At 43.4% G+C, this 70699-nt stretch overlaps 1 protein-coding gene across 5 annotated transcripts; it reads left to right on the top strand.

Moving 5' to 3' along the window:
- Nucleotides 1–24180: 24180 nt before the first annotated feature.
- ZDHHC13 (zinc finger DHHC-type containing 13) lies at nucleotides 24181–69757 on the top strand. Of its 5 annotated transcripts, none has more exons than XM_030200725.1 (18): nucleotides 24214–24249; nucleotides 25538–25623; nucleotides 26561–26732; nucleotides 28350–28472; nucleotides 31158–31235; nucleotides 31840–31984; nucleotides 33250–33314; nucleotides 37656–37818; nucleotides 39127–39252; nucleotides 39961–40094; nucleotides 40849–40949; nucleotides 45146–45270; nucleotides 50154–50216; nucleotides 51405–51498; nucleotides 62294–62377; nucleotides 67377–67534; nucleotides 67822–67919; nucleotides 68264–69757. In XM_030200725.1, the coding sequence occupies exons 3-18, from the start codon at nucleotides 26575–26577 to the stop codon at nucleotides 68400–68402; spliced, it is 1854 nt and encodes a 617-aa protein (XP_030056585.1). In that variant the 5' UTR covers nucleotides 24214–24249; nucleotides 25538–25623; nucleotides 26561–26574; the 3' UTR covers nucleotides 68403–69757. The 5 variants fall into 5 exon arrangements, with proteins under 5 accessions (XP_030056584.1, XP_030056585.1, XP_030056588.1 ...); XM_030200727.1 differs by lacking the exon at nucleotides 24214–24249 and adding an exon at nucleotides 24400–24416; XM_030200724.1 differs by lacking the exon at nucleotides 25538–25623 and having other exon boundaries at nucleotides 24181–24249.
- Nucleotides 69758–70699: the final 942 nt, after the last annotated feature.

Genomic DNA, 70699 nt, shown 5'->3' with positions numbered 1-70699 from the left:
TCTATTAAATTGTGTGTGCAAATCGAGAACGCGCCTAAATTTGCACATACAATTTTTGGTGACCTTTATAGAATTGGGGTAAGCTCGTGATGTGCAGGCTCCGTGCGACCACGTTAAGAGGTTTTGCGATAGTTTGCCTGTTTCTGCATGTTAAACCTCGATTTATGGAATTGTTCAGAATGTTTCTGTCAGGCAGCGTAGCATGGGTGGAGAGTAGGTGTGGAAGCGCTTGTCAGGTAACGCATTATGGGGTCCTTTTACATAGCTGTGGCAAAACGTGGCCTGCGGTAGTGTGGGCACATGGTTTTGGCGTGTGCTGGGAGAGGTTTTACTGCTTTTTTTCAATGGGCCGGGAAAGGTGCCTGCGGTAAAATTGAAACCAGGGTGTCCCTATTTACGGCCTGAGCCCTTAACGCCACCCATTGATCTAGCAGTAATGGCTCACACGCTAATGCGCAGTGACCAGTCAGCAAGCACCAACTGCCGATTAACGCCAGAAACGATGCGCGTGGTAGGAAATTTTAAAATAAAATCTCCTAGCGGTATGGGCTCGTACCAAATCTGAAATTACCACCACGGGGCGCACTAGCCTGGTGGTAGTCTCGTTTTGACGCGTGCTGCCAAAGGAGGTGTCAAGCACTGCAGCCTTAAGGGCTCTATACTGCTGAAGAAAGAGAAACCTGCTGCCATGACCCCACACAGCAATAGGAAGGGAAGGTAGCAGTTGTGCAGGCAGAAGAGCTAGTCAGATTCTATAAGGCAGAAGCTTAACTCACCAGCCTGGAAGGGAGGACTTCTTACAGGTAAGACAGGGACTATTGGGGGGGGGGGGGGATGGTGGAGTTTGGTTGAAAAAGTATTCCTGTCAGCAAGGAGGAGGAAATGCTGAGGTCTGGCTAGAGAGAGTACTGGAAGGGGATATGTGGGGCTCTGGCTGCGAAGAAGGAAGGGGAAACTAAGAACATAAGAATAGTCATACTGGGTCAGACCAATGGTCCATCTAGCCCAGTATCCTGTTTCCAACAGTGGCCAATTCAGGTCACAAGTACCTGGCAGAAGCCTAATTAGTAGCAAGATTCCATACTACCAATCCCAGAGCAAGCAGTGGCTTCCTCCATGTCCATCTCAGGGGCGTATCTGCGTGGGGCCTCAGGGGCCTGGGCCCCCGCAGATTTTGCCCTGGACCCCCCTACCGCCATCAACTCTCCCCCGCTGCCGTTCTTACTTTTGCTGGCGGGGGACCCCAACCCCCGCCAGCCGAGGTGTGCTTCCACCTGCCGCTGCCGTAAAAACATCTTCTTCAGCCGGCGGGGGACCCCAAACTCCCGCCAGCCGCCCCGCGGTGTTTAAAATTCATCTTCGGCCTCCGTGGCCGTGCTGCTGTGATAGGCGCTGTTGAAATCCACTTCGGAGTCTGACGTCGCAGCACGTACAACGTACAACGACGTCAGACTCCGAAGTGGATTTCAACAGCGCCTATCACAGCAGCACGGCCACGGAGGCCGAAGATGAATTTTAAACACCGCGGGGCGGCTGGCGGGGGTTTGGGGTCCCCCGCCGGCTGAAGAAGATGTTTTTACGGCAGCGGCAGGTGGAAGCACACCTCGGCTGGCGGGGGTTGGGGTCCCCCGCCAGCAAAAGTAAGAACGGCAGCGGGGGAGGGTTGGCGGCGGGAGGGGGGTGGAGAGAGTCATTGGTGGAGGTGGAGGCTCGGCGGTGGGGGGGGGGGCGGCGGGGGGGGGGGGGCTAAAATGTGCCCCCTCCCTCTGGCTCTGGCCCCCCCTACCGCCGGAGTCCAGATACGCCCCTGGTCCATCTCAATAACAGACTATAGACTTTTCCTCCAGGAACTTGTCCAAACCTTTTTAAATCCAGATACGCTAACCACTGTTACCACATCCTCCAGCAGCGAGTTCCAGAGCTTAACTATTCTTTGAGTGAAAAAATATTGCCTCCTATTTGTTTTAAAAGTATTTCCATTTAATTTCATTGAGTGTTCTCTGGTCTTTGTACTTTTTGAAAGAGTGAAAAATCGAATCTCTTACCCATTCTACAGGGAAAGGGATCAATACATTTAATAAAAATATTAGGATATGCGGCAAAATTAAAATCTGCACGCATCCATTTTGGGTCTGAGACCTAGCCATTGACTTAGTGGTGAGGTCTCACGTGTCAACCGGGCAGTAATGACCCATGCGTGTAGAATGCCACCTGATGTGTCAGAAAATAAAAATTATTTTTTGGACGCGTGTAGTGGACGCACGTCAAAAATAAAATTAATGCAAGGGCCACGTGGTAGCTATACAGTAACTCCGAATTGTCACATGTTGGGCGCACATAGGCACCTACATGGCTTAGTAAAAGGGGATCCTAATATTCTCAAGCTACATAATTAACAACAAAAAAAATTGCTACACTTTGGAGAATATAATCAGCATCACTATTTTGTCATGTAGTTTGAGAGTGTAAATTGATAAATTGCATGCCTGTCTTGGGCCAACAGTCTGACTTGAGTGGACTTCCTCACCTCCCCCCCCCCCCCCCCCCCGACTGTAGCCCTGATGAAAATCACATACATGATCCTGCATTAAAAATAAAATCTACTCCTGGTTAAGAGAGAAGCAAAATCAGGAATGCTCTGTTACAACAAACCACTCACAGGAAGCTCTTTAAAAGTTCCCTTCACTCCTCATCCTGTAAGATATTATTATAAGCAGATGAGTACTACTAGTACTACTGCTTTTAATTTCTGTAGCACTACTAGACGTACGTAACACTGAATCCAAACCCACTGCAGCTGCCCAGAGTTCTAGTCTGTTTTTGCATATATGAGTTCTGTAAGGTCTCAGATCAGCTAGTTTTCCTCTAAAAGAAAAAAGTGCTCTGGTCTCTTGGAAAAAACCCACAATTTTCTAATGGTAAATATTAGCATCATAAATTATTTTTGATTCATCGGGAGAATGAAACAGGTACAACATATAACAGACATGTTGCTTTGCTTTCTCTATACACTGGAGAAACAGTCAATAAAAGATGAAGAAAGAAAGGGACAAACCTCAGCAGATGAAATCAATCTCCACCTCAGTTTTTCCTAGTACTAACGGAGTGTGTTCTTTGTGCAGGCTCTTCTCTCTTTATTTTTGCATCACACTCTGTGCACTAGCCACACCTCCTGTGAAACCACCAAGTGGGCACAGGGTACCTTAATCTCATTCATCAACACTATTAAGAATAACATTTGCAGATCAACGTACAATGGAATAATCTGGGGAATATATTTCTAAGAAACAATGAACCATTTATGGTATTTGTTTTTTAGTTGTTACTTTAATTTGAAAGACATTTGAATGGAAAAGAGAGTTTTAACTCTGCAATACTGGTATTTTTCAGTTTTGTGGATTTGTAAATCTGGGAGCAGAAGTCTGAGAAGGGCACCTTAAGGTGAGTGTCCATCACAAAATTATTTTTTATTATAATGAAGCACTACAAAGAGTACACAATGCTGTACAGTCACATATAAGAGACACACCCTGATCCATGCAACTTAGAACCTAGTCAAGATGGACAGAAAAGATAAGTTAATATTCTGGGAGCTTTGGTAGCTAGACAACAGTTAAAGCCAAGGTAATATACAGGAAGAATAAAAGGTTCCTATTTTAAAAGCAGCTTCAGAGAGGTGAGCTTTTAGGCTGGAGAGAGAGGTGGTGGTGGTGGATGACTTCAGGCAGGCGCTCCAAGTATTTGGTGTAGCAAGATGGAAAACGTGGAATCGAGAATTGGTGATGGAGGAGAAAGTTATGAATAAGAGTAACTATCCCAGTGAGCAGTTTGCTAAATGTCATCTACCATTTAGATACCTCCTGCAATTCTTCATAATCTGATTGTGATCGAACTATTTTGAAGAGTTTTGTTTCTTTAGCAAACTTGGGGTTCTTTTTAATAAGCGGTGCTATAATTAGCATGTGGATTTCCCTGCATGCTGAGGCCACTTTTAGCGAATGTCACGGACTCAGGGCAAGTTAGCCCTTGGACCATAGCCGGGTACCAAGAGTGGCTAGGCATAGTAATAGACAAAGTACTAGGCAATGTTGGATTATTTGTAGTAAATAATTAGCAGATTTTAGTACACACAGCTTCAGCTTTAGAAATGTTAATTTCTTTCTTCATCTCTCTCTCATTCACCCCTGAATAATTCACTGCTGAGTCACTTTAAAGTTGAAGTAACAAAACATCTGTTTACTCACAGTTTGCAGTTAGATTATAATCAGACAGGCTTATATATACATATTACTATACATTTGTATTATCAGCTCCTTCCATGTGCTTAGATGGTAATGGATGCTCACACCACCATAGATCCTCTCAGGTTAGGAGAGATCATGAGCTCCATGTGCTCCATGTGCTGCATGTGCTGCATCTGCTGTGTCTAACCCCCACAGGAAGTTGCATAGCCGTGTGACCTCTCTAAGTAATTCACATCAGAGGTCACAGAGTAATCACAGAGAAATAATAGGTGACAGGCAATGCATGTAAAATACAATACATTCCAACAAACCCCTTCTCATGCATAACTGTCATGCAATTATTTATTCATACAAAGTCCAAGCTTTATACGCAAATTCACAAAATGTTCTCTGGGTAACGGTTTGGTCATGATGTCAGCTGTCATCTCACTGGTGTGACAATAGTGTAGACTGATGACCCCTTCTTTCACCAACTCTCGCACGTTGTGGTATTTCGTTGCGATGTGCTTGGTGCGTGACTGAACCTTGTCATTCTGTGACAGTCGGATGCAGCTCTGATTATCTTCCATTATCTGGATTGGTCTCTTTTCAGCTATTCCAAAATCCAGCAAAAGTTTTTCAATCCACATCAGTTCTCTGCACGCTTCCGATACGGCCACATATTCAGCTTCTGTAGAAGACAGACTCACAATACTTTGTTTATGACTGGCCCATGAAATTTGTACATTTCCATACATAAACACATATCCACTTGTGGATTTATAATTAGAATGATCCCCTGCCCAATCTGAATCACAGTAACATATTAGTTTTGGATTACTATTGGCTGAAATCTTTAATTTACAATCAATGGTACCCTTTAAATACCTTACCATCCTTTTAACTGCAGTCCAATCTGATTTGGTAGGTGAGCTGACCCTTCTGCTCAAAATTCCTACTGCATTTGCTATATCAGCCCTGTATGTGGTAGCTAGATATAAAAGCTTACCTATGGCTGATCTATATTGGATGTTATCTGGTAAAGGTTCTCTTACTGTTTCATCCTTCAGAAAATCAGTGATCATGGGAGTGCTTACAACTTGGGCATCTTGCATACCTAAACTTTCAATAAGCTCATTTATTTTCTGCTTCTGGCTTAGAAGATAAGAACCATCATTTTGTTTCTCAATTTCTATACCAAGATAGTATGACACATTTCCAAGTTCTTTTATCTCAACATTGTGGTTTAAACACTTTACAATGTCCTTGTACTCTTGCTCACTTTTGCTTGCAATGAGCAGATCATCAACAAAAGCTAAAATGTATGCATATTGTCCATTTGTGCATCTAGTGTACAAGCATTTATCTGCTTCACCTTGCTTAAATCCTAAATTTGTCAATATTTCATGCAATTTATCATTCCAACATTTTGCACTTTGCTTTAATCCATAAAGACCTTTGTTTAATTTACACACTAGCTGTCTTTGTTTTGTATTTATGAAACCTGTTGGCTGTTCCATGTACAAGTCTTCAGTTATATCTCCGTGAAGAAACGCTGTTTTCACATCAATGTGGTTGACTTGCATGCCTTTTGAGACTGCAATGCTCAGAAGTGTTCTTATTGTCGTGTGTTTCACTACAGGTGCAAACACTTCATCAAAATCTTCTCCATATTTTTGAAGATATCCCTTTGCCACTAATCTGGCTTTATACCTTTCCACTTTTCCTTGTGCATTCCTTTTTAACTTGAATACCCATTTGCATCCTATAGCTTTCTTGCCAGGAGGTAATTTTGTAAGAATCCAAGTATTATTTTTATCCAATGCATCAATTTCTTCTTGTGCAGCTTTATGCCATTCAGCAGCTTCTTCTGCTGGCATTTTCTCAATCTCATCCCATGTTAAGGGCTCTTGAGCTTCTGCTGACTTTGTTAGGTAAGACAGTCTTGGGGGTGGAACACCTTTGTTTTCCCTGGATGAGCGTCTGACAACAGGTTGGTTTCCGCAACAGGTTGACCTTTCCGCATCCTCTAAATCTGAGAGTCCTTCTCCAATTGATTCCCCTTCTCCAACTGTACTGTCTTCTTCAATGATCCTTTCTGTGTCTGCTTCCTCTGCCTGTTCCTCGTTAGATACAGGTGAGTTGCTTTCAGACATCTGCCTTGGTATGGCATTTATATACACTGGCATGTCTATTATGGTTCTAGTTTCATATTCTGGATGATAAGGCTCATCTGGGATAATCCAGCCTTTATCAACCCTTTTGTTTTCATCAAAATATGTAACATGTCTTATGCCAACAATGCCAGTTTTCAGATTCAAAATTCTATATCCTTTGTGTCCTGGAGCATAGCCAACTAAAATGCCCCTTTCTGTTGTGGAATCCAGCTTATGCCTTCTTTGCTTTGGTACATGAGCATATGCTGTACTTCCAAATGTTCTTATGTGTGACAGGTTTGGCTTCCTACCATGCCATGTCTCATGTGGTGTGCGCTCAGCGCCTTTAGTTGGCATTCTGTTTTGTAGGTACACTGCTGTGAGAATGGCTTCCCCCCATAGTCTTTTAGGGAGATTGCTATCTGACAGCATACACCTGGTCATTTCCACAAGTGACCTAAATTTTCTCTCTGCAACAGAATTTTGCTCTGGTGTATAAGCTACTGTTGTGATATGTTGAATGCCTTCTTGTTCTAGAAATGTGCGCATGCTTTGTGAAGTGAACTCACCACCATTGTCGGTCTGAAGAACCTTTGGTTTTCTTTCAAATTTATTGCTCACCATGGCTACGTATTTCTTCAGCATGTCTGTGACTTGACTTTTCTCTTTCAGCAAATAGGCCACACAATATCTAGAGAAATCATCCAAGAATATTAGCACAAATCTGTTATTTCCCAATGATGGGATATTAAACGGTCCACATAAGTCACTGTGTATTAAGTCCAGTACTTTATTACTCCTATTTCCTGTGTATGCAGGAAATGAGGGTCTCACACCTTTTTGAGTAACACAGTCTATGCATTTCTCCATTTTACCAGCATCTGCACTTATCTGAATGCCAGTGGCTAGTTGCTTACTGTAAAGATCCTGGATCACCTTAAAATCACGATGTCCCAGGCGGCGGTGCCAGATTTCCAGACTACATTTTCCATCATTCTTCCTTACTTGCGCCATATGTGAGGCTTCACCTGAAATGCTCAGTTTATAAACATCATTATGCATAAAAGCTTCAGCATACACTTCATCATTTTTAGAGATTGTGCACTTACTGTTTTCAAAATGAATCACAAATCCCTTCTTATCTAATGTAGATACACTAAGCATATTGCAAACTGCTTGGGGAATATACAAGACATCACTTACAGGAATTTCTTTAACTTCATTAGACACTTTGCATTTTAAGAATCCAATACCTTTTGCTTGGATCTTAGCAGTCCCTGCGTTTGCAGTTTTAAGAATACCTTCCTCTGGATACATTTCCTGAAAGAAATTCTTACAATTGGTTAAATGGCATGTGCTCCCTGAATCCAAAATCCAAGTACTTTCATTTGAATTATTATTTACCATAGTCAAAGATTTTTCTGCCATTAGAAAACCCTTGTGTTTATCTTTGTCCTTCATACATTTCCTGGTTTGAAAATTCTTTTGTTCCATTGGCTTAGGTGAGCTAGAGGGAGTGTTTTGTGTTTCCTTACACCATTTAGATACATGTCCCTCCTTTCCACATGAGTAGCAAATCAGCTTGCCCTTGGGTGGAGTTTTCCCATAGCTCCGCCTTCCTCTGTTCTTTGCCAAGAAATTTGTTTCATTTCTCTCTGACTTGCTTTGAGAACACATCTCCTCAGAATCATTTATTATGCATTCCTGCCTTAGTTTTGATGTTGCCTGTTCAAAAGATTGCCCTTCAATGGCCTCATTTACAGACCTAAAAACATCAAACTTCTTTGATAGTGAGGTAAAAAGAAATGCTCTTTTCAATGCATCACACATGGGAATTCCAGAAAGTTCTAACTTTTGAAATGAAGACATAAGATGCATAATGTGATCATTACATTTACTTTTATCCCTTAATTTGGTTTCATTCAACTCTGCCAACCAAATTGGTTGCTGCTTTGCATATGTAGTTGCATACATAGTTCTCAGTTTATATAAAATGTCCTTTGGTGTATCTTTTCCCTCCACTAATATGGCTTGTTTCTCTGAGAGAGCTTCCAAAAGCATGCACTTCACATAATAGTTTGCATTGTCCCATTCAGCCATATTTTCAGCTGTTCTGTCTTGGTCTAAGCATATATTTAATCTTTTTGCTCGAAGGAGACATATGAATCTTAGTTCCCACTGCTGATAATTAAACTCAGTTAATCTAGGCACCTTGAGAGAATAGAAAAATGGTGAATTTCTTCCCTCAGCCATTTTCTTAGCCTTCTGTCTGCTGTGTGGGGGGAGAGAGAGAGACAGACTGAATCTTTCCTTTAAAACTTAAGAGAAAAATGTGGCCTTTTTTCTGCCTGGTAATATTTCTCTTCTTTTTCAATTCCTGGCCCTGGGCCCATAACCCTTTTGTTGGATTATTTGTAGTAAATAATTAGCAGATTTTAGTACACACAGCTTCAGCTTTAGAAATGTTAATTTCTTTCTTCATCTCTCTCTCATTCACCCCTGAATAATTCACTGCTGAGTCACTTTAAAGTTGAAGTAACAAAACATCTGTTTACTCACAGTTTGCAGTTAGATTATAATCAGACAGGCTTATATATACATATTACTATACATTTGTATTATCAGCTCCTTCCATGTGCTTAGATGGTAATGGATGCTCACACCACCATAGATCCTCTCAGGTTAGGAGAGATCATGAGCTCCATGTGCTCCATGTGCTGCATGTGCTGCATCTGCTGTGTCTAACCCCCACAGGAAGTTGCATAGCCGTGTGACCTCTCTAAGTAATTCACATCAGAGGTCACAGAGTAATCACAGAGAAATAATAGGTGACAGGCAATGCATGTAAATCCAACAGGCAAGGCTTGGCAGAAGACAAGGCAGGCAGGACTTGAACTGCAGACAAGGCAAGCAGACTAGAATTGGGCCCAGACAAGGCAAGGCAAGGCAAACAGGGCAAGAACTGGGTCCAGGCAAGGGAAACAGAGCAAGACCTGGATCCTGACACAACTAGGCAAACAAGGCAAGAACAAGAGACACAGCACAACAGGAACTAGAACACAAGGCAAGGCACAGCTGGTGTTCAAAATTGCATGCACAAATATGGGTGTGCACCCAATTTGTGCGTGCAATTTAATTGATACACAAGCCAATTAGTGCCAATAATTGTCCACTAGTCAATTACTGTTACTAATTAGCATTAGTTTAAATTTGCACGTGCTTCTTTAGGCACCAGATCTGCACGTAAATTTTATGCGTAGCTCTAAAAAGGGGGCGTGGCAGTGGGCAGATCAGGGGTGTTCCTGGAATTTGTGCACAGTGTTACAGAATAAGGGCCTTGTTTACTAAGGTGCATTAGAAATAAATCCTAATAAATAAATAATTAAAATTAGAGGCGCACTAGTGTTGTAGATGCTCATAATATTCCTATGGGCGTCTACACAGCTAGTGCTCACTAATTTTTAGCATGCGCTAAAAACTCTAGTGCACTTTAGTAAAGGGAGGGCGCCTTTCTGAGGTTTTTGCAACTACATTCAAAGTGGGAATTGAACTCAGTTCCCCAGGATCAAAGTCCACTGCACTAACCACTAGGCTACTTCTCCACTCCACTCCACAGGGCCCTAAAGGAGATCTGTGCCTAATGCATGCACAAGAATTTACACCAAATTTTCACTGGTGTAAATCCTGATGCCCAAAATTGGCCATGGATCCCTGCACCAGTGGTGTAGCTATGTGGGGCCACAGGGGCCTAGGCCCCCCCTAGATTTCCTCTGGGCCCCTGGTTTTGCTGGTGGGGGTCCCTAACCCCTGCCAGCTGAAGCCTTGTGCAGTGCCGCGTTGTCCGCCCTGCTCTTTCTTCCCCCTCACGTCCTGCACACTCCTTTTAGTTCCCTAAAAGGAGCATGCAGGACATGAGAGGAAGAGAGAGCAGGGCAGGCAATGTGGCGGCGCTGGAGAAGGCTTCATCTGGTGGGTCTGCTGTTCTTTATCATTAGTTCATTGTTTTAAATTGTATTATTATTTGTTTTATATCTATGTATCTATGTATTTATTTATTGAACATTGTCTTGTCTGTTCCAAAGAATTTGAAGGGCAATTCTATAACTGGGTGTGTGCACTATTCTTTAACAAAGCACAAAGGGCCCTGTTTACCATGCCACGTTATAGGCTTGTTAGCATTTTTAATGCGCGTTAACCATGTACGCGCATTAATAGTGTAGGCGCCTACAATATCCTTATAGGTGCCTACACAGTTAGTGAGCTAATTGTGGGCGCATTAAAAACACTAACGCACCTTAGTAAGGGCCCAAATTGCCTTAACTGCAAAGGGGTGTTCACATGGGAGGGGCACGGGTGTGTCTCCAACCTATGCATGTAAAATTATGGGTGTTGCATAGCATACTTAAGTGTGCCCATTTATGCTTGCCATTGGCCTGGTGTAAAAGGTCACACCTAAATTTAGACGTGCCAATATGGGTTTATGCTAGTATTCTATAACGGCATGTTGGCCACAGCTGCCATTATACAATTCATGCACAGCATCAGTGCACACCAACTGGAGGAGCCAATTTATAGAACTGTCCCCTTAGTAAAGAGGTAGAGGTGAAGAGCGGGACTTGGGGGCAATTGTATCTGACGACCTTAAAGCTTTCAGACAGGTAGAAAAAGCGACGGCCAAAGCCAGAAGGTTGCTTGGGTGCATAAAGAGAGGCATGACCAGCAGGAAAAAGGAGGTGATAGTGCCGTTGTATAAGTCTATGGTGAGGCCTCGTTTGGAGTACTGTGTGCAGTTATGGAGACCGCACCTATGGAAAGATATAAACAGGATGGAGTCAGTCCAGAGGGTGGCTATGAAATTAGTAAGCGGTTTTGAATGCAAAAATTATAAGGACAGGCTTATGAACCTCAACATGTATACGCTGGAAGAGAGGAGACATGATAGAAACGTTTAAATATCTCAAGGGCATTTATGTACAGGAAGAGAGCCTTTTTCAAATGAAGGAGAGCTCTGGAATGAGGGGGCATACGACAAAGTTAAGAGGGAATAGGCTTAGGAGTAACCTAAGGAAGTATTATTTCACAGAAAGGGTGGTGGAGGCGTGGAATGGCCTCCCAGAGGAGGTGGTGGAGTCGAGGACTGTTCTAGAATTTAAAAAGGCATGGGATAAGCATGTGGGATCGCTTAGGAACAGGAAGAATTAGGGGTTACAGAGGATGGGCAGACTGGATGGGTCATATGGCCTTTATCTGACATCAGGTTTCTCTGTTTCTAGGTACCTAATTTTAGTGTACATTAAAGTTTTCAGTAGAGACTAAAAAGCAACAAAACGACATGAAAATGCAAATTCCTGTTTTTCTTTGGACCAACACAGCTACAAATGTTCCATAGTGGAGGCAGCTCTATGAGCTGTGTGCTCAGGAAGGCAATCAAATGGCTGTTAGAGCTCTTAAAGGAATCCAACCTTATTACACACATGTCGTGTGTTGTACTGGTGTTTTTAATGGTGTGCATTTCACTCTCCCTTCCCTTTCCAAGGCGCGGCTGCATCAAAGAGATTAGTAGACGAGGGCCGCTAACAAGGAGGTTGAAGAAGACAGAATATGAGGCGTTCTTATCCAGTCCATTATACCGGCTGATGCCAGTAGTTGGAGCTTGCCGGCAGTAGGTGGAGCTTTAGTTCACCCAAAACAATAGCAAAAGATTATTAAAAATAAATGCATGGTCCATTTGTAAAAAGACTAAAGCTGTTCCAGTTGGATAGGCAGTGCCTTAAAAGGTGGAGGACAAAAAAATTTGGGGATTTGTTTTTAACTTATTTGACAGCTTTTTAATTTATTTGAAAGCGTCCCATATCTACATATATCATGAAATAAAAATGGAATATCACTAAAACAGCTTCAAAAATTATTATACCTGTTAGAAATAGCAGTTATAACCTCTGTATTTTGTGCTAATTTTTCTACACTGATCTATACAATACTGATGGCGAGATTTCAGTGAGGATATTCCTGTTTCTTTTGTAGAAGATTACATTTTAGATACACAAATGGATTATTCTGTTTTTAGGCATGTATCAGGGACAAGTGGTTTTATAAGTCAAAATAAAAATAAATATTTTGTTTCATGCAGATCTCTTTTGTTTAAACGTAACTAAATGGGCTATAAGTCCCTAATGCAGTCCATTGGTTTTCTTATATTTTGTTCTTGTGATGGCTTATACTCTACCAAAACTGAAAACTCTTAACTCTTCTATCCGGTCAATAATATAATGAGCTAATTGTTAGGGCTTCAAAGCTGGAACTAGGTTTGTGAGCCCTTGGACCACTGCCGAGGAGCGGCAGTGGCAGGCAAAACCACCCCACACCGGAGGCAAGGCAGAACTATGATAAACAGTTAGGCTTCACCTGCACATGGCCACCTTTCACCAGGAGTTGCGCTCCTGGCTGCAGGCGGCCGGCAGGACTTATAGGACAGAGCAGGAACAGGATCCCAACAAGGCTGAACAGGGACTGAGGGTCAGAGGGGAAAGGAATATACAGGGACAGCAAGGCAGGGAAAGGATAAGCTAAAGGACAGGACAGGAAGCTGCAAGCAGCCACTAAAACAGGGAACAAAACACTGAATAACAAGACACAGAACTAAAAGTTGCAGAGCAGCCACTAGGACACAAACAGACAAAGACTAAACACAAAACTAAAACCCAGAGACAAGACTAGCAAACAAACAATAACCTAATCTAACAACCCACAGACTAACTAAAACAGACAAGAATCAGGGCAAGAAACCAGACTGAGCAGAAGTGCAAATAGCACCCCAACAAACCTCAGGGCCTTAGGCGATACAAAGGCAAAGCAGAAAGGTTTCAGACTAGCTACCGTAATAAGCCCAGCAGCAGCTGAGGCTCAAGCTGCAGCAATCACCAGGAAACTACGGGTGCTGTGTAGGTTCAAACAGAAAGAGCAAGTCTGGCAGTCTGGAAGATCTGGACCGGACTAAAATCTGGAACGGGTGAAGGTAACCAAACAGTCCATTGCAGCCACCAGGTCTGGCCATCAGGTGACGAGAGGAAGGAGAGCATGAAACATGGGCACAACCGTGAAACTCATTGTGAACACCATCCACCCTAAAAGGTTTTCTGGCTGTACATAAGGAATTGCGATACTGAATAAATAAGTGTATGTTTGTGTCCCTAGTCATGCATCCAAAGGTTATATATTTATTTCAAGGTAGCCAGTTAATCGTTTAACTTATTAGTGGAACATAACCACAGAGGCATAGTATGGTCGCATTTTCAATGTGGTAATTAATTTATTAGGATTTATTTACCACCTTTTTGAAAGAATTCACTCAAGGCAGTGTACTGTAAGAATAAATCAAACATAAGCAATAGACAATTACAGCAGTAAAAATATTCAAATAACAATACAAAGTATAGCATAGAGGCGCATAATCGAACGGCGCCGGCCATCTACATGGCTGGCGCCGCAAACAGCGGTCCCGAACTGTATTATCGAAAAAGATGGCCGGCCATCTTGTGTTTCAATAATACGATTGGAGGCAGCCAAATGTCAAAGATGGCCAGCCTCGGTTTTTGCCGATAATGGAAACCGAGGCTAGCCATCTCAAACCCAGCCAAATCCAAGGCATTTGGTCATGGGAGGGGCCAACATTTGTAGTGCACTGCTCCGCCTGACATGCCAGGACACCAACCGGGCACCCTAGGGGGCACTTCTAAAAATTAAAAAAATAAAATAAAAATAGCTCCCAGGTGCATAGCTCCCTTACCTTTGGTGCTGAGCCCCCCAAAACCCACTCCCCACAACTTTACACCATTACCATAGCCCTTATGTGTGAAGGGGGGCACCTACATGTGGGTACAGTGGGTTTTGGGGAGGGTTGTAGGGCTCCCATTTACCACCACAAGTGTAACAGGTGGGGGGGGGGGGGGATGGGCCTGGGTCCATCTGCCTGAAGTTCACTGCACTCACTAAAAACTGCTCCAGGGACCTGCATACTGCTGTCAGGAAGCTGGGTATGACATTTCAGGCTGGCATAGAGGCTGGCAAAAAAGTTTTTTTTGGGGGGGGGTGGAAGGGGGTTGGTGACCACTGGGGGAGTAAAGGGAGGTGATCCCCGATTCCCTCCAGTGCTCATCTGGTCAATTGGGGCACTTTTTTGAGACTTGGTCCTAAAAAAAAATGAACCAAGTGAAGCTGGCGAAATGCTCCTCAGAGCCAGCCTTCTTTTTTCCATTATTAGCTGAAGCTGGCCATGTCTTAACAACGCCCCCGTCCCGCCTCCCATACCCTTCCAAAACGCCCCCTTTAACTTTGGCCGGCTCTGTGACGGAAAGCAGTTGGAGCCAGCCAAAATCGGCTTCCCATTATACCGATTTCGCCGGCTTCAGGAGATGGCCGGGCATCTCCCGATTTGTGTCGGAAGATGGCCGGCGATCTCCTTCGAAAATAAGCTGGATAGTATACTACTTAAAAAATAAAATGCTGCAGAGCAAATCAAATAGAAACTATATCTAATCTAATTGCTCTAATTTCCAGATATTGGTCAAGCAACTCTAAACTTGTTCTTTATATTTAATAATTAAATAAAGGAAGCCTCATAAGCCTAGGGTACCTACATGGATGGCCAACCCCTTAACAGGCTCTCATCATCGGCTTCCATCCACCTCTGAAACCAACTGCAAAGCAAAACATCTCCCTATCGGAGAAACTGAGGAAACTATATAAGAAATCAGAGTTATAAGGCCAATATCAAGAACATACCAAGTGATATCAAATTTGAATACATCATCACCATGGAAACCAGAATGCGGAGTACCCCAAGGATCACCGCTTTCACCAACCCTTTTCAACCTAATGATGACACCTCTAGCCAAATCGCTATCCAACCAAGGCCTTAATCCCTACATCTACGCAGATGATGTCACAATCTACATCCTGTTCAAACATGATCCAACAGAAATCACAAATCAAACACAGCCTCCAAATCATGAATTCATGGGCAGATGCATTTCAATTAAAACTCAACGCAGAAAAAACACAATGTCTCATCCTCTCATCACAATATAACACGAACAAACCCACCACTATAAACACCCCAAACTATACCCTTCCTGTTTCAGATAGCCTGAAAATTCTCGGAGTCACAATTGACCGAAATCTCACACTAGAAAGCCATGTGAAAAATGTAACAAAGAAAATGTTCCATTCAATGTGGAAACTCAAAAGAGTAAAACCTTTCTTCCCAAGGGAAATATTCCGCAGTTTGGTACAATCAATGGTGCTAAGCCACCAGGATGCAAAGAACAAATTATTAAGAAACTCCAAACTGCCCAAAATACAGGAGCCAGACTCATATTTGGAAAAACGAAATATGAAAGTGCCACACTCCTAAGAGAAAAACTACACTGGCTCCCACTTAAAGAACGTATTACGTTCAAAATTTGCACTCTGGTTCATAAAATCATTCACGGCGAGGCCCCGGTCTACATGTCAGACCTCATAGACTTATCAACCAGGAACACAAAAAGGTCAGCACGCACATTCCTGAATCTCCACTACCCCAGCTGCAAATTAACACATGCATCCAGCTTCTCCTACATAAGCACGCAACTATGGAATGCACTACCAAACGCCATAAAAACAAAGCACGACCTAACTAACTTCCGAAAATCACTAAAAACCAACCTGCTCAATAAGGCATACCACAATGATCCATCCTAAATACCAGACAACAAAACTCATACCAGAACAGGACAAAACCGAACTCTCTATACTTGACTGCTTTAGTTAATTTGTCACGAATGAACTTTAACGCAATACCACTTTATTTCTCATTCCAAATATGAATTCTCTATACTTGACTGCTTAATCTACTCTGTCACTTATGAACTTTAATAAGTACATAAGTATTGCCATACTGGGAAAGACCAAAGGTCCATCAAGCCCAGCATCCTGTTTCCAACAGTGGCCAATCCAGGTCACAAATACCTGGCAAGATCCCAAAAAGTACAAAACATTTTACACTGCTTATCCCAGAAATAGTGGATTTTCCCCAAGTCCTTTAGGAAGCCGTCCAAACCTTTTTAAAACTCCGCTAAGCTAACTGCCTTTACCACATTCTCCGGCAACGAATTCCAGAGTTTGATTACACGTTGAGTGAAGAAACATTTTCTCCGATTCATTTTAAATTTACTACATTGTAGCTTCATCGCATGCCCCCTAGTCCTAGTATTTTTGGAAAGCGTAAACAGACGCTTCACATCTACTCGTTCAACTCCACTCATTATTTTATAGACCTCTATCATATCTCCCCTCAGCTGCCTTTTCTCCAAGATGAAGAGCCCTAGCCGCTTTAGCCTTTCCTCGTAGGGAAGTCATCCCATCCCCTTTATCATTTTTGTCGCCCTTCTCTGCACCTTTTCTAATTCCACTATATTTTTTTTGAGATGCGGCGACCAGAATTGAACACAATATTTAAGGTGCGGTCGCACCATGGAGTGATACAAAGGCATTATAACATCCTCATTTTTGTTTTCCATTCCTTTCCTAATAATACCTAACATTCTATTTGCTATCTTAGCCACAGCAATACCACTTTGTATTTCTCATTCCGGAAATGGCGATCGCCCTTACGGAAAAATGTAAGTCACATTGAGCCTGCAAATAGGTGGGAAAATGTGGGAAACAAATGCAACAAATAAATATCAATGTCCTATCCATAACTTCCAAACACAGCGCTGGAGAAACCAAAATACATACAGGGTATGTGCACAGCAAAAATATATGCAAAAAATACTTAGCTTCTCCACCCGGGTGGTGATAAACATCCATCCAACAACCAGGGGGGGAACTCAAATCAACTTTGCTCGAGCCACATGTCCAAGCAGTATACTACTTACAATGTCAACATGATATGTACTACAACATTTTAATAGTCAACGTAGGGTACAAGCAAAGGTAGAACACAGAGATAGGTGAGAGAGTAACAGGAGTAAGAAAATAAGGTGACTAATTTAAAGAAACTTGCATATGAGGTCAGAGAGATGATTACATGTTATCTCAGCTAGGTTAGGAGTGAATAAACAAGTCCTGCTGCAGTATGTGCCGCCCATGTGTGTGTGAAATTAAGAAGTTAGAGGCCCTTTTACAAAGTTGCGTAAGGGAATCCAGCCTGTGCCAAATCAGTATTACCACCCAGGTACCGCATGCCCTGAGTGGTAATTATGAATTTGGCGCATGCTGAAAATACACAGTAGAAAATATTTTCTATTTTCTGTGGTGCTTACCCAGCAGTAAATGGCAGTGGATGCGCGCTGCATGCCTACCGCCCGGGTACCGTGTGAGACTTTACCGCTAAGTCAGTGGTTGGCGGTAAGGTCTCAGGCTGAAAATAGACATGTACTGGTTTTTATTTTGCCGCACATCCATTTTCCAGTCTCTTAGAAAAAGGCCCTTTTTCCAGGATGTGGCAAAAACTGGCCAGGCACGTGCCCAAAAGATGTGGTCACGCTGCCACAGGCCACTTTTTGCCATGGCTTAGTAAAAGGGCCTCACAGTTACGTCTTCAATTAAAGGCCTGGTTGAAGAGCCACGCTTTCACCTGCTTCCTGAAGTAGAGATAGCCTTGTGTTAAGCGGAGCCTTTCAGGGAGTGCATTCCAGCAGGGCCGTGCCAACACGGTAAGCGAGGTAAGCATGGCAGGGGGGCACTTCCCTCTGGGGGGGCGCCGCCACACCATGCTCAGCTCGCTCGCCCTCCCGCTCCCATTGTTCAACTTCCTGCCCTCTTCTCCCCCCCCCCCCAACATCACTTTTCTTTTTTTTTTCCTTTTTAAATTTACCTCCTTGGCGGTTCCGGCAGCGCAGCGTCAGTGAAGGAGGCGGCGCTCCCGACGTCTCTAGCCTTCCCTTCGCTGTGTTCCGCCTTCTTCTGACGTCATTTCCTTGACGTCAGAAGAAGGCGGAACTCAGCGAAGGGAAGGCTAGAGACGTCGGGAGCGCCGCCTCCTTCACTGACGCTGCGCTGCCGGAACCGCCACGGAGGTAAATTTAAAAAGAAAAGGGATGTTGGGGGGGAGAAAAGAGGGCGGGCAATGGGAGCGGGAGGGCAGGGGAGAGACGAGAGCATGGATGCGAAGGGGGAGGGGAGAAGAGGGCGGGCCAGGCCAACTGGGACATGATGGGACATGGGAGCGAGAGGAGAGAGAGGAGCATGGATGCGAGGGGGGGTCATGGAAGGGAGAGAGGGGAATTGCTGTTTAGGGATTAATGGAGGGTGACAGAGGAGCATGGATGGGAGGGGCAGGGCTCAGGGAGAGAGGGGAATTGCTGGAAAAGGATGAATGGAGGGGGCAGAGGACAGAGGAGCATGGATGGGCATGGATTGGGAGGGGCAGGGCTCAGGGAGAGAGGGGAATTGCTGGAAAAGGATGAATGGAGGGGGCAGGGGTCAGAGGAGCATGGATGGGCATGGATTGGGAGGGCAGGGCTCAGGGAGAGAGGGGAATTGCTGGATAGGGATGAATGGAGGGGGCAGGGGACAGAGGAGCATGGATGGGCATGGATTGGGAGGGCAGGGCTCAGGGAGAGAGGGGAATTGCTGGAAAAGGATGAATGGAGGGGCAGGGGACAGAGAAGCATGGATGGGCATGGATTGGGAGGGCAGGGCTCAGGGAGAGAGGGGAATTGCTGGAAAAGGATGAATGGAGGGGGCAGGGGACAGAGGAGCATGGATGGGCATGGATTGGGAGGGCAGGGCTCAGGGAGCGAGGGGAATTGCTGGAAAGGGATGAATGGAGGGGGCAGGGGACAGAGGAGCATGGATGGGCATGGATTGGGAGGGCAGGGCTCAGGGAGAGAGGGGAATTGCTGGATAGGGATGAATGGAGGGGGCAGGGGACAGAGGAGCATGGATGGGCATGGATTGGGAGGGCAGGGCTCAGGGAGAGAGGGGAATTGCTGGAAAAGGATGAATGGAGGGGCAGGGGACAGAGGAGCATGGATGGGCATGGATTGGGAGGGCAGGGCTCAGGGAGAGAGGGGAATTGCTGGAAAAGGATGAATGGAGGGGGCAGGGGACAGAGGAGCATGGATGGGCATGGATTGGGAGGGCAGGGCTCAGGGAGAGAGGGGAATTGCTGGAAAGGGATGAATGGAGGGGGCAGGGGACAGAGGAGCATGGATGGGCATGGATTGGGAAGGCAGGGCTCAGGGAGAGAGGGGAATTGCTGGATAGGGATGAATGGAGGGGGCAGGGGACAGAGGAGCATGGATGGGCATGGATTGGGAGGGCAGGGCTCAGGGAGAGAGGGGAATTGCTGGAAAAGGATGAATGGAGGGGCAGGGGACAGAGGAGCATGGATGGGCATGGATTGGGAGGGCAGGGCTCAGGGAGAGAGGGGAATTGCTGGAAAAGGATGAATAGAGGGGCAGGGGACAGAGGAGCATGGATGGGCATGGATTGGGAGGGCAGGGCTCAGGGAGAGAGGGGAATTGCTGGAAAGGGATGAATGGAGGGGGCAGGGGACAGAGGAGCATGGATGGGCATGGATTGGGAGGGCAGGGCTCAGGGAGAGAGGGGAATTGCTGGAAAGGGATGAATGGAGGGGGCAGGGGACAGAGGAGCATGGATGGGCATGGATTGGGAGAGCAGGGCTCAGGGAGAGAGGGGAATTGCTGGAAAAGGATGAATGGAGGGGCAGGGGACAGAGGAGCATGGATGGGCATGGATTGGGAGGGCAGGGCTCAGGGAGAGAGGGGAATTGCTGGAAAGGGATGAATGGAGGGGGCAGGGGACAGAGGAGCATGGATGGGCATGGATTGGGAGGGCAGGGCTCAGGGAGAGAGGGGAATTGCTGGATAGGGATGAATGGAGGGGGCAGGGGACAGAGGAGCATGGATGGGCATGGATTGGGAGGGCAGGGCTCAGGGAGAGAGGGGAATTGCTGGAAAGGGATGAATGGAGGGGGCAGGGGACAGAGGAGCATGGATGGGCATGGATTGGGAGGGCAGGGCTCAGGGAGAGAGGGGAATTGCTGGAAAAGGATGAATGGAGGGGCAGGGGACAGAGGAGCATGGATGGGCATGGATTGGGAGGGCAGGGCTCAGGGAGAGAGGGGAATTGCTGGAAAGGGATGAATGGAGGGGGCAGGGGACAGAGGAGCATGGATGGGCATGGATTGGGAGGGCAGGGCTCAGGGAGAGAGGGGAATTGCTGGATAGGGATGAATGGAGGGGGCAGGGGACAGATGAGCATGGATGGGCATGGATTGGGAGGGCAGGGCTCAGGGAGAGAGGGGAATTGCTGGAAAGGGATGAATGGAGGGGGCAGGGGACAGAGGAGCATGGATGGGCATGGATTGGGAGGGCAGGGCTCAGGGAGAGAGGGGAATTGCTGGATAGGGATGAATGGAGGGGCAGGGGACAGAGGAGCATGGATGGGCATGGATTGGGAGGGCAGGGCTCAGGGAGAGAGGGGAATTGCTGGAAAAGGATGAATGGAGGGGCAGGGGACAGAGGAGCATGGATGGGCATGGATTGGGAGGGCAGGGCTCAGGGAGAGGGGAATTGCTGGAAAGGGATGAATGGAGGGGGCATGGGGACAGAGGAGCATGGATGGGCATGGATTGGGAGGGCAGGGCTCAGGGAGAGAGGGGAATTGCTGGAAAGGGATGAATGGAGGGGGCAGGGGACAGAGGAGCATGGATGGGCATGGATTGGGAGAGCAGGGCTCAGGGAGAGAGGGGAATTGCTGGAAAAGGATGAATGGAGGGGCAGGGGACAGAGGAGCATGGATGGGCATGGATTGGGAGGGCAGGGCTCAGGGAGAGAGGGGAATTGCTGGAAAGGGATGAATGGAGGGGGCAGGGGACAGAGGAGCATGGATGGGCATGGATTGGGAGGGCAGGGCTCAGGGAGAGAGGGGAATTGCTGGATAGGGATGAATGGAGGGGGCAGGGGACAGAGGAGCATGGATGGGCATGGATTGGGAGGGCAGGGCTCAGGGAGAGAGGGGAATTGCTGGAAAGGGATGAATGGAGGGGGCAGGGGACAGAGGAGCATGGATGGGCATGGATTGGGAGGGCAGGGCTCAGGGAGAGAGGGGAATTGCTGGATAGGGATGAATGGAGGGGCAGGGGACAGAGGAGCATGGATGGGCATGGATTGGGAGGGCAGGGCTCAGGGAGAGGGGAATTGCTGGATAGGGATGAATGGAGGGGGCAGGGGACAGAGGAGCATGGATGGGCATGGATTGGGAGGGCAGGGCTCAGGGAGAGAGGGGAATTGCTGGAAAGGGATGAATGGAGGGGGCAGGGGACAGAGGAGCATGGATGGGCATGGATTGGGAGGGCAGGGCTCAGGGAGAGAGGGGAATTGCTGGAAAAGGATGAATGGAGGGGCAGGGGACAGAGGAGCATGGATGGGCATGGATTGGGAGGGCAGGGCTCAGGGAGAGAGGGGAATTGCTGGAAAGGGATGAATGGAGGGGGCAGGGGACAGAGGAGCATGGATGGGCATGGATTGGGAGGGCAGGGCTCAGGGAGAGAGTGGAATTGCTGGAAAAGGATGAATGGAGGGGCAGGGGACAGAGGAGCACGGATGGGAGGGCAGGGCTCAGGGAGAGAGGAGAAATTGCTGGACATAGAGGGGAGGAAAGAGAGATGAAGGAGATGAAATGAGGGGAAAGGAAGAGAGGAGAAAAACTGCACATGGATGAAGAAAATAGGCAGAAGCTGAGGACCAGAAATGAAGAAGAAAGGAGGAAAGGAAATAAATAAATGGAAAGGAAGCCCTGGAAACGGAGTTAAGAGGACAGATAGCAGCAGAATCAGATACTGGGCCAGCATGATCAGAAAAAGAAAGTCACCAGACAACAAAGGTAGAAAAAAAATCATTTTATTTTCATTTTAGTGTTTGGAATAGGTCCTTCAGCGACTCCTGAAGCAAGCTAGAGCCGCTACTTGGACCTTAACAGAGCTGAGCGACAGGCCTTTCTCCAGACCTTCTTGCAGGAACGCCAACACTGAAGCAATTGGCGCCGTGAAGGGCGACAGGGATCCTGCCTTGCACCATGATACAAAGGTACGCCATACCCTGGCGTACGTAGAAGTAGAGCGCTTCCATGCTCTCAGCATAGTGGCGATGACCTTGTCCAAGAAGCACTTCTTCTTCAGCCGCTTCCGCTCAAGAGCCAGGCCGTAAGACCAAAGGGGGAGGGATCCTCCATCACCACGGGACCCTGATGTAAGAGGCCCCACTCCGCTGGAAGCCGAAAAGCCGGATCAGGTCCGCAAACCAAGGGCGTCTGGGCCAGTCTGGACCCACCAGGATCACCCAGCCTGGGTGTTTTGCCACCCGGCCGAGAATTCTGCCCAACATAGGCCAAGGTGGGAACACGTAGAGAAGCTCCTGTACCGGCCACTGCTGGAGAAGAGCATCGACCCCCAAAGATCGAGGGTCTCATCCTCTGCTGAAGAACTGCGGCACTTGGCAATTGGCCGAGGTCGCCATCAGATCCAAGGTCGGCATGCCCCAGCGCTTCGTGAACTCCAATTCCCAGTGAGCAGCTGCAAGTAAAATCTTTTCTGCTTCAAGATTGTTATGTTTTTTTGGTTTTTTTTTAAACGGAGCCAGCGGAAGGGGGGAGAAAAGGAGGGACCTTGCATCACCAGGTTTGCACTTGCTCATGAAGAGCCCTCAACCCCAGGTACTCAACAAAGCCTAAGTAAATAGGCGTGGAGATCAAGCCAGAGCTGCTGCGTGTGACCACTCACCTGCTACATAGAGAGAATACTGAGGATTTCCTGGTAGCACATGACCACATATAGAGAGGCAAAAGATTGCTATCTCCACCTGCTGGTAGATGGACACAACCCACCAGTCTATGGATTGATCTGCTTGATGATATAGAAATTACCATATATACCCAGCTGGACATTTAAAAGTCTGTCCTTTAATGATGCTGCATGTTCAGAAATCATAGTCATAAGTATAGACAGTTATTTAAATATTATCACATTCATACATAAGAACAGGCATCCATACATACACACATTGCAAAAGTAAACAACTTCTACAAAGTACATCCAATATTTTCTCCTTTCCATCTTCCAAATTTCCAGACAGCAGATGTACAGATCAGCAAGACCCAAAGCAGTCCAAACAAGTAAAAAGAAAAAAAAGAAAAACCCACAAACAACACAGCTTATAGTAATTGTTCAATCACCCTTAGAATTCACCTTTGCGTTTAAAAAGCAAAACTATGTGCATGTAAGGACTGGTGAAACATCTCTGCACGAATACAGGGAGTCCCTATATTGCCAGCCCCCTCGAAATGACACAATGATTTAAAATGTAGAACAAATTATTAGTACTCTAACCGATGAAACCAATACTTCCTCTGTGTACATCCATATGGTGCACAAGCCAGCATGTTTGAAAATATAAGCGAGATTAAATAAAAATACCACCAACAATAAAGAATAACAAGGATGCAGCAACTCATAGGTTTGCTTGCTTTGTTTTGAGTGTACTAGATGACGGCTACGCAGGGAAATACAGACTACCCTAATTGGATTAAACTTTTTGACGTCATCCCGGCACCAGTTTTCTACAGCCTCTTCGGCCGCTAATTTGGTACCTCCACGCAGTACACCAGATTCCGGATCTAACCTCAATTTCTAACTCCAGTGGTGAGGCGGGGCCAGGCTGGGAACGCCTCTCCCTAGACGGTGCTCAGAGACGATTGGTCGCATGCGCCAATTGCATTGCGAAGAGGGGTGTGGCCTGATCAGGTTTGCTGGCTGCCCGTAACCAGGAAGTAAAGAACGGTTTGCCGTTGCCAGCGCTGAGGTGAGCAGGAAGTGGGCTGCTTGTGGACTAGATTGGACCGGACCGGGGAGGTTGAGACCCAGTAGGATTTTTAGCGGGGAGGGGGTCGCAGTCGGACCAAGCTGTCCCGTTTCTGGTAGAGAATGAACTGTCCGGGATTCCCGCCGTTGGACCCCTCGGGACCGCCGGTCAGTGGTTCGAGTTCGGCTGCGGCCTTCCGCTTGCTCCCCGATGCGTCTCTGAACTGGGCTATTTCTCGATGAAAGGAAAAGGGAATGGGACTTAATATACCGCCTTTCTGTGGGGTTTTTTTTTCCTACATTCAAAGCGGTTTATATTATATACGGTACTTATTTGTACCTGGGCAATGGAGGATCTGAAACCAGTTCCCCAGGATCAAAGTCCGCTGCACTAACCACTGGGCTACTACTCCTCCACTAGTCGGGGGGGGGGGGGGGGAGTTCGTCTGCCCTGTATAGAAATGTGTAATAGTAGTATTCGGAAAGACTTGTCACTGTGGTGTAGGTGTGTGACCCGGCCTGGCCCAGCTCCTCCCCCTCCCCCCGTTATCAGATTTACCCGAGTTTCCTTTAACAAAAGAACTTCCGTAAAATTCTACCGACTGACAAGAGCATGAGATTGTTCAAAGAGTCCTCCTAATTTTATAAACTTGGGTGCACAAAATTGCACCTTGAAGTTACAGAATAGTCTTAGGCATTTAATTTATGCTGTTAAGAACTACTAATTGGTGCTAAGTGTTGTAGTATGTATGGCTTGTAACAGCCCTTAGTTGTTGTTTTACAAGGTGGGGCAAAGTGTGATTAGCATGTATGGCCCCTGGTTAGGTGCTTGACAGTAGTTAGGTGTAAGCATTTAAACCAGCCAGAGTTAATGTAAATGTTTACACCTTAAAGTTAGGTTCATAATTGCAGACCTACACTAATATTCTATAAGTGCAATTATGTGTGCCAATTTAGAATTTCCACATAGCATGCATTAGCCTGGTGCCAAACTGTAGCCAACTTGTAGAGCATTACCCCCAATGTGGATACAGGGAATTTAGGTTTACTTGCACTGGATCCCCACAAATGTGGCAGATTTGTGTCATAGGCAGGTCTCCCCTCCCCCTTTCATAAAACAAATTATGTAAGATACATAATAATAAAACATGTTGCAGTTTATCAATCAATATATTGGTTACCTGTATCATGAGCTGTATTACATTCCAGTATTGAGTTATTCAATCTCACTTCACTGGGCAAGAAGATTATTCATTGTAACCCCATCAGAAACCCCACTTGTTACACAGGTGAACTGTGGGCTGCCAGCCATGCGTCACACACTGCAAGCATACAGTCATTGACAGGAGGCGCTCCTCTGCCAAGCAAAGAAATGGTGGGTTACTCAACTGTCACCACATCAAGGTCCCTCATGGCTGGGTAGCTGCTCAGTTTATAGCCTTATGACTAGGGTGGGATGGTGGAGAAAGTTGCTACCTGCTGAGCCAAAGAGCTAGAGTAGGCTTACAGTGCTCGTAACATAGCTGAGAGGCCAGCCCATCTCTCCCCCGTGGGCCTCCTTGCTTGGCTTCTGTACTATCCCATTTCTGGTTGAGAAACTTAAATTAACAACCAGTTATTTCCAGGTGAAGTAAATATTAACATAATATAATTTTTTTTTAAATGAGGTTTGCTATGCTGCCAATGAGGAGAGAAACAAAAAGATTGTAGTACTTCAACTACTTTTAACAGTAGTTTAACGCACAGATATAAAGGACTAAGGCTCATTTGTTTACGTTTTACTTGTAATTGTATTTGTTGCTTTTCTGTCTGTTATCCATATTTTGGTTGTAGATATTCCTGTATAACCTTTCTAGGATATTGTTGATGGGGAGGCTGAAAATGATTTATAAATAGATATTGTAATTTATGCATGAAAATAAAGAAGTGAGGTTAGCTAAATGAGTTAACCATTCACAGGAACCTCTTCCACCAGAGGTTGCAGTAGGACAGGGTTTCCCAAACTAAGGGTTGTGACCACTAGTGGGGTTGAAAAATCTACATTTGGGGACTTGACCTGAGTGAGCACCTCCCCCACCCCCACCCAGTGACCCACACTGTCCAATGAGCCAGCGTGGGCTCCATGGAAGGCGGAGGATGATGGCAGTGCCAGCTTCGATACTGTACAAGGGCTGAGAGCAGTGGTATGAACAGAAAGATAGGCCTTCTGGGGTTGCCTGCTTTCTGTGGCTGTGATAATAGGGCTACAGCTACTGAACGTTTGATAAACACTCTTGTAGGAGGTGTGTAATACAAGAATTGTTTATTTCTAGTTCATCAGTGTAAGATGCATAGTAGCCATGGACATAAACATGGGCACCATCGACCTCACGGAGTACACTGGCAGGACACTCATCTACGTGAAAGCAAAGGCCAGCTGCCTCAACAAGAAGAGCTTCCTTTCCTGGATGATTATAGTAGCTGGGATATTGTAAAAGCTACACAGTGAGTCTTTCAGAATCGTATTGCTTGACTGCTATGTAGAATGCCTGTTTAGGGGTTAGGCTTGTTAAATTTCATTCACAACAAATGGCGAGTAATGACTGGTAAAGTATCTGTGGTATTTTGTTGTTGTTTAGGAAAGTGAGCCCTTAAATATGTATTACATTGATGTTTCAATCATTCCCTAGTTTCAACCGTTCCCTAGTCCCCCAATTCCAGTCCTCATCTGCTTTCATCTGCATCTCTAGCTACTTCCCTTTCACTCGTTCTCTGCCTCCTGCCTATGACCCCTCTTTCGCATTCCCAAGTTCTTTACTGACACATACCTTTTTACTTCCTCATCTTCGCTTCAAGCACTCCCTGTCCTTTATACCACTTCTATAGTCCTTGTTTTATCCAGAGTTCATCAAACCTATTCAGCCCATGCAACATACCCTCGCCCACCAAGCCCCACTGTCCTCCTAATCCCTGCCAGAGTGTTCCTACCCTTTCCCTATCCCAGAGTCTCCACTCTCCTATTTGTCATGTAATTTCTCGCCAGATTCCATCCAATTTACTTTCATGTTCTTCCTAATTCCCAAGTTTTTGCTCCTCTTCCAATCCCGACTAAGTAGACTGTGATATATTTAAAGGACGTTCCAGTTTCAGATGCTTTTTTTGCTGTTATAATTACATTTAAATGTATGTAAGGGTACAAACTTCTAGATCAGGGATGGGCACCTTCTGTCCTTGAGGGCCACAATCTAGCCAGGTTTTCAAGATTTCCACAATAAATATGCATGAGATTGATTTTCGTGTACTGCTGTATACAGATAGATCTCATACATATTCATTGTGTAAATCTTGAAACTCTGGCTGAGTTGTGGCCATCAAGGACTGTGTTTGCCTACCTCTGCTCTAGATGGTCACTGAATAAAATGACACTTTGGTCAACAGTTGCTTTTGGTGGCCTCCTTCTCCTCCACATCACTTACTCTCTCTGTGGGAGAGAAGAAAGAGAGGACTCCAGACTGGCCTTGTCCTGGCTGTTTGTCACCAGGTTAGACTGACAGGGCTACTGCTGGCCAGCCCGGAGCACAGAGACAATTCGAGGGTGGGGGGAGGGAGTGAAGGGGCTAGCAGTACCTGGCTCAACTGTCTTGCTCCTCAATGGCCCTGTAAACATCAGTCTTTAAAAGCACGTCTCTTCTTTGTTGGAATCCTTAAACTTAAGGGCTGTGGAACATTCAAATGCTTGTCAGAGTTGTATTTCTTTTACAGAGTAAGGCAACATTTTATCTTGGGTATTTGAAGAGCACTGTTCAGTTCCTGGTGGCAGATATATTCACAGTCTTACATGCAATAGGGCCTAATCCACAGCATCATGAGACAGGTTTCTCTGGACATCTGCTCCCTGTCTCTGAACGAAAGAAGAAATGTATTGTGAAGCTGCTTGATCCTTCTGTAGGATTTCATTAGAAGGCACTGCAGGGCATGAACCATTATGATGTGAGGCAGCTGATTCTCACTTCTGCGTCACAGCAAGCCTTAGACATGTCCGGTCATTATAGATTTTGCAGAACAGAAAATGTTGGAAAGCTACACACACAAAAAATCCGAATGTCTTTTTTTTTCTTTGAGGCATGGCATATTGGAGCGATGCAAGGAGCTGGTTGAAGCGGGATATGACGTCAGACAACCTGACAAAGAGAATGTGACTCTTCTGCACTGGGCAGCTATAAACAACAGACAGGAACTTGTAAAGTAAGACATATTCATTACCTTTCTGTTGTGGGTGTCTCCAGTTGTGCCACTTCTGGCACAATCTTGGAGGAGGACCTAGGGGAAATAGAATCAGCCTCATAAATAAACCAAGTATACATTGAGAGCTACTAATGTGCCCTACAGCACTAGCATGTGTTATTAGTAACTAGAGACCTGCAGTAAAATAACGTTAGGAACTCTGGACGATAGCGTGCTCATGGCTGCTTTGCCCTCCAGAAATTGGCCCTTTCATAATAATTTATTATACTCTGAGAAACAGCACCACAAATAGGTTAGTGAATGCTGGCAATGGCAGTATGTAACATCAAAGTAATGAGTTTTATTTCAGAGTGGTTCATATAAATCACATAGCTAAAGTGTTTCCATGATTCATGAGCATTCTGTGAATCGGGAGCACAAAGCCTTGCTTTGTGGCTTCTCTGTAACCCTAAGCAAGTCACTTTGGGGCCCTTTTACTGAAGAATGTCATGCACTAAGGGGTCTTTTACAAAGATTCGCTAGCGTTTTTAACGCACTCTAACCGTGTAGATGCCCATAATATTCCTGTGGGCATCTACATGGTTAGCGCACGCTAAAAATGTTAGAGCATGGTTCTTTGCTGATTGGATTATTGCAATTCTCTGTACCTCAGGCAGTTGAGTGCGTGGTGCAGGGCTTTGCAGTTGGTCCAAAATGTAGCGGCAAGAATTGTTGCTGGGTGTTTCAAAGTTTGAACATATAACACCTGTGCTGAAGCAATTGCACTGGCTTCCTGTGCTTTTTCAAATTCATTATAAAGTACTGATTTTGGTTTATCAAGTGTTATATTTATGGACTTTATTTTAATCTTGCTCGATCTGTTTGTGCATGCTGTCCATGACGGTCGTTGCGATAAGAAAATGTGATGCGCTTTTCTTTAGACACAGTAACAAGAGCTTTTTCAGTTGTGGGGGTTCGGCTATGGAATGCCCTCCCTGGACAACTTCGATTGTGCAGCAATGTGGGTCAGTTTAAGAAATTGTTAAAAACGCACTTGTTTGTGAAAGCCTTTATGTAGGAACAATCTGTGTTTAATCTATTGAGGAAGCAGTATAAGTAGTTGAGTTTGATTGCGATATGTGGAATGTGATTGTTTTTCTTATATATGTTGTTTTTTTCCTGAGTTTTTATTATGTAATTTGTGTAAACCGCCTAGGTTATAGGTGATATATAAATGTTTAAAATAAATAAATAAAAGTTACTGATGATGATGTTTCGAAACCAGAATTGTAGAAGTTCAAACAAGGTTTGGTTTTGGGCTGGTTCTTTTTAACATTTTTGTAAGCAATATTGCTGAAGGACTGTCTGGTATAGTTTGCCTCTTTGCGGATGATACCAACATCTGCAATAGGGCAAACACCTCTGGTGGTGTGGATAATCTGAGGAAGGAATTAGCGAAACTAGAGGAATGGTCTGGAATTTGGCAGCTAAGATTTAATTCTAAATGCAGGGTTATGCATTTGGACTTCAAAACCCCGAAATGGTACAGTTTAGGGGGTGAAGAACTTTTTATGCACAAAAGAGGAGCAGGACGGATGTGATAATATGTGATGATCTTAAGGTGGCCAAACAGGTAGAAAAGGGGACGGCAAAAGCTAGAAAGATGCTTGGATGCATAGGGAGAGGACTGGCCAGTTACAAAAAGGAGGTGACGATGCCCCTGTATAAGACTCTGGTGAGACCTCATTTAGAATATTATGTACAATTCTGGAGACTGCACCTTCAAAAAGTTATAAACAGGATGGAGTTGGTCCAGAGGACAGCTACTTAAATGGTCAGTAGTCTTCATCATCAAGCGTGTGGGGACAGACTTAAAGATCTCAATATGTATACTTTATAAGAAAGACGGGAAGGGGGAGATAGGATAGAGACATTTAAATCCCTGTGCGCATAAATGCACAGGAGGCGGATCTCTTTCAATTGAAAAGAAGTTCTGGAATGAGGGGTCATAGGATGAAGGTGAAAGGGGATAGTCTCAGCAGTAACCTGAGGAAATACTTTTCAATGGGTGGTGAATTTGTGGAACGGCTTCCCGGTGGAAGTGGGGGAGACAAAAACAGTATCTGAACTCAAGAGATCTTGGGACAAGTACATAGGATCTCTAAGGGAGTGATAGGGAGAGTAGATGGCATGGATGGGCAGACTGGATAGGCAATGTGGTCTTTATGTGCCTACATATTTCTATGTTTCTATTCAACTGTACATAACTCTTGTAATATTTGAAAAAGAAGCGCCAAGATTTTAATGTTTGTTTGCAAAAACTTGTTATCCCGCTTAATATACAGCGATCAAAGAGGTTTACAATTCTTAAAATACAACGTATAGTGATAAAAGGTATAGAATAAGAACTCCATTATCAAGATAGGATAGCCTAAATAAAAACTTGCACTCAAGAAACCACTCATCAATCTATCATTTTACATAAAGCATTGTCATGTTATGTAGCCCACGTGTCACGCAGAAGGCTGGCACTTCCTATTAATATGTCCTATTATTATGTTCCACAGTAACATCAAAAGCTTGATGTTTTCCTTGTTGGCACAATTACTTCATGCAGAATCTATTTGCTTTTACCATCTGTTTTCTTAGAAAAGCAAACAGGTTCCTTCTTGCTGTCTGTCTTCATTTTTTTGCTTGCATTACCAGATATTACATTTCCAAAGGGGCAATTGTGGATCAGTTGGGCGGAGATTTAAATTCCACACCTCTTCACTGGGCTATCAGGTAAGGAAATATGTACACTATGAACCATTCTCTGAGGACAGCTGCAGCTTCCTTTGTCTAGAGTGTGGTGGTGGTGGTGGTGGGGGGAGGGGCAACCTTTATACATAGAGGGCCACATGAATATCAGTACTATCCCTAGAGTGCTACAACCGGAAATGCACAGAACTCTGTAGACCGTCTATAATAAAAATTTAAGTAAAAACCATGGAAACAAACTGCTGGAGTGGCTATTCTGAAAATACCTGTGAAGTACAGTATTTAACATTGCCAAAACTCTTGTTTATATTTTCTGTGTACACTTCCAATAGTCTTGCAGGCTGCATAAAATTAAATGATGGGCCCCAGGTTGCACAACCCTGATCTAGAGCAAATTCTGACCATACACAGTGGTGGTAAACACTCGGGAGTCATAAAATGCACAAAGCAAGAATGAAGACCTGCCAGTCTTGACTCCTACCATCCTGATATCCTTCAGATGTCAGTGCTGTACAGCAGCAGAGAGAGGTTCAAGAGCTGCATCCCTGCAAGATGATGATACTTCAGGATGTAATGCTTCCTTTGAGTTCCTGCAGTACATGTTTTGCATTTTGTTTTCCTTTTTTAGGCAAGGACACTTACAGATGGTGATCCTGTTATTGACATATGGAGCGGATCCCACGCTCATTGATGGAGAAGGATACTGCAGTATTCACCTGGCTGTACTTTTTCAGCACATGCCTCTCATAGCCTACTTTTTATCTACAGGCCAGGTATGGTAGATAGACTTGCTTTCAAAATGCTGCTCACCCGGAATTAAGCATCTTTTGCCTCTATTGCCTCTAAAACTAAGGTTTCTAAACCTATCCCGCGGGCCGCAATGAATATACATGAGAGAAATTTGCATATGCCGGGTCTCCAGTGCATGTAGATTTCTCTCATACTTACTCATTGTGGATATCATGAAAAACTGACTGGCTTTGGGGTTCCCAAGACAGGCTTGTTGAGCCTTGCTCCAAAACATTTATTTATATCATTGTATATATTATAAAACTGATCAGTAACCATTCTATGTGGTAAACAACTACACACATAATATAACAACACAATCCAACACACAAACCTACTTAAAATAGTAATAAACTGCTAAATCAGGTCCCAGTATAAAATCAAATTATTTATAATTAACATCACAGAAAAAGCTTCTGCGAAGAGTAGATGTTCACAAGTCACATTCTGAGTGAAGTGCTAAGGCAAGAAATTCTGTAAGTGTGATGCTGCACCGAAAAAACCTATCTCTAATACAGGACAGTTTTACAACACCTGCAGCCAGAGTCTGCAAGAGATGGAGCTCATGCAAATGCCGATAAGCAGTTTAACTGTTCCTTTAGAGGATGAAGTGTTTTATGGAATCTGTCATAGCCTTAAAAAATAAGTAAAGTTTTAAACTTAACACATTGAAGAATGGGGAGCCAGTGTTATGCACAAAGAACCAGAAAAATATTTAATCCATATTGCGCTATCATCCTAGCTGCAGCATGTTGTACCAACTATTTAATTGTTACTAGTACAATTTGTGTATCTTAATTATCTTTTGAAAACTCCTATGCCTTATTTTCTTTAAATCCCTGTTTACATGCAGGAAGTCTATTGAATTAAGTTAATATCCTGTAAATGAAGGTGACCAGCATGGGCATAGTTTGACTTTCATTCGGGGGGGGGGGGGGGGGGGGGGCTGCCAAAGGATGGGGTGGGGCATATTAGCATATTCATTTGCATAACACATTTTTCCTAGTGAATGGATAACTTGTTTCTTAATCCAGGCAAGCTATTTGCATCAAAAAATATTTGCAGAGACCAAACTGTCTTTTTAGTAACAAAGCTTACTTCATTTCTTTTATTGAAATAGAGTAGAAGCTGGGGAGAGGTCAGCCGGAAATACAGCAGGAACCTGTCAAAGTATCTTCACACAGGAACAAGAGCAAGGACATGTTTTCCTCTGAGAATCTTGTATAATAACAGTTCTCTCTTCCCCTAGAGCATAGACTTGCCGGATTTAAACGGGATCACGCCACTCATGCTGTCAGCAAAACAAATCATTGGGTAGGTAGTGCTCATCTTGCTTACAGCTGCTCCCTGTGTCTGTCATCCTTACAATTATGCTTCTCTTTACACCCAGAGAGTCTTTGTGTCCATTTGCTTCTGAGGATTCTTGGCTACAAGTGTTCTTTTTAAATCTCTGTTTAAAGAAGGAGCTTGGAATTTGGTGTTCCAGAAGAGTTGTTCCTGCCACCTTCCAAATCCTAAAAGGAAACTGTCCTGCACTTACTGGAAGATGTATTTATTTTATTTATTTATGACATTTTATATCCCACATTATCCCCAAAACAAGTTTGAGTTCAGTGTGGCTTACAGTTTAGATTAAAAATACAAAGTTTTGAATTTCCACAATAGTGAAGTAGTATGATGAAGTGGCTGAGAGTAACAGATTAGCATATAAACTACAAATAGTGGACATATTGATAGATTTGCAATACAGAAAAGAAACAAGATTATCAACTGGTTATTGTTACATTAACTAATGTGATGAATTCTGGAATGAATTAGCAATTTTCAGAATTGTAAGTAGTTAGGATGAAATCTAATAGATTTTGGGAGAGAGTTCTAACATTTGGTTCCAATATAGGTGAAATCAGCACAAAGTACAGATTTTGTATACCACATTTTTTAAATTTGGTGGATGAAAAATGAGAGGGTCCCTGGCTCCAAGGAAGGCTTTATGTGAAGATATTTCTATTGGTTCATATAATCTGGAGCCAGTCCATGCAAAATATCTGGAATATAAAGGTACATAGCTTGAACGAGATTCTGGCTTTAATGGGGAGCCAATGAGGCATATTTTCAAAGCACTTAGACTTACAAAGTTCCATAGTAGTCTATGGAACTTTGTAAGTCTAAATGCTTTGAAAATGATTCCCAATGTAATCTAATTAATAAAAGAGTGGCTCACTCGAAACAAGGTACTTTAAAAATAAATGAGGATGCTGTCCTCATGATAGAGGGAAAACTAGGGGACTTTCCCTCCCCCCCCCCCCCCCCCCCCCCCATATCCACAGATGATCTGCTGCAGTATTTCTGAAATGTTCTGGAATCATATGTGAATGAAGGGTACAGTATGGGCTTTGATGGAAGATTTTCTTATGGGTACAGGATAAGGGGAAAGGAAGCCTTTTAACTGGGCCCCTTTGATAGGAATTTATTGTTAAAAGGAAGTTATAGTCCTTTATTTTAAAAGCATATCTGCCTTTCAAGTTATGTCCTTTATCATTGTGAAGGGGGGGTGGGGTGCATCTGGGAAACTTGCAGCTATGCAATCGGGAGTTTTAACTCCTGATAAAGATCATAAGAACATGAGCGTTGCCATACTGGGACATACCGAAGGTCCATCAAGCCCAGTATCCTATTTCCAACAGTGGCCAATCCAGGTCACAAGTACCTGGCAAGATCCCCAAAACAGTATAATGCATTTTATGCTGTTTCTCCTAGAAATAAGCAGTGAATTTTCCCAAGTCCATCTTAATAATGGCTTATGGACTTTTCTTTTAGGATATCCAAACCTTTTTTTTAAACCGGCTAAGCTAACTGCTTTTACCACATTCTCTGGCAACAAATTACAGAGTTTAATTACATGTTGAGTGAAGAAATATTTTCTCCAATTTGTTTTAAATGTACTGCTTTGCAGCTTCATTGTGTGCCTCCCATGGCAGACGGATTGAAGCAGAGGTGCCAAACCAAGCACCTCCCCCTCTATATTGGGCAGTAGTGATATGGGGTTAACACAAATTACACAGAAGAAGACAATAGTAAAGCATTCCTGTATACTACCAAGAAAACGTATGGGGAATCGAACTTCAAAGAATGTCATGATGCTGGAAGATGGGACAATTAGGTCAGAAGGCATTCAACAGATACTGAGGAAGAGCTAAGGATTATTTGAAGTACCAGAAGATTTTATGATGTATGCAATCAAAGCTTTGTAACTCTCTGGCTGCTGTGGCTGCCATTATGGTGAAGAAAATCTACAGCTATAAAGGCAGAATTACAATTGGAACCTGAAATGTATGAACTATGAGAGAAGTATTATGCTGGACAAGGATGAAAGTAAAAGAGGCATAAAAAAAACAGCAGCAAGATGGATTGGCTCAATCACAGCGAATATAAATGTGCTTTGAGCAGCCTCCAGAGCCAAATAGAAGATTGAGCATGTGGAGAAAGAAGATAGAACACGTGGAGAAAATCAGTCTGTACAGTCGACATGAGTCTTCCTAGATTTGATGATACTTGATCATCATCCACATTTAAATAGCATACGTGTGTAAATGGCCAGTTCAGAAAGCCACTTTTTTACAGGGGTAAAGGGCCATTTCAGAAAGCTGCTCTCCTACATAAGTATATAGGTATTGCCATACTGGGACAGACTAAAGGTCCATCAAGCCCAGCATCCTGTTTCCAACAGTGGCCAATCCAGGTCACAAATACCTGGCAAGATTACAAAAAAGTACAATACATTTTATGCTGCTTATTCCAGAAATAAGCAGTGGATTTTCCCCAATTCCATTTTAATAATGGTCTATGAACTTTTCCTTTAGGAAGCCGGCCAAACCTTTTTAAAACTCCGCTAAGCTAACCGCCTTTGCCACATTCTCTGGCAGCGCTTTCCAGTGTTGAGTGAAGAAAGATTTTCTCCAATTCATTTTAAATTTACTACTTTGTAGCTTCACTCCATGCCCTCTAGTTCTAATACTTTTGGAAAGTGTCAACTCGTTATTTTATAGACCTCTATCATATCTCCCATCAGCCGCCTTTTCTGCAAGCTGAAGAGTCCTAGCCACTTCAGCCTGGCCTCATAGGGAAGTCATCCCATCCTCTTTATCATTTTTCGTTGCCCTTCTCTGTACCTTTACTAATTCCACTATATCTTTTTTGAGATACAGCAACCAGAATTGAACACAATATTTAAGGTGCGGTTGCACCATGGAGCGATACAAGGGCATTATAGTGTCCTCATTTTTGTTTTCCATTCCTTTCGTAATAATACCTAACATTCTATTTGCTTTCTTAGCCGCCCCAGCACACTGAGCAGAGGGTTTCAACATATCATCAACGACAACGCGAGATCCCTTTCTTGGTCGGTGATTTCTAACGTGGAACCTTGCATTACGTAGCTATAATTCGGGTTCCTCTTTTCCACATGCATCACTTTGCACTTGCTCACATTAAACGTCATCTGCCATTTAGACGCCCTGTGTCGTAAGGTCCTTGTAAGGAGTAAAGGGCCGTTTTAGAAAGCCACTGTTTTAGAGAGGCAAAGGACCATTTCAGAAAACCACTCTTTAACAGGGGTAAAGGGCCATTTTAGAAAGCCGCTGTCTTATAGGAGTAAAGGGACATTTTAGAAAGCCACTGTTTTACAGATGCAAAGGACCATTTTAGAAAGCCGCTCATTAGCAGGGGTAAAGGACCCTTTCAGAAAGCCACTCTTTAATAGGGCTGTAAAGGGCCATTTTAGAAAGCCGCTCTCTTACAAGGAGTAAAGGGCTGTTTTAGCAAGCCACTGTTTTACAGAGGCAAAGGACCATTTTAGAAAGCCGCTCAATAACAGGGGTAAAGGGCTGTTTTAGAAAGCTGCTCTCTTAGTGGGATAAAGGGCCATTTTAGAAAGCCTCTCTCTTGTAGGAGTAGAAGGCGTTTTCAGAAAGCTGCTCTTTACATGTGGATGACCAAGCCATGCATATATTTCAAGGGAGTGTGGTTTGGGTGAGACTTTGCCAGGATAAAAGTTTATATGTATTCTCTGTTTTACACACAGAATATATGTTTATGGAAATTAATTGCCCTATCAGGTTTTACACTAGCACAGCACACATTTACATCAGCACGCATCTTTTAAGAAGTGCTTGTTTCGGCTAGGGCTTTACATAAGGAATTTAAAGGGAGTCATTCTCTTTAGTCCCCATTGTTGTTTCCACCTCAGAATGAAACCAAATTAGAATAGTGGCTAGCAAGTGCAGGTTTGTATAGTGGTTCATCGTTTCAATGTGTTTATTTGTAATATGGCTGCTCCTGCTGCACATGCAGTAAATACACATTGGCAGAGTCTTTTCTAAAATGCTGCTGAACTGGGCACATCCCAACTCAATGTCTCAATTCCACCTCCGCCTTCTATGTAAACTTGGGCTTCCTGTGCGTTTAATGTGGTAGATGGGAAATGGATAACTGCCCATGAGAAATGAAAAACAAGATATGGTTAGTGTTGCTAAACCATGCTATAGTTTTTATATTAAGTAAACTCAACACATGCAGGAAATTCACAGATTATACAGCCTTGTTGAACGAGGTGCTGGATTCATATCTTAGACTTGGCTTTCTCTGTCTTTTGTCTAGACCAGAGCCTACCGGGTTTCTTCTGAAATTCAATCCTTCTCTGAATGCTGTTGACAAACTGCAGAAGAACACAGCTTTGCACTGGGCCATCTTATCAGGAAATGTTAATGCTGTTGACCTGTTGTTGGGTGCTGGGGCTAACTGTGATGTTCAGAATGTCAAGGTAAAAGCAGGACTTCAGTGGTTATGGTACAACATGAAATGTCGCCAATAAAACTGCAGTCAATATATAGTTTGACTTTTGGATTGTGGAGGAGTAGCCTAGTGGTTAGTGCAGTGGACTTTGATCCTGGGGAACTGAGTTCAATTCCCACTGCAGCTCCTTGTGACTCTGGGCAAATCACTTAACCCTCCATTGCCCCTGGTACAAAATAAGTACCTGAATATATGTAAACCGCTTTGAATGTAGTTGCAAAAACCTCAGGCAGTATATCAAGTCCCATTTCCCTTTCCCTTCCCTATATTCACATTTTTTAAATACTGAGAGAGATTTGCATAAGCTGGGTCTCCGATACATGCAGATTTGCCTTCTGTTTACTTATTGGGGGTAATTTCTTACAGGTCACCTAAAGTTAGTTAGGCACCGAGATGAAGCATGCTAACTAAGCATGAATTCTATATTGGAAATTATACACATAATCGCCATTCTAGAATACTTGTGTAAGTTCGCAGTTATGCGCCTGATTTAAGTGTGAGCCCTTACACTGGCTCAATGGCTGATACAAATGCTGTCAACTCAGCATGTAACAGAGTGTTCTGTAAGTGTTAGGTGTGTCCCTGACCTACCCGTGCCCCTCCAGGTCCACATCCCCTTGCAATCGTGTGCTATAGATTTTATGCACTCAGTTTGTAGAATGCCATCTAAGGGCAGTTATGCATATAACTGCAAATTAACAGCAATTATACCAATTAGCTGCTAATTTAACAATTAAGTTACGTGTAACACTATTCTATGACTTATGCATGAAAATGTATACAGTTAGTGGTATTGTGGATATCCTGAAACCTTGACTGGCTGTGGGGTCCCCACAGTGGGTTTAGAAAAACACTTAAGTGACACTGAGCCTGGTGCAGCGAGACCCTACCTTTTTGCAATGGTTTTATTTATTTATTTTTTATTTTTAGTTACATTTGTACCCCGCACTTTCCCACTCATGGCAGGCTCAATGCGGCTTACATATACAGGTACTTATTTGTACCTGGGGCAGTGGAGGGTTAAGTGACTTGCCCAGAGTCACAAGGAGCTGCCTGTGCCTGAAGTGGGAATCAAACTCAGTTCCCCAGGACCAGAGTCCACCACCCTAACCACTAGGCCACTCCTCAGCCCTACACATCCTTGTGCTTGGTATATTGCAGTCTCCTGCCTTCACTAGTGTAACTGCTGAGACTTCCTGTCTCTGTGCTGCCAGAATAACCATTAAAAATGTGCACCTGTCTAAAAAAAACTGCATGTAACTGTTTTCTTGCTTAGGGGGAGACACCTCTCAACCTTGGTCTTCAAACACGGAACCGTCTAATTATTCATATGCTGAGGGAGGAAGAAAAATTGAAACATAGTAGAAGCTTCAGGTTGCTGAAATCATTAGAGAAATATGAGGTATTTTGAAGCAGTTTCAGGCGGGTTCAGGGTATGGATATCTTGAATTGTAGAATGAAAAGAACATAAGGCAGTGTGGCTGGAATTGATCAGGAATTCTCCTGATATGAGTTTAAATCCCCCTCCCCGGCAGGTTGCCGTATTTCCCCTCTGTGAATTGGTTATAATGTCACTGCCTTTTGGGAACTCAGACAGATCAGACACTGAAATCACTGGCCAAATTCTTCCCAGAGATGTACTATTAAGGTATTACAGCAATTTGCATTTATGTACTGTATTCATATGTATTTGCATATACATTTAGTATTTGTTACTAGCTGCATTCTATGGAACTTTAAATGAAGAAAAAGGCCAGAGCTGGGAAGTGTTCAAAGTTATATTAATGATTTGACATTCCAATCTCTAACTGTTATGTATATCTTTCTGATAAAACGGATTCAAGTTTTAAGATGATCCCTCTAATTAAAAAAACTGGTAAGAGAGAGAGAGCAGGGCTGAAGCCTTCCACCAGCTCTTTGATTTATTCCTAAGCCCAAAGAAACCCCACAAGATTTTGAAAGCTCTATCCATTTGAGGATATTGCTACATGTTTTTTGGGAAAGATCACAGCACGAGTCCAGCTTGATTTCTTTCTTGTTCGCCTCTATTTAGTGGTTAGTTACACTATATCATATGGTCTCTTTTAATAAACAGTGTTATCTTTAACAGCTGCCGCTGCTACTGCTTGTGTCCACTGTCGTGATGTGGGCCGTGGGATACATTGCAGATATGAATTCAGATTCCTGGCTTTTAAAAGGAAGTCTGCTAGCCATAATGATTTTAGGAATCCAGTTTTTCATAAGGTAGGTATATTGCCATAAAGTCTGCATTTTAAACTGACTTGTACCTTCCTTTTGCATGTCTTTTCTAGATTATGAATTAAAATATGGTATCACTTGTGTGCACTGCTTTTAATGTCATTGTACACACTTGCATTCAAATCTCTGTGCAGTCTGCCTTATCACAGTGACACTCTATTACTTTGGGGGTAATAATAAACCTGCAGTGGATAGTGATTTTTTAAACACTGGCCGCCACAGGTTTCTCTACATAGTAGCATAGTAGTTGACGGCAGATAAAGACCTGGTATGATCCATCTAGTCTGCTCAACAAGAAAAACTCATGGCGTAAGGTATGATGCGATATACCCAGATTTTCAGTGCTGGGCTATACCCAAATACTGGCATTGATTGGTCTCAGCAGCTGTCAAAGCTGAATATCCAGTCGTACCTAAATGAATAGCCAGGCAGATTAGGACAGCTGTTGTGATGACCTAAATTGCTTGGATAGTTATACTTCTGTCTCCGCCACGTCCTGGATTGTGCTGAGAAGATGTTCAGTGGCACTGTCTGGGTAAATGCTGCTAAAAATCTGGCGATGACCCACTGAGCGGGACTTCTGCGTAGGAGCCTCTTCTCCCTGAAAATTAGCAGTGGGTTAAGTGATACTCATAAATACTTTTTCTTTATTTCATTTTCTGAACAATGTACATTCAACGGAACTTTGTAGAATATCATTAATGAGAAACATTTGGGTTTTATTTTCTTTTTCTTTCAGATATTTTGTAAGCCAGAAAGGTCAAAGATGTGTCCCGACAGTGTTTTTTATCAGTTCGGTGTTCTGGGCATTCATAACCTGGTTTGTCTGGTTGTTACCAGATATCCTTTATACATGAATCCAGCGGCTAGTTTGTAGCACAGATAAGTCTTTTTTACTTTCTACTGGGGAATGAATGATGGGAGCTTTTCACAGGGATTCTTGCTGAAGTTTACATTTTTCCTGTTGAATTGGTCTGATTTCACCATTGCTACCAAAAAATCTATTCTGTTTAAGGGCGATATTGGTGGTTCCAGGGGGAGTGAAACAGTGTATAGGGTATTGTACACAAAAGGGTTTACGTTAAGACTGTGTATTCTTTCCATCCTGTTCGGTTAGTTCTAAATCACTTTTTCATGAGGACGTTGCAGTAGTACAACAGAGTCTCATTTTAACTGAAATCTGGCTGATTTTGCCTTGCTACTCAAGTTTCTTGGACAAAATCAAAATAAGTGAATTAGCTGAAAACATCTCTTGAATCTTTTTGTTATCAGTTTGCAGGAAACCGCATGGATTAGGCATCCTTCATTTCCATTAATATGCAAAGGTTGGGATCAGCAATGGACTCGAAAATGGAAGTCCTGCTTAGTGGTATCAAAATGCAAAATATGTTCTTTTCTTTCACTGTGGCGAGATTTATCTCATGGGCTGAGATATAAAAATAAATGAGCCAAGCAAGCTTCAGCAGAACCAAAGGACAGCTGGCACATGAGCTGGAAACCATCATACGTTTTCATTTGTAAAGGATCTGTTATAGCAGATTTTGGGCCTGATAAATACAGGTTTTCCCATTTTGTGTCTTTGGAGAAAAAACTTAGTACAGAAATTACTATGAAGGCTCAAGTTTCCATTGTTCCAAAGGGGCTTGACATCAAGTGGGAGGAGTGCATCCTGGAACATTTAGTCAGTGCCCCGTTTGGGTACAGAAGCTGTCTAATCTCTGTGGACAGATGCTCCGTACAGAGTAGACGGGATGAAGAAGCAGTTGACATTCCCAAGGGAACATTGGAAAGGACCATAGCATGCAGAGTGTGTCCGAGTACCTGATTACATCTAATTAGCCATTGGTTCTGAGTGTAGGTTTCATTATAATGCAGGAAGATTAATTATGCTGTGACCACATCTCTCCTCTCTGTATCTTTTCCATTCCTTGCTGCTGGGATCCTTCTGGTCCTGGCTTGTGCTGTGTTGTGGATATTTTCCCATGCTGCTTCTCCTGTTTTATGCCTCTTATTTCACATATTATTTACCAGAAAAGGCACAAGTAAATTCAAAACCAACTAGGTAAGACTAAAAGCAAATACCAAAGGGAAGGAAAATAGTATAACAAGATCTTACACCACATCAAGAGGAGAAGCCAAGGAGAAATTCACATAAAATATCACAAATAAAGAACGAAGAGGTGCTTTTACAAAAGCGTGCTGAAAAATGGTTTGCGGTAGTGTAGACGCAGGTTTGGGTGCACGCTGATCCATTTTTTAGTGTGCCTGTAAAAATGGCCTCTTTTTCTTTTTTTTTTTTGCTGATAATGAATGTGCAGCAAAATCAAAATTGCTGTGCGTCCATTTTGGGTCTCAGACCTTACCACCAGCCATTGACCTAGTGGTAAAGAATCTGGGCGGTAATGACCTACGTGTGTCAAATGTGTTCGCCAGGAAATAAAAAAGTATTTTTCAGACACGTGTAGTGGACGTGCGCCAAAATTGAAATCACTGCAAGGGCCACGCGGTAACTGGGCGGTAACTCAAATTTGGCATGCATAGGCGCTTATGCGGCTTAGTAAAAGGGCCCCTAAATTTGCAGGAAAAGGACCCCCCCCCCCCCCCTGAATCTGTCATCCAACCGATGTTACATTTGAATCTGGACTAAAGCTACAGTAGATGCCATCATCCCCTTCCGAGCTTAAGATTTAGCCAACAAGAAATTTTCAAGATGGGAGAGGAGACAGAGTTGTGCCTGTACCCCTTAAAGAAAATCAAATACTTAACAAGGAACCTACAAGAAGAAAGATGCCCCCAGGTCTGACACCTTAGGCCGATGCTGGATAAAATTCCTTTGCTCGGTTTCCCTGGAGACATCAGAGAGTCACAAAACATCTTTCTTTTCTGTAGAAAAATAATATACTTTTTAAAACCAATACATTATCTTATTCTTTGGAAAAATTAACCAAAAGGGTAGCTTGAGGGTAGATGGCATACAACAGATGATTCAAAAAATGCAGTCAGATCAAGACTGTTGAGTAATGCAATCTCCTTGGAGCCCTTCCATATCTCATCCACAGAGGAGCAAGCAAGAGAGACACTCTAAAAGTTTACTGAGAGCATTATCTTCAAAAGGCAGATGCAAGATCTCAAGACATTACATTTTTCAAAAGCTGAAATGCTGAAAGCAGTCCTGGATTTAGGAAAATTCAAAAACTATTCTAAATCTATTCTCAATCATCTCTAATTGACTATGCATTATAAGGCTATTTTTTAATATGGCAACACTAGTAGATTACAAAGTCCCGAGCAGAGTCTTAACTTTGCAGAGAGAAGTTCCAAAATTATCCAGTTTTATATCAATTCCCTCCAGCTTTGCCACCTGTTCCTTAGAAAATATTACCAAACAAGAAATAAATCGTTAACCAGAGATTCTCTCTGAGAGAGACACCTCCAAATATCATTCAGAGAAGCACTCTGCACCCGAAAAGTGGACTTGCTCACCATGACTTCCCCCTTCTCCTACCATTAGGGTAATCCTAGGAAGAGGAACTCAAGTGGGTGGAGAGTCTTGAGGAGTAGACTGAGAGGGACGAATTTAAAGGTCATAATATGGGAAAACAAAACTTCCGAGTCAGGGGATTCTGAACTTTTTACACTCAGGTGGAGGAGGAGAAGTTCCAGTTATGGAATTCATGGAGGTCCCTGAAGCCTGAGAAGACATCTGCAACTGCTTTTCATTGTTTGCCTGAGTCCCACTCCCTTATTACACCTGTATTAGAGACTGACAGGCAATTTGTTGTTCTTCCATCAAATAGAATCATCTGCTCTTTGATAATCCTCAGGGACACCAAAGGGGCATTCCACTCTGGGCATGCACATACCTGTGGCTACCCAAAGCAGCAAAACTGACCTTAAAAGTACATAGAGTGCTGGAGGATGATGTCAGCTGAGGGTGGTCCTACTTCGGATTGTCCAACCTTTCAATGGAAAACCCTCCAGGGCCTGATGACTAAGGGCTTCCCTTAGGTGTGGCTTGTGACAGGCTTCCACCACAAATGCCAGCTTGCTCCCTTGTCTTGTAGGTCTCCGAGATACAGCTTTTCTTTGCATCCAAAGTACAAAGCTGAAAGGGAAAGTGAAAGAGAGTTGGATGATTGGGGAGGGGGGGGGGTGCAATGTGTGGACAGGCTAGGGGCCTGAAAGTTAAGTGGGGAGGGGGAAGGTTGACAGTTCACCTAGAGCAGGATTTCTTAACCAGTGGTGCCCACACCCCCAAGGGGTGTGGGAAGAAGTCAGACAGAATGCAGAGAAGAGTCTTGAAATCTGAGGCAATTTTGTGAAACTTTGTAGACAGCGTGAAAGCCATTATTAGGACAGTTTTCAAAGGAATTTGCCCAGAATAGAAACAGACTGAATGCATGTGATGATACACGTGTTACACTTTTGAAAACTGAACCACACTTTTGAGCAATGGGTGAGGGTAAGCAGCAACAGCACTCTCACTAATGGCAGTGAAACTTAAGTGGGGGGGGGGGGGGGGTTGGTTTTTTTTTTTTTTTTTTTACTACATTTTCACACTTCTCCAGGTTGCATAATCGTAGCTTTAAGTGTGACTTCTTTGGTAATATAACTGTAGTTCTGTACTTTTAGCGCCATATTAGCACTATTAGTGGCTAACAGCGACATGTAACTGACAGTAGTCACTAGTGGACACATGGTTTAGAAAGAGGGTGTGAGGGTTTTATTGATCAGTTAAAGGGATGCAGGAACCAAAAAAGCTTAAGAACTGTTTGAATTTGACCTTGTTTGTGCTTTTTATTAAGTATGTGGGGGGTTTTTTGTATTTCTGCCTTGGATAAAGGCGGTTTATAAATAAATATTCTAATTATAGGGTACCCAATAATCTTGCACCAGCCCTGTGGATATGTATTTGTAACGCTACAGGTAAATCCCTGTGTGGTGTAAAGACAATGGGCCCAAATTTTACTAAACCTTTTTTCCTTTCTCTAGTATGGTTTATTTTAAAAACAGCTTTCCTTAACCTGATTGATCACATCTGGGAGCCTTGGTGTTTCAGGTTCCTTTGATCCTCAGCACTGTAGGTCTTATCTACAATTTCTACCAAACCTGGCGAACAGATCCGGGATACATTAAAACTTCTGAAGAAGAGAGGAAGCAGGTAACACCTTTGATTCTGGTGACCTTGGATGTACCTGGTGAATGTGGTGTGGCCTTTAGGGTCAGATGAACCAAACATTTTTTCCCGCAGATACAAAATGGTAAAAGCTTATTGCCAGAGAGAAGGGCTTTGTAAATCTGACTCAAAATGTGTTAGTTCACAGGGCAAATGTTTTTGGCTTGGACATTTTTTTGGTTGATTTCACACAACACACATTTTTAAAAATATTAATAGAACTAAAAAATATTAATAGAACTAAAAAATGAACTTGCGGAGCTACTGTTAGAAATATGCAATCTGTCCCTAAAATCGAGTGTAATACCGGAAGACTGGAGGGTAGCCAATGTTACTCCGATTTTTAAGAAAGGTTCCAGAGGAGATCCGGGAAATTATAGACCGGTGAGTCTGACGTCGGTGCCGGGCAAGATGGTGGAGGCTATTATTAAGAATAAAATTGCAGAGCATATACAAAAACATGGACTGATGAGACAAAGTCAGCACGGATTTAGTGAAGGGAAGTCTTGCCTCACCAATCTAATGCATTTTTTTGAGGGGGTAAGCAAACATGTGGACAATGGGGAGCCGGTTGATATTGTATATCTGGATTTTCAGAAGGCGTTTGACAAAGTGCCGCACGAAAGACTCCTGAAGAAATTGCAGAGTCATGGAATCGGAGGTAGGGTATTATGGATTAAAAACTGGTTGAAAGATAGGAAGCAGAGAGTAGGATTGCGTGGCCAGTATTCTCAGTGGAGGAGGGTAGTTAGTGGGGTCCCGCAGGGGTCTGTGCTGGGTCCGTTGCTTTTTAATGTATTTATAAATGACCTAGAGATGGGAATAACTAGTGAGGTAATTAAATTCGCCGATGACACAAAATTATTCAGGGTCGTCAAGTCGCAGGAGGAATGTGAACGATTACAGGAGGACCTTGCGAGACTGGGAGAATGGGCGTGCAAGTGGCAGATGAAGTTCAATGTTGACAAGTGCAAAGTGATGCATGTGGGTAAGAGGAACCCGAATTATAGCTACGTCTTGAAAGGTTCCGCGTTAGGAGTTACGGATCAAGAAAGGGATCTGGGTGTCGTCGTCGATGATACGCTGAAACCTTCTGCTCAGTGTGCTGCTGCGGCTAGGAAAGCGAATAGAATGTTGGGTGTTATTAAGAAGGGTATGGAGTCCAGGTGTGCGGATGTTATAATGCCGTTGTATCGCTCCATGGTGCGACCGCACCTGGAGTATTGTGTTCAGTACTGGTCTCCGTATCTCAAAAAAGATATAGTAGAATTGGAAAAGGTACAGCGAAGGGCGACGAAAATGATAGTGGGGATGGGACGACTTTCCTATGAAGAGAGGCTGAGAAGGCTAGGGCTTTTCAGCTTGGAGAAGAGACGGCTGAGGGGAGATATGATAGAAGTGTATAAAATAATGAGTGGAATGGATCGGGTGGATGTGAAGCGACTGTTCACGCTATCCAAAAATACTAGGACTAGAGGGCATGAGTTGAAGCTACAGTGTGGTAAATTTAAAACGAATCGGAGAAAATTTTTCTTCACCCAACGTGTAATTAGACTCTGGAATTCATTGCCGGAGAACGTGGTACGGGCGGTTAGCTTGACGGAGTTTAAAAAGGGGTTAGATAGATTCCTAAAGGACAAGTCCATAGACCGCTATTAAATGGACTGGAAAAATTCCTCATTTTTAGGTATAACTTGTCTGGAATGTTTTTACGTTTGGGGAGCGTGCCAGGTGCCCTTGACCTGGATTGGCCACTGTCGGTGACAGGATGCTGGGCTAGATGGACCTTTGGTCTTTCCCAGTATGGCACTACTTATGTACTTATGTACTTATGTACTTATTTAATTTTTTAATGCTGCTGATTGACTTAGGGCCCTGTTTACTAAACCCATATATTCCTATGGGTGTCTTTAGAATTAGCGTGCACTAATTTTTAGCACATGCTAAAAACGCAATCACACCTAGTAAACAGGGCCCTTAATGTGCGTTAAACTGTTTTAGCATGCACTGCAGGTTTTTAATGAATCGAATGTGCATCCCTAGTATATATTGTTCCCCGCACTCCTTCCATCAGCAGGGTCTCAAAGTGTTAGCTCCTTGGCGGAAAAACTTTGAATTTAGAGGGATGAAGCTCCATTTTCCATTTTGTATTTTTATCTTGCTCTTCTCCTGAAGGACCCAAATAACCTACAAACAATACTGTATTTTATTATTATTTTAAATTATGGTATCAAAATCTGAAAAACAAATACAGAAAAATCTTATTGGCAGTTTTAATCTAAATAACTCATACCTTAACAGTCCTCCTCTGCCCTATCTCTAGACCCAATTTTCTCAGTGAGGGACTTGGGCATTAACAATCTTATGTCTGATTGACATTGTCTAGGGTGCTCGCTCGCTCGCTCTCTCTCTCTCTCTCTCTCTCTCTCTCTCTCTCTTGAGGCCCCCAACCCCTCTGGGGCAACCCATAACCTGCAGCAAGCCTTGTACTTCAAGTTCAGTAGATATCTCTCTGTCCCCAGAGAGCCAACAATCTGTGGGGCTGGCGGTGCTCCCACCCCAAGCGCGTGCCATTTCTGGGGGGGGGGGGGGGGGGGGAAGAAAACTCCCGTAAATGGCACGGGAGTCCTTATTGCCACCTTAATGGGTGGCAGTAAGGGCGCCCTGCCATGTGGTATGAGTTATCTCACCACGTGGCCTTTTTTTTTTTTTTTTTGGCTTTTACCGGCTGCGGGAAAAACGGCCCTTGCTGCTAGCACATGGCCCTTTTTTCCCGCAGCTTGGTAAAAGGACTCCTAAGTTTGTACCTGAGGCAATGGAGGGTTAAGTGACTTGGCTAAGGTCACAAGGAGGAGCCATGGGATTTGAATCTAGCTTCCCTGATGGGTCAGCCCAGTGCTCTAACCACCATTTTATAAAGTGAGCACTTAGACATATGCAGCATTTCTGTGCCCAGATCATAGAACACTAGCACTTGTGTATATGGATGTTACAGAGTCATGTGTAAGTGCTGGTTGGGTGCCGAGTGATCTTCAGTAATTTCAGTGTACAAATACAAGGTGGTGGTCATGAGCATCTCTCATAATAGACTAGTGTAATTTATTTATTTAGATTTTGCTCACTTCTTTTCAAGTAGTAGCTCAAGTTGAGTTACATTCAGGTATACTGGGTATTTTTCTGTCCCTGAAGGGCTCACAATCTAATTTCTACCTGAGGCAGTGGAGGGTTAAGTGACTTGCCCAAGATCACAAGGAGCAGCTGTGAGATTTGAAATGGCCACGTCTGGATGTCAAGACTGGTGCTCTAACCACTAGATCACTTCTCCACTCCACCACTTATGTTCTTAAGTGCCACATTTACAGCTACCATAGACAAGGAATAAGAACATAAGCGTTATCATACTGGGACTGACTAAAGGTCCATCAACCCAATATCCAGGTCACAAGTACCTGTCAAGATCCCAAAACAGTGAAACAGATTTTATGCTGCTTATCCTAGAACTAAGCAGTGGATTTTCCCAAGTCCATCTTAATAATGGCTTATGGACTTTTAGGAAATTATTCAAACTCTTTTAAAACCCTGCTAAGCTAACTGCTTTTACCACATTCTCTGGCAACAAATTCCAGAATTTAATTACACATTGAGTGAAAAAATATTTTCTATGATTTGTTTTAAATGTACTAATTAGTAGCTTCATTGCGTTCTCCTTAGTCCTTGTATTTTTGGAAATAATAAACAAGCGATTCACGTCTACCCATTCCACTCTCCAAGCTGAAGAGTCCTAGCCACTTTAGCCTTTCCTTGTAGAGAAGTCATCCTATGGGTATGCTGAAATGTTGGCACATAAATACCAACTCATGCTGTTATACTATAACAGAATCTAGGCACCTGGATCCCGTTACAGAATTCACACTTAGTGCCCAGCTTATGGAACACTATATAAAATCAACTCCTAGGCTACTCCTCTAACTCCACATTGATCTTGTGCCAGGGCTTATCCCAGTTTTGCATGAAAGAGTTTATAAATGCATCATTATTTCATTTGCCAGTTTCATGTGTTACCACATGAGCACTTAAAGCCACGCAGATCCCTCCAGTTGAAGAAAAGATCTGTGAAAGTTTCAATCCCGTTTTTTGGATTGGACCTCCTAGAATGTTTCACAGCCTATTAAGACTACAGATTTCTCTAAGACCAAGAGGGTGACTGGAATAGGAAAAAGGGTAAAGGCAGAATATAAATAACTAGCCATTAAGCCCGTTAAAACGAGCGAGATTTCCAGCTACCCTCCTCGCCACCTCTCCCTCCCCCCTCCGTGCCGGGCCCCTGCACTGACCTGACAGCGCCTCTCACCTCCGTGTGAAAGCGCTGCAGGCAGCAGCAGATCGCTCTGCTGCTGCCTGCAGCGCTTCCACCTGGAGGTGAGAGGCGCTGTCAGGTCAGTGCAGGGGGCCCGATACGGAGGAGGGCGGGAGTGGTGGCGGGGATGGGGGGGAGGGTGGAGGTTGGCGCGCGCGATGTTCGTTTCCTGGCAGCAGCGTCCGACAGTGACTCCGACTCCGTTTCCCTCTCTGTTCCGCCCTCTGACGTCATCACGTCTTTACGCAAGGGCGGGACAGAGAGGGAAGTCTCTACTGCGCATTTGCAGGTGAGTCGGTCACTTGCCCGTTTATATGTTTGATAGACTTAGAAACATCATAAGGTTTATCTCTGAAGTAGGTTACAGAAACGGGCTTTATGCTCTTGCACCTTACAGCAGAAAGAAAGGTGCATTGAAGCACACCCAGTGATAACATGCTTAATTCAGACTGCAGGACATGTTATGCCAGCGTGAGCTGTTGTTTCAAAGCAATCTTTCCTTGCCTTTCAGACTATTATTGCTCTTGCTGAAGCTGGCAGCTTAGACTACAGAATGTTCTGCACATCCTGTCTTGTAAGTGACTCCTTTTGTTCTTCTTGAAACAAAACAGAGAAAAGAAAATAAGATACCTTTTTTGTTGGACTAACTTAATGTATTTTTATATTAGCTTTCAAAGGTAACCCTTCAGATAAGAAACTGAAGAAGGGTTGCCTTTGAAAGCTAAACAAAAAATGTATTTAGTCCAATAAAAAAGTTATCACCTTATTTTCTTTTCTGTGTTTTGTTTTATTTCTACTTATTACCTAAAACAAAAGTGAAATGGAAAACAGCAACTTTACTCGCTGCCAGATTAAAGCTGCATTCCTTTATGGAGTTAGGCCAGTGGTTCCCAAACCTGGTCTTGGAGACACCCCAGCCAGTCAGGTTTTCAGGATATCCACAATGAATATTCATAAGATTGATTTGCAAGCAGTGGAGGCAGTGCATGCAAAATTTCTCTCATGAATATTCATTGTGGGTATCCTGAAAACCTGACTGGCTGTGGTGCTTCCTTGGGAACCACTGGGTTAGGCAGAGGGTTGTCTTGTTCCTGGTCTCTAACTCTAAGTTCCCCAGCATATAGTAATTGCAGCACGAAGCTCAGGACTATCTAAAGCTATCACCATCTGAGAATTGGTTAACATTATCAGATAACAAAAAACTGAATAGAGTCAACATGATGAGATTAAAGCAGATGTCAGCCTGGAGATTGTCTGATTCCTAAAGGCCTAGTCCTGCATCTTCAGGATGCATCTTGATTGGAATTGAAGATAGAGAACAGCTGTGTGTAAAGGCCACTGACCCAGTAAAGACAGATTTCAGTGAGTGTTTGCTTATTGGTGCAGAATCCCGGTATCTGACACCAAATCATGAAAAACATAAAAAGTCACCATGGTCTACTTTTCTCTCTTGTATCCAGTTAGACTCTGATCTCTTCAGCTATATCTTTTGTGGAAGGTTATGAATTTGTGTGAAGTATGATTATTAATTACAAAGTAAAAAAGGAATTTTATAGCTTAGAGAGGGTTGTGTAGGTGGGAATAATCCCTGAAGAAGTGCAGATAAACTGCTGTCCATGGTGCTGCACCACGCTTTACTTTTTATGGGAACAAATTCAGCCTACTTTTAGAAAATATGAAAGTTCAAGAAATAAATGTGGAAACTGCCAAGTAGTGCCTTACTGTTTACATCATAATCTGTTCTTTTTTTGCGCTGTTATAGGTGAAAAAGCCTCTGCGTTCCAATCACTGTCTGATCTGCAACTCCTGTGTTGCTAAATTTGATCAACATTGTGTATGGACTGGTCATTGTATAGGTGAGTTGTGCCTGCAGAATTTGAGAAGCACATTTATTATGAGAGCAGAGCTTCATTCAGAATCAAAGTTTTTATAGTGTCGTAGTGTAGTTTATCGCCCCTTCCTGTTTACCTGCGCAAAATAACATTCCCAAAGAAGTTCAAAACCATATTAAAAACCTATTTTTTTTGCTGGCCTTTGGCTCTTAGATCACTGAGTCTACTGCTCACAGTTGAAACCTGGTCACTTTTTGTGTGTGTCCTGTAATGTTTTGGAGTTCCTGTCTTACATTTTTTAATTTTGGGGTTTTATTGTAAACTGCTTTGACTCGTTCACCAGTGAAGGTATAAAATAAATTTTATTAAAAAGAAAAGAAAGGGTCATGTGATGCCTTGCTGAAAGAGCAGGTGTTGGTGGAAAGAGCTCCCGGGACTCACCCTCCAAACTGACCTCTAAAAGTTGTTTTTGCTGAATCCCGATAAGTGTGCGGGAGGTTAAGGATCCCAGGAGTCAAGATCTGAGTGAGAGTGAATGGTTGAGGAAGGCAATGGCAGCTAAATCACTGCGCCGAGAGAAGGACAAAACGCAAAAAAGTGACACCAAGATGGCGGCCGGCGGGGACGTTGGGTCCTCCAGCGTTAGCGCCGCATGGGTGGCGGAGATCGTATCGGAGGTGAAACAAGCCATGGACGCCTTGCTGGGGAAAAATTTGCAAGCAATTTGCAGACAAACTAGACAGTGTGGATGACAAATTAGAAGTGATGCGAGGGGAGTTCTCAGCATGCTGCCAGCTTGTATCTGATCTGGAGGATCGGGTTCAGCAGCTCACCAAGTCAAATTTAAGTGTTAAATTCAAACTTCAGCTGCTGGAGGATAAGATTGATGATTTGGAGAATCGTTCGAGGAGAGGGAACCTAAGACTCGTAGGTTTACCGGAATCTATCCCCGAAGCAGAACTGAGGAAATTTCTAGAATCCTGGTTGGAATCTGAGCTGCACCTAAATTCAACAGCGGGGCCTTTGCGGGTGGAACGGGCCCATAGGCTGGGACTTAGAAGGTCTACAGAGCTCAAGCCTTGCATGGTCATTCTTAAGATCTTGAATTATGCACATAAAGCAGAGATTCTAAGGGCCATAAGAGCGAAGGGTCCTTTAAAATTCGAAAATAAATCTGTTCTGTGCTTTCAGGATTTTTCTACAAGTTTCGAATTTGAGACGTGCATTTGCTCCAGTTTGCTTTGCTGTACCCGGCGAGACTGAAAGTTATCAAAGATGGTAAATCGCAGTTTTTTGGCTCACCAGAAGATGCAAAATTTTTGCTGACAAGCAGCGGTTTAATCGGAGGAGAGTTGGTCAGCATGGCGGAGGATGGACCATGAACAAGGCGTCAAGCAGAAGTTTGTGGTTTTTTCCTGCTACCTATGGACGGGAGATCGGCTGAAGGAGAGGTTGTAAATGTGGACTTATACAGGACTCTGGGTTCTACTTCAAGGTTACTGGAACATTTTTTCTATGGCAGAAATTCAGGATTTATTTTTTACATGTATACAGTTTAGGTGTGAATGTGGGTAAGGGGGGAGTGGATGATGGCGGTAGGGTGTGGGCTGACTTTGCCAGAATGGAAGATCGTGGCATTCTCCTGGATGGATAACATGTTGTTTTCTTGGCACCATGTGACATTCAAGCTTATTGGGTTGGGGGTATGGACAAGGTGTTTTATTTAATAGATCTAAGCAGATATGTGCCTACTGCAATAATGGATAATGGGGAAGGGGGGATTATTCGGGACATGGGTAGGGCAAGATTCGCAGACTGAATGTGGGGGGATGAGTGTGGTTTTTTTGTTGTTTTTTCCTTCTTGCGTGCTGAGGAATGTGCGCAATGTAAAAAGTATTGCTTAGGCAAGGAAGCTGAAGGACCTTATGTCAGTAAGAGACCGGTAAATGTGAATTTAAATTTGTGTTTCTGGGAGGAGAAGTAGCACGCTTCACAGAGATCATCTTCAAAACTTTGTTCATTTTCCTCATGAACTATTCTTGTGTATTTTACATCACTTACATTGACACGTTGAAGAGGATATATTGTTAACTGCCTGGGAGGACTTTGGGAGATTCAAGGATGGGAGGGGTGGTTTGTGGGGAAGGTATGGAGATCGTCACGGGAAAGGTGCTGTTGAGTGTACCAGTCCTATTTCCATAGTTGCAGAGGGGATTAGTCCGTCTCTTTTTTTTTTTTTTTTTTTTTTTACAAGCCTGTTTGGTAGTACGGCTTGCAGCCATGGGCATTCCTATGGAGGAGGTGGGAGGGTGGAGGATGGGAGCATTTCCACGCGGACCTCAGTCCATCTGTTGTTGGACAGCGTAGTTTAAAGGAGGAGTGAAGGGGGTTGGGAGCAGTGGCGTAGCTATGTGGGGCCTGGGGGCCTGGGCCCCTGTAGATTGGACCCTGGGCCCCCCCTGCCGATGATCCGCCCTCCCACCGCCAACCCACCTAGCTTTGATGGTGGGGGACCCCAATCCCCCGCCAGCCGAGGTCCTCCTCGCAAAAGGCTTCCTATTCCTTCTGTTTCTGATGTCCTGCATGGCTTCGTTCTGTGAGTTTGACATCCTGCACGTACAACGTGCTGGACATCAGAAACAGAAGGAATAGGAAGCCTTTTGCGAGGAGGACCTCGGGCCAGCAAAAGTAGGCGGGTTGGTGGCGGGAGGGGGGGGGGGGTCGAGCGGGTCATTGGGGAGGAGTGGTCGACAATGGCGGGCGGTGTCGGCGGCAATGGGGGCTCAGTGCCACCGGGGGGGCTAAAATGTGCCCCCTCACATTGGGCTCTGGACCCCCCCTCCTGCCGATATCTGGCAATGCCCCTGGTTGGGAGGGGGAGAGGGGGAGGGAGGTTCTGAGACTGGATACGGGTTTAGAAGGATTCCGGTATGGGAGATTTCATTTTTTTTTCTCCCAGGAGCGAGATGCATGCGATAGCTATTTTTGGGAGGGTGAATGAGGTTACTTCGCCTATTAAACAGCAAAAAATTTTACAAGCTTTGAACCATCAAAAGGCGGATATTGCCTTTTTGCAAGAAACCCACTTATCAGCGGTGGAACACTTGAAGTTCAGACGATGGTGGGTGGGGCAAATAGTTGAATCTCCAGCAGTTCACCGAAAGGGCAGACTTTTGGTCCTGGTAAGGAAAGGATTGGATGTTGTGATTCAGCAGTCGTGGACGGACCCTAAGGGGAGGTTTTTAATGATCAAAGCTGCTCTTAACAAGAAGCCAATGTGACTATGCAATGTGTATGGGCCCAATGTGTATAACCATGGATGGGTAAGAGCCATTATTCAGAAAGTGGTGGGGCTGGTGGATTTACCTATTCTAATGGGAGGCAATTTTAACATGGTACATGATCCAAACAAGTCCAGTGGTTCCCCTCAGGATAAAGGTAGTTCTTCTAGAGGCATTCCGTTACTTTGTTCGAGTTTAGACCTTTTAGATCTTTGGAGAACGTTGCAGCCCTCGGATCGAGATTACACACATTTGTCTCGAGCCCATGGAACTCAATCCAGAATTGATTATTGGCTGTTGTTGGTATCTCTTTTTTCATTGGTGTGTGACGCAGGTATAGGACCATACAGCGTATGAGATCATGCCTCGGTGTGGTGTACTCTGGAGTTTGGGGAGTGGCTTGTACCAGTGGAGATTTCCCTCGCAGCTTTACTGGGATAAGAGCTTTCGGGAATACTTGACTAGGAAATGGGAGGGATATCAAATGCATAATGAAGCTCATTTGCAACAGCCAGTGCTGTTTTGGGAGGCTGCCAAAGCGGTGCTCAGGGGAGAAATCATAGCTTATTCTTCCTTTAAGAAAAAGGCCAGAGATCGGGAAATTTTGAGGCTAGAAAAACTGTTGGTTAAGGCCCCGAAATCATATGGGGACCATCTTACAGCATAGGCTTGGGAGTCTCTTTTAGCGATACAGACATCTCTTAACGAGCTTCTTCATGATAGGGTGAAGAAATCTGTGACTTTCTTTAAATATCAAATGTATTTATATGTTAATAAATCCGGGAAGTTATTATCTCATTTGGTCAAAAAAACGAGTGGATCCCATACGTTAACCCAACTAGATAGGGGGGATGGTGTTAGGGTGAGGACTGATCTGGAGACAGTGGAGATGTTTCAACAATACTACCAAAAGTTATATGCGCCACCAGCAGAAGCAACACTGGAGGGAGACCTCTATCTTGATAGTTTAGATTTGCCTGGTTTGGACGCCAGAGATGTTGATAAACTGAATGCTCCCATAACGGACGAGGAGGTGGCCTTGGCGGTGCAGCAGAGTGCATTGTTAAAGTCGCCAGGCCCGGATGGGCTCAGTACAGAATTTTACAAACTGTTATGCCCATCCGTCATTCCTATTTTGCAGTCATCCTTCAATCAGTTTGTGGAAATGGGAGAACTCCCGAAATCTTTTCAATTGGCTAATGTGATCGTGTTGCTGAAGCAGGGGAGAGACCCGGAGAGTCCCTCTTCTTATAGGCCCATCTCTCTGTTTAATGCAGAGGCAAAGTTGTTTGTGAAAATTTTGGCTAACCGTATGGCTCGGGTGCTTCCTGATCTGATGGCGGATCCTCAAGTAAGATTTGTTCGGGGGCGCACTATTACACATAATCTGCGTAAGATTCTTATTTCCATGGAACAGGTAGAGAGACTGGATAAACCATCCTTACTGGTTAATTTCGATGCGGAAAAAGCATTTGATCGGGTTAACTGGGGATTGCTTTTCGCTACCCTTCACCGATATGGGTTTAGTGTGTGTGTGTGTGTGGGGGGGGGGTTATCTGCTGTCATGGCTCTGTATTTGAACCCTAAGGCACAGATACAAGTGAACGGTGTGATGTCGTTGGCTTTTGGGATACACCGAGGCACACGGCAGGGCTGCCCCCTCTCTCCGCTACTCTTTGTTGTATCGCTTGATCCCTTGATCAGAGATGTTACGGGCAATAGAAGCATTCAGGGGATTCGTATAGGAAGGCAAGAGTTCAAAAATTTGGCCTTTGCGGATGACCTGCTAGTGCATGTAGTTGAGCCTCAGACATCGTTTTCAGAGTTATTGGAGACTTTTAAGGAATATGGAGACTTTTCTGGCTTTAAGTTGAATGTAGATAAATCTTTGACACTGCCTACAGCTTCTTCAGTTCGAGATACCTGACATGGTCCTTTTCCTTTTAAATGGGAAACTACCTCTTTTTGATATCTGGGTATTCAGTTACCCTTTAGAACTTCCATGTTGTACCGGGTGAATATACCGCTACTATTGGAGTATACTAAAGTGAGTTTAGCTAGATGGGTACATTTTCTGTTATCGATTCATGGGAGAATACAGCTTTTTAATATGGTCGTCTTTCCAAAATGGCTTTTTACTTTCCAGATGTTACCTCTTCGAGTGTTGAAGCGGGATTTATTGGTCTTAAGGAAACTTCTGTCCCATTTTTGTTGAGTGGGCCAAAAGCCGAAATTGGCCTTTAAGTATCTTGTGGGAGCCTTCAAATACGGAGGGCTGGGTCTTCCCGACATACGCTTTTACGATTCGGCGTGCCTTATCTGCCACCTCGGAGATTGTGTCCCTGAAGAATGTAGTTATACCCACCCCACCCCCCCCCCCCCCCCCCCCGAGAATATGAAGAGTCATATTATTTATTTATTTATTTATTTGTGATTTTAATGAATTTTACAAGATACACTTGTACAGAAAAGGAGTATTATCATACCATACAAGAAAATATTTTATAAAGAAAATCTATTAAATGATAATTACTGCTAAAGTCCACAATTATAGGCAAGGCACAATTCAAAAATTGGTTAACATAGGAAAAAAATGAATAGAACATGTTCCCACTTATCCTATCACGGAGTAGATACTAATGGAGGAAGCACAAGAGAGTTTACGGCTGGTTCTTGTCTGGAGTCCAGGAATTTTGCTAACTGATCACTCTCAAAGAAAACATATTTAATTGATTGAAATTTAACAACACATTTGCAAGGAAAATTAAGCCAGAAAATTCCCCCCTGTGACAATACACGATCACGAAGTTTCAAAAAAGACTGACGTCTTTTCTGAGTTTGTCTAGCAATATCAGGAAATACTTTGACTTTGCAATTCAGAAAGACTTCATGTCTATGTTTAAAGAAAGTTTTCAAGATCCAGTCCCGATCCGGCTGTAGAACAAAGTCTATAATTAATGTAGCAGGTTGTACTCCACATAGTTCATCTTCAATTGTTTGTGATAAATTCAAATTTAGCTCCTCAAATGGGGTTTCCATAGATGGTATTATGTGCTCACTTGGTTTCTTAACATAGGGAGCCAAATAATAAATCCTTGCTACAGGTGGAAACAATTGTTCAGTAATTTTTAATACTTCAAAAAGATATCTTTTGAATGTTATTAAAGGAGCCACTGCTGGAACTTTAGGAAAATTTATAAATCTCAATGTTTTCATCCTTTGTAAATTTTCTAAAGTTTCTATTTTCCTCTGTAAGTATACATTTTCTTTTATTAAAGTTATTTGGCTCTCTTTAATTTGATTTGTTTCAAGTATAATTGTTTGTTCAAAAGTTTTAGATTGTTCCAACTGTTTTTCCAAGTCTGCTATTTTAGCTTGATTTGATTGAGTAACTTTAACTATTGGAGATAGTTTCTGGGTTAAAGAATCTTCTAAACATTCCAAAGCATCCCAAATTTTTTCTAGGGTTATTTTCTCCGGTTTTTTAGGAAATAATTTCAATGTTACCTCTTCCTGAGCTCCTTTCTCAGAGCCAGTCTTGCTCTCCTGTGATTCAACTCCTACTCCTTTGGTATTCTCAGCAGTAACCACCAGCACTGCTGCACTCGGCGTTCTGCTAGCAGAGTCTGCCCCTGCTCCCAGATCAGACATCTCCTCATCGGGTCTAGTCAATCCAGGGCTCTGGTCTGCCAGCATTGCCAGCATCGAAGGAGGACTCCGTTCCTCTGGGCTCAGAGTGGTCTCTCCCTCAGGCAGGTAGGTCGGTTCTCCTCTCATCGATCCCTCCTGCAGCAAGGGTTGTTGCCCAGTCAATTCTACTCTGGAAACAGTGAAACGGTCCATCGGTCCCAATTCCTGTCTTGCAGAGGGAGCAGGGTAAGCCCTCTGTTTGCCCCGTCTCTTGGGCATGGAAATGTATTTTTTTAAGGGAAAAAAAAACAGCAAGAGGGAGTTGAGTGAGGAGCTATTTCACACACGTCCTATTCAGACGCCATGTTGCCCAATATCTCCGAAGAGTCATATTATCACCCATGGCATGTTAATTCGTTGCTGCATGGTTAGAGAGCAGAGTTGCCGACTATACTGCGTCGCAGCGTGATTGTTGGGTCGCTGAGACAGACGTGGCGTTATCTGGTAACTTTGCTGGGGAGACAGCCGGAGTGCTTGGACCATCTTCCGATCCGGGGAAATCTGGGTTTTATCCCAGGGACCCTGATACAACACGTGTTGGATGAGAGGGGGAAGCTGTTATCCTGGAATTCTTTAAGTACAAGAAGAGTGCTTGAACCTAGTGATTTACAACATTATATTCAGGCTCTTCCTGAAGGAGCTTTGTTCCCGTCACTGGGGGCGAGCTTACAGGGCTTTTTTGACAAATTCAGAGAGGGGGGCCTGACGGTCTCGGCACTGCATGCGGCTTTGCGGAATATTATTCAGAAGGATTGTTTTGAGGATCTTGATCTTGCCCTCAGGTGGGGCGGAGATTTAGGGCCCTTAGCAAGCTCTCTTGATTTTCACAGATTAATTCGGAGAATCCCGGAAATCTCGGTGAGTGTGGAGATTCGGGAGTGTCCGTTTCGAATTTTACACAGGGCTTACTTCACGCAAGAACAGAAGTTTAAAGCGAGGGGCATTGATACCCCGGACTGTCAGAAGAGAAACTAATTCTTTTTTTCATGCCTTTTGGAGTTGTCCAAGGGTAAAACGTTTTTGGAAAGAAATACCACGGTATATGGAGAAGTTGTTGGATAGGGTGTTGCTGCTCTCGCCGGAGGGGTGGCTATTAGACAATTATGAAAGTTATAGGATACGCCAGTGTTCCCAGATATTGCTGCGTAAGGTGGGAGCTATAGGCAAGCGGGTCATTATGAGCGTTTTGGGTGGGGGAGTTGGCCCCGTCCTTTTGGGCTTGGAGAAATCGTTTACACGAGATGATGATGTTGGAAAAGAGGTATGCGAGATATTCTCCAAAACGCTGGAAGGACTTTTTAGCAGTTTGGGAAAGGTATATTGGTTCTCTTCCACATAGGGCTAGGACAATTCTGTTGTTAGCTGGTCGGTGAGCTGCTGGATCGCCCCAAGTCTTCTTGCTTTGATAGGCCATTGTGGTGGCGTGTGCACCTCGCCCTGGGAGGGGGGCCCTTTTTTTATGGGGCTGTTGGGTTATAGGATGGGGTTTGAGGTGATTATAAAGAACAGATGATGCTTTATTCTTAAGGTTGTTGTGAAGTTGCTATTGATATTGAGTCGGAGAGATGCCATAGGGCATGCCTACCAGAATTTGGAGTGTGGGGTGGGTAAGATTAATCAGTTTTAATTGGATGACATTATCAGGCTTATTTTCGAAAGAGAAGGGCGCCCATCTTTCGACACAAATTGGGAGATAGGCGTCCTTCTCCCAGGGTCGCCCAAATCGGCATAATCGAAAGCCGATTTTGGGCGTCCTCAACTGCTTTCCGTCGCGGGGAAGACCAAAGTTCCCGGGGGGGTGTCAGAAGCATAGCGAAGTGTTTATCTTTCTGGCTTCTCCCAGGTATAAAGGTACTAGTTACCTGTAACCTGGAATGTCCAGGACTCCAGGGATTATGGTCCTAACGCCACCAGGCGGAGAGACAGAAAGACACAGAAGGCTTTAGTAATATGAGAATAATCAGTAATTGTTTATTACACTTACCAATCAGGACTACAATTAGAATACGTAATACAATTAATTCTCATATGAGACAGCAACCAGGACACAGATGTGACCTCTGACATTAGCTCTCTGATTGCCTCTGTCCAGGATTCTCCTTTTATACGCTTTTCTCTCATGTGCTAGTATTGGAAGTACAAAGTCAGCATATTCTAACGTATTCTAGTAAATTCTATCTTACAGAAGCAAAGTTCTTCATAACATATTTGCTTATCATAAGTAAGGTCAGTAAGGTTATCTACTGTGCAAAAACCATCTTCCCAGCAACCAAAGTTGTGTCTTACATTATCTGCTTTTCATGGTCAGCAGCAAATTTCCCCTTAAATTACTATATTCATGTACAGTATTCTTCTTCTACACATCTCTTTTATGACTCCATATCTGCCTGTCTCTCCAACAGAAGGGCAAGCTGACATGAGATTCACATTCTGTGTAATTCTTATTATTTAGCTTCTCAGTGACTCTTAACCTGTTCATAGCCTATTCACAGAGGCCTAGCTTTGCTCATAATTCTCAATTACTGTTGTAAAGTTATTTTATGGTTCATGACCTGCATGTCCCATATAAACAGAAGGCAGGACTGGGGCGTGCTTAACACATGGGCGTCCTCGGCCGATAATGGAAAAAAGAAGGGTGTCCCTGACGAGCAGTTGGCCGACTTGGTCCATTTTTTCTTGCGACCAAGCCTCAAAAAGGTTCCCGAACTGACCGGATGACCTCCCCTAGTGGTCACTAACCCCCTCCCACCCTAAAAACAATAAAAACTATTTTTTTGCCAGACTCTATGCCAGCCTCAAATGTCATACCCAGCTCCCTGACAGCAGTATGCAGGTCCCTGGAGCAGTTTTAGTGGGTACTGCAGTGCACTTCAGGCAGGCGGACCCAGGCCCATCCCCCTCTACCTGTTACACTTGTGGTGGTAAATGTGAGCCCACCACAAACCCACTGTACCCACATGTAGGTGCCCCCCTTCACCCCTTAGGGCTGTGGTAGTGTGGTACAGTTGTGGGGAGTGGGGTTTGGGGGGCTCAGCACCCAAGGTAAGGGAGCTATGCACCTGGGAGCAATTTGTGAAGTCCACTGCCATGCCCCCTAGGGTGCCCGGTTGGTGTCCTGGCATGTGAGGGGGGCCAGTGCACTACGAATGCTGGTTCCTCCCACAACCAAATGGCTTAGATTTGGTCGTTTCTGAGATGGAGGTCCTCGGTTTCCATTATCGCCGAAAATCGGAGACGACCATCTCTAAGGACGACCATCTCTAAGGTCTACCTAAATGTTGAGATTTGGGCGTCCCGACCATATTATCGAAACGAAAGATGGACGCCCATCTTGTTTCGATAATACGGGTTTCCCCGCCCCTTCGCAGGGATGTCCAGCGAAAACGTCCTCAGGAAAAATTTGGCGCCCCGTTCGATTATGCCCCTCCATGTAACATATAGGAGCCCTTAAGGTGTTATTTTGTGGACTGTATTTGTGATACGGCCAGATGGTTGTATAGTGTCTTGGTATTGTTTGTCATCAATAAAAATTGTTGAAACATAAAAAGAAAAGAAAGAATGTCAATGATATTTGAGGGTTAAGATGATGACTACTAAATCTCTACCCCAAAAGTGTCCTTCAAAAAAAAAAAAAAAGAGGCAGCCCTGTATTGCAGCATTTCTTATCTGCTCTATGGCTGATACTTAAGAGCACAGGGCACTAGTTTACTGCTATAAGGGCTCTGAGTGTGTCTGATCAGCTATTATAGAGACTCTCTCCTTCTTCTCCATATCTGGCTAAGCTCCTGTTTCCTGAGATTAGAAATTCAAATTAAATTCACATGGTCTATCTTTCTTTCTGAAACCAGGTGCAGGAAACCATCAATATTTCATCTTGTTCTTATTTTTCCTTACGGTGGTGGGTACCTGGATAATATATGCAATCTCAGTCTGTAAGTATTCTTTTTGCATTTGTTTTCATGTTTCTTTAGTTTTCATAAATGACCTTCCTACCCTCATTCATCTATTAAGAAAATGGCAATGCAGTTCATAAAGGCTGGGCTGCTATCTCAGCATGTTTCATAAAAGAAAGTTCCCTAAATTGTTGCTATATTGTTCTGGAAGAAAGGATGACAGATAAAAACTGAATGGCCCCATCTTGTAGTAACATGCTAAGATTGTAACTGTGCTGCTTTAATACAAGTACTCCCCCCCCCCCCCCCCCCAATCCCATGCCTTCTTAGAAACATATTAAAATGAAGGCAAATAACTAGCTTTTGTGGGGAGAGGAGGGCCTCCTCCTCACGTCTAACTATTCGACTCTGGTTGTAGGGTGGAGGGCCATAAGAGCAAAGGCCATACATGCTGGTTTCTGTTGTATATGAGAAGAGAAAAGGGGTGGGGAATTGGGAGGGATTAAAGCGTAAAATGGTGAGGTGGGTAAGAGTAATGTCATGTTCTTGCTTGTTGTATGATATTTATTCATCAATAAAATTGTGTAAAAATAAAATGAAGGAAGATAATGGTCATGTGACCTATACGGTCTGCCCATCCATGCCATCTACTATCCCTTCCTCTCCCTTAGAGATCTTATGCACTTGTCCCAAGCTTTTCTGAATTCAAATACAGACTGTCTCCACCACTTCTACTGGGAGACTGTTCCACAAATTCACTACCCATTCCATGAAGACGTATTGTCCCAGGTTGTCTATCCCCTTTCACCTTCATCCTATGCCCCCTCATTCCAAAGCTTCCTTTCAATTGAGAGTCTTGCCTCCTGTGCATTTATGCCACATAGGTATTTAAATGTCTCTATCATATCTCCCCTCTTCCAAAGTGTATAGATTGAGGTCTTTGTCTGTCCTCATAGTTTATAATTTATTAGGAATTTACTATATCACCTAGGTTAACTGGCAGGTCTTGGCAGCTTATGTGAGTCAAAAATAAAAAATTACGAGTCATAAGTGGAGTGGAGGAGTGGCCTAGTGGTTAGAGCACCAGTCTTGACATCCATTCAAATCCTGCTGCTGCTCCTTGTGATCTTGGGTAAGTCACTTAATCCTGCATTGCCTCAGGTACAAATTTAGATTATGTACCTGAATGTAACTCACCTTGAGCTACTAGTGAAAAGGTGTGAGAAAAAATCCAAATAAATAAGAAAAAGGAAAGGAACTACAGTAAATTGATAGGACAGATATACAAACAGCAGAAAGCAAACACACTTCAAACTACATTAGTTAGGGGAAAGGGAAGGCTAAGGGCAGGCAAGGAAGTGTGGCGAGGGGAATAGGGGAAAGTGTCACAGGGAGGGGAAAGGAAAAGGAACAGCAAGGCAAATTTAACTAACCCCACGGGATGATGATATTAAGGATGTATTATAAAAATGATTGCACCCCTAGCTCAGAAGGGAATATCAAGAGTTAAGCATTAAATATGTGAAACTGGGAATTTTAAGACAGAGCAGGACAGATGCATTTAACCTAGTTACAGATTGCTGACACTTACTGAATTAACAGTTTCAACAAGCTTAAGTAATGAATGTTTTGTTCAGATGCTGGGAAGTGTCACTAAGAACACACATGTTTGAAAGGGAATAGGAAAGTAAGAGAGAAATATGCAGATGTCTGAGCATGCAGATGTAATATGGAATAATGTATGTTAGTTCCGTATTCCTATAAATGTTAATGATCTTTACCAAAATAGCTAGCAGCTGTCTGACCTTTGCTCTTTAGAATGCAGATAGAAGTTGAATATAATCTAGCCAGTGCATTTTATTTCAAAGTTTGTGTCCCATGGTTTGTGATGTAACCAGTTAATTTATGACTTAATGCATTCTTAATAAAAGAGCAGAGGACCTGAGGGATTTTGAGACAGTTCTGGGTGGCCTCACTGCCATTATGTGAGACCCTCAGTTCTCTCTCCCAAAGGCCTTTGATCTGTATTTTTTTTTTATTGGTGGTGTATGTGTGTATTTCTTTCCCTTGGTCTCCTAGAGCTGAAAATAAAGGACCAGGTATGATCTTGTTCTGGGCGGGGTCCCAGGCAATCAGGGAGAACCTAAGATGAATGAAAGGCTTGGGTAAAAACCTTGAAAGAGAATTCTGTACGGCTATAGAAGGGGAGTGAATTCCAGGAAGACGGTGCAGTGAAGAAGAAGGCACGATGCCTGGTTGACTCTAATTGGGCAAGTTTAGAGCCAGGTAGAACCAAACAAACTGGGGAGTATGGAATTCTAAGAGAAGACAGGTAGAGAGGGTGGACCATTCTGTGGGCTTTGAATGTAAGTGTCAGGAGTTTGAAAAGAAGACATTGAATGGGAAGCCAGTGGTATTTTTGTAATCATGTTTTGCAGAGACTGAAGTCTCTTTTGGTAAACGATATTAACTATTTTAGTAGCCACTCTCTGGAGTGACTCCATCTTAGTTTCAGTGCTGTTTTAAGCTGAGGTACCCAGGGCTTGGGGTTTTCATCTTGCCATTAAGGGGTCTTCTGTATTTATCCCACACTTTTTTAAAAACATAGCATCTATTAGTGCACCTAGATGGGTTTCTGTCCCCCAGGCTGTTGTAAGAGAAGATCATCCAAGCTCTGCATGTACTCCAAGACAGAATCCACACCTGCTAATTCCAGTGGAAAGGCAAAAGTAAAATCTTCTAGTACAGCCAAGGAGTTTGAATTGTGATTAATTTCTTACACCAAAAGAAAGGTAATATGCATGTTCCTGCACAGTCCTTGTCTGCAAACACCCTGCAACTTCTGTTGCAAACCCCGAGGCCCTTATGAAAAACCAGTGTTCCTTTTACTTCCTGCCTCTGTAATCTTCATCTGTTCCTCTCCTGCATAATAGGGGGTTTTGCCTCTTTATCTCCATACCTTCAAGTTTAGGTTTCTTTATTACTTGATATATCGCCTATCAAATCTATCTGAGCGGTTTACACACACAGATATATAGAGATAGTCAGTAGAATTATGAGGTAGAATTCCATATAGGAAAGAGAGGATAAATAATATAACAGAACTACACTGCCGCACTCATGACTCCACCCCCCCCCCCCCCCCCCCCCCCACCATATAGGAAAGACTCCTGGAAAAGCTTCCCTGAATAAATAGGTATTCAGGTCAGTTTTAAATGTAGGTAATCTTGTAGATGAGAGGAGAGCACTCCAAAGATTGGGACTTATTCCACTTAAATAATTTGTTTGGTATCCTCAAATTTTTGCTGTCTAAAGGTTGGCACCTTTGTTCAGGTGTACACAATTCCAATTCCTAACTTATCCCTTTCCCGACTCTATCCCAGAATCTGCTTTAGCATTATACTGTCTTGTCATGAATTGTGAGAGTAACAAAGACCAAGAAGCACAGCCAACACAAAGACTACACAGTTTATGAAGACTTGCATGACAATTTATGAAGAGTACAAATTTGCGGTAGACAACAGGACTAAGCAGAATTTGCAGTGCCCAATTTCCTGTGTCATTGAACCCAAGAGTACTGATATAACTTTTGCAATGTCTGGCATTGTACCTGATCTCTTGATATATGTGCTATACTGTTCAGTTTTATAGTTGGAGTCATTTTAAATCTGATTATTAAAAAAAAAAAATGTCAACTTCGTTCAGGTTTTAAATGTCTGCAGCAATATTTGCTATGTACACACATAAATTAAGGTTATTTTTAATAATTTCCCTTCTCTTAACATATTATATCCCCCTCCTAAAACCCCTCTAGTTCTCTCTACTCTCCCCCCCCCCCCCCCCCCCCCCATCATAACTCCTTGTGGTGCTACGTCCCTCAGAAATCTTAGCCACTTACATACCACCATCACCTATTTCTCCCATGCTATTTAAAGTTAAATTCCTAGCTTTTGAAGAGAGAATCTGAAGATGGAGATCCAAAGAAAATGTTTTTTTTGCTTTGGGGGGGTTAGTGGGGCTCATACAGGGCACTGTTGCTTTGAAGGGCATGGAGACTACTAGCCATGAAGGGCACCTTTCCAGTGCTAGAGCCAGCCCTCCCCAACCTCTCTTACCCTCTGTATGTCCACAGTAGAAGTAATCAGGATTGATCCAAGGAGCTTAAAATTGTTTAATAAGGATCAGTCACCTTCAGGCTAGAAAGTTGTACATTAGTGTTTAAACTATTTTTATTAAGACCAAAGTGGCGAAGAAGTATAAGACAGAAGTAGAATACAGATGATCAATACATTTTTACAACTGTTACGCACCCCCCACCCCACTAACCCTACAATAAACTCCCACAATGAAGCCTAGGAAGACAATGCAAAATCAAGAGGCCTGTATTCTTATGATCTCCCGAATGTAACTGGAAAACCCCCAGAAACCCTACAAAATAAAGGGCGGGGGAATAGACTGCACTGGACACTTGAGAAGTCTTGTAAGAAAACCCCCACTGCAAGCTGCAGGTGACAGACTGTATGTAAACATCCCAAATAGATAAGAAAAGCTTTTCTTGTTTAAGGGAACCCCTAGCCCTAAATCTATTACACCAGGCCCCAAAAGATGGGAAGTCAGAAGACGTCCAGACTCCCAAGATAATTTTCTTGGAACAGTTGTAGGTTAATGCAATAAATTAAAAAAGTGAGTTAATAGGAAGATTGATAAGGCCTGTTGATAAAAAACATGTTAGCGCATTATGCATTTAATAAATATGCTGAACTTTAGCTTGTCATGTGATATGTGTTGCCAGGCAAAACTGTTTTCTGACATGCTATATTGTAAAGTGCATTGGGATTCTGTGTGCATGGAAATTGCTAGATCGATTATTATGGATTTTTTTGTAGGGTAGGAAGTAACAATGGAGCAGACTGAAAAATAGTGGCACTAGCCTTTGTCTTCTGCCTTTTCACTCTGTTCTTGATTGACTACTACACTGCTAGCTCTTGTGTAAGTGGCAAAGGTGCACCAGCAAATGCTAAATCTTCTTCCTCTTCAGATTGGAAAAGCCACTGTCCAACAACTTACAAGCAGGATGGAGCCTGGACCTTCTTAACCCAGATTGTGTTTTGTTCTCCGTGGCTTTTATACATCTTCACGATCACATTGTTACATACCTCCTGGGCTGCCCTGATGCTTGTAATGCAGCTCTATCAGGTAACCTTCAGGCACTTTTAGCATGTCCTGGGTCATATTGGCCAGATGTTTAGCTTTAGTAAAGCACCTCATACCAGCTGTTAGAGCATTAGCTTATCTTCAAACGCACTCATCTTTTAGGATGTTGCTTAATATGCAAAGTATTTTCAGAACCGTTCGGAATATGAAGCAACAAGTTTTTAACACACGAAGAAACACTCTGCTTCTCCTTAATTTAGTGGCTATTTTAATGTTTTGCAGAAACACAGTGGATATTCATAATAAGTGGAATATGTTCTTTTTTTGAGATTGCATTTTTAGGTTTGACAACTCATGAACGGATGCTGTTGCTGATGAAAAGCAAACACTCAAAGCATCCTGTCTCCTTACGGACTACGCCATTTAAGTACGTGCCTGGCAGAAAAACTGCATTCCATGCATCTTTGTTAGCTTGTAGTTTTGTTCATTTCCATTACTTTTCTTTTCTACAGTAATTAACAGTTAAAGGCCACAAGGCCCATCTGCCTATGTTCCCATTCCTATTGACTTGTCTGCCAAGTGTAATATGTGCTGGGAATCGCAGCAGAGATTCAAAATGCCATTTGCAAACACACAACTCACCTAGTATAAGTGAAACTTTCATTTGCCTGTTTGCGGCTGCTCTGTGCCTTCCCAGTGCAGTGTGTGAGGTTTTAGCTTGGTGCCTTTGAATCTGTCAGCTTATGTGGTGGTCTCACATCTTGCTTTTAGCCATGGATGCCTTAAGAACCTTGCTGAATTTTTCCACTGGCGCTGCTTTGGACTGGCCAAGCACACGGAAATTGACTGGACTAAACAGTACATGCTTCTGGTTGACCCAACAAAGTTGAAAAGCTTTCAGGCTGTATAGAGGACATCTGCCCCAAGCTGAAGAACACAGTTCTTGCTTTTTTACAAATGTTGTCTGCTGGTTGTTTTTGTAAGTTCCATGGAGTTTAACAAATTTTTATTGTTTGGCGTTAAATACAACTTAAATGTATCGCACAAAGCACTGAAAAATATATTTTTTTATGAGTGCTTACATTAACTGTGAGGGTTTGTGACTACCTGGTGGAACTTTGCTTGGGCCACACAAATTCACTTTGATGTCAGATTGAATCATTCCTCGGCGTGTGTGTGGAACTTTTGACTGTGTTTTAAGCTATCCTTCCTCCCCCTTGCTGTCTTTCTTCACATCAAGAACTCAGCTGTCTTGTGTTTTCTACCACCTTTTCCAAATCCATACTCTCCTTTGGAATGTGGACTACAAGACTTCCTTGCAGCCAAGAGAATAGGTGATAGATGAAAGCAAATCTTCTCCACTCAGTGTGGCTGTTGTAAGAGTCTGTGGGTAAAATGTCATTTCAAGAGCTTGTTAAAATTGTAGCCATTGAGGGTTACAAACCGGTTGTTTTTCAACTTATCCATAATGACTATTCATGAGATTTGTATACATCATGACATCGTACAGATCAGATCTCTTTTTAGCCCTCAGTGTCCAAAGTTATGTATTCTTCTTTCAATAACTTGCTTCTCAAATGGAGCTTTGACCACAAGTCTTTCACCTGTCATTCAGTGGAACATGCTTCTGTTCAATTTGCTTTTAAAATACTTTGTTAAACAGAAAATATGGCCACATCTCTTTTCCTGCAGATACTTTTTGGCAAATCTGTCACAAGTATTAGGTCTGGAAGAAGCATGGGCATCCATCAAAATAAGAACTAGGGTGCAGTTAGCCATCTATTTGGAAAGAAGACTAGTAAAGCAATTGCTGGGATCAGTGTTCATTATCAGAGCTTGTCGTGTGCGGGAGCAGGAGACAGAAAGTAACCTCTTTCAGCAGGAGAAGCTACTGTTTGAAATACTTAATAGTCTTAGAAGAGTTTCCAAGTCCGATGTGTTTTATAAATGCAGATAAAAGCTAACACATTTAAAATTATACTTTTGTAATGTTTTAGACTGTATAGCAATACTTGTACAGATTTTTTGAGATCTGTTAATATAAAAAAAAAAAGAATATTTTTGAGAAAGTAGTAAATCAAAGCCCCTAGCTTTCAGTGCTACCCTTTTAAATGCACATGTAGGGGTTGAGGAGCTCAATTTAAGAGATGCCTATCTGCAGAGCATCGCACAGAATCATAACAGCATTTAACAGGGGATAGGAGGTAATGTTCTATGGTGGATTAGGAATTGGTTATTGGACAGAACAGAGGGTAAGACCATTTTTCTCAATGGAAGAGGGTGAATAGTGGTGTGCCTCAGGAATCTGTATTGGAACCAGTGCTATTTAATGTATTTATTAATGATCTGGAAATCAGGATGGTGAGTGAGGTGATTACATTACATTTGCAGGTGACACAAAACTATTCAAAGTTGTTAAAACACATGTGGACTGTGAAAAATTGGCCACTGTTGGAAGCAGGATTCTGGGCTAGATGGACCATTGGTCTGACCCAGTATGCTGTTCTTCTGTTCTAAAATCATTCCATTAGTGTTAAGACTGTTGCCTTCCAATTAAAATGATCTTCACTCAATTACTTTCTCTTTTATTGTAGATATAAATCTGTACAAAAGTTCTTTTTTTTTACATTTAATAAATGAAGTCTTTCAGACATGGAGGTTTTGATTACTGGTTCATGTTTTACTTCCACTTTGAGATTCATAAGATGTATTGCTTAAAAAGATATTCATGTCACAGCCATTGAACCTGCCAGTGCCCCCCCCCCCCCCCCCCCACCTTTGTAATCTGGTGTATCTATACCTTGCATATCATCTGAGTATCATTATCTGCATAGCACTGCCATTGGTCAGACCACACATTGATCAATGTGTAAGAGGCTTGTATGCAACATCCCAGATATAGAGTTGGCCCAGTCTACAGAAGTGCTGCTTTGTGTCTCTCTGCACTCGGAAAAGTCTAATTAGCATATATGACAGATTAGCACTCTGTGACGTTAACCCCATTTATATGGCGAATGTGTGCAGCTCATCCATAATCTTGGAGAGGTGAGACCAGAAATTGAGTTCATCTCCACTGGGACCAAGAGGGAAGCAGACAGTGGTGTCAGAGGCAGGCAGGTGAGAAACAAATTTATGACTCATGGTATTATACAAAGGTTTGAGAAGGGCTAAATAAGACACGAGCAAAATCTTTTTGCTGTAAATATT

Source organism: Microcaecilia unicolor, chromosome 4 (genome assembly GCF_901765095.1).
Source record: "Microcaecilia unicolor chromosome 4, aMicUni1.1, whole genome shotgun sequence".
NCBI lineage: Eukaryota > Metazoa > Chordata > Amphibia > Gymnophiona > Siphonopidae > Microcaecilia > Microcaecilia unicolor.
Note: the sequence above shows the minus strand (reverse complement) of the source record. Positions and strands in the feature narration are given on the sequence as shown.

What these genes read in the sequence shown, in the direction of transcription:
- ZDHHC13 (XM_030200724.1), top strand. Translation starts at nt 26,575, where the DNA reads ATGCATAGTAGCCATGGACATAAACATGGGCACCATCGACCTCACGGA. An exon ending in CCTCTTCACTGGGCTATCAG is followed by an intron (nt 31,236 to 31,839) that starts GTAAGGAAATAT and finishes TTCCTTTTTTAG; the next exon opens with GCAAGGACACTTACAGATGG. An exon ending in TTGTAATGCAGCTCTATCAG is followed by an intron (nt 67,535 to 67,821) that starts GTAACCTTCAGG and finishes TCTTTTTTTGAG; the next exon opens with ATTGCATTTTTAGGTTTGAC.